Below are 70,568 nucleotides of genomic sequence, written 5' to 3' on the forward strand. Positions count from 1 at the left end.
GAGATCCACAAATAGGCAGGAGAGAAATCCGGAGAGAGAGAGAGAGAGAGGAGAGGAAAATGCGTGACGTGGTTTTATAATAAAATATACGAGGCAACACATGATCCGAATTTTAGGATCGTATACTTTCTAAACGGGGCTGCTTGTTAACCCGCTAGGCAATCTGACACCGGTCAAACGTGAGGAGGCAGGTGTATTTGTGCGGGGTTAGAGGAGGAAGTAACTACTCCTAGGGAGTAGGAAAAAATTTCCATATATATATAGGTAGCTACACCAAGAGATAAAAACAGACTACGAAATACTGAACCGCGTTCAGTATCAGTCAGTATTACGTGTCAGTATCATGAAATACTGAATAATACTGACACACGACTACTGAATAGTACTGAATTTTGTTCAATATAACAGTTTGGTGTAGCTACGCCTAGAGGGTAGAATAGCACGTGTGTGTGTATATATATATATATATATATATATATATATATATATATATATATATATATATATATAAAAGGCTATTTAGTAGCCGGCTACAAAATAAGTTATTCTGTAGCCACCTCCATTTACGATAATTTTATATACTAATTTACGATAATGTCAATACATATTTACGATAGTTGGGTTACTATAATACATGGGGATATTTACCATAACGTTATAGTAAACCACTTAGTAAGGAGTTACTATAATCTTGTAAATTAACATAGTAATTATCGTAACTCAAAGTGGCTACAGAATAAGTTATTTTTTAGCCAGCTATAGGATAGTAGTTCTATATATATATGGCAGACTCTAATTATCATTATATAATAATATTTATTGGATCCAATTTAACTCTTATACTAAATGAGAAAAGTTTGAAATGCAAAGCTTTAGAGCTTATCAAGCTCTACGACCTTATAGGTTAGGGTGTCTCTACATCCGAGGTTGTTTAAAAAAAATTAAAAAAAATCAAAACCTATTATGAATTTAATTTTTTTTAGATCCTATAATTGATTTTAAATGTAAAGGTCTTCAAATACAAAGTTATATATCTCTTTGAGCTCTATAACTTTGATATAAGGAGTTTGTCTTTATTCTACTTTATTTGGAAAGTAAGATTTTTTTTTGTGCTATATCTATTTTTAGAGACGGGTCATATTTTGAACTACCTCTAGCCACCTCTATAATAAATCTCTTATATTTTTAAAGACGATTGGAAAGCTCAACAACCTCTAAAAATTGGATTTTTAATGATGGTTGTGTTCCCAACCACCTCTAATTAAAATAGATGACATTTTTGGGGCGGCGAGAAACTCCAATCACCTCTAAAAAAACGATTTCTAGATGAGGACATCTCATGAACCATTTTTGGAGCCTGTTCTTTGATAGAATCATCTCTAAAAAAAAGAGGGGCCTCTAAAAATCGTTTCCGTATTAGTGGCATGGGAACATTGTTACATTGATATGTAATATTAGATTGATTCAATCCTAATCTCCTTTAGCATCGTTTCCTCCACAAGCCATAATAACAAACGTCCTAAATTATATGCTTATGATTTCATCCGGATAAAATAAAGATCCCAATTAATAATATATTGTGATTGTTGTTTATGAAATGCCTAAACAATAATCTTCTGATAACACACAGCTCTGGCTGATGATAAAGGGGAGAATATTTAAAGTAATAATAACAAGGACGAATTCTATGGTGCCAACTTAACATCTTTTTTCTGCCCGCTTTTCACATGTGCACACAGTATGTAGGAACCACCACGAGATACGTGCCTTTAATTCTCTTATATATTATATTACTCTTTTCAAGCATAGGTTCTTGATTCGCATTGCTAAGTGGGATTCCATCCGATTGATCCTATGATAGACACTTTATTGAGCTTGAAACTAATTCGATTCCCACAGGAATATTTGCCTCCGAGAAGGAGAGAATCGAAGGAGCCAGATAACTACCAAGGTGAAGCTCAAAACACGCATTGCCCTTTTGTGTTAATTAGGTTTAAATTTCTTTGTTGTCAAGCACTTTACCGAGGTGAAGCTCAAAGAGAGAGATTCTTAAAAAATGGATTTGTAAATGGGAGTGTTGAATAATCAGATAGTGACTAATGGAGTGTTTGGGGAATCAACCACTCATTCTAGATGAGATGATGCATCATGAATCCGTTCCTCAAATTTAGTGAAATGACTCATTCCTCCTACTAGTACTAATTATTAGCTTGTAAAGAATGAGGTAGTGATGGGTCATTTTATTCTATTCCGCAAACCAAACAAAAAAACCTAAAGAGTGAGATGATAATGGACTACTTTATTACATAGACCAAACACTCTAGACTAAGCTTACATATGCACTGATCTAGAGCTCACTCATCAGAGACCAAATGGCATAACTTTAGTAAATAGTAGCTCAGTTTGTTATTAGGTTCCTTGTGGTATGATCTATCTATCGGAGTTCAGGTCCTCAACACTTGTATGGATGCTCGTGTTTTTTCTATATTTATTTTATGATTTAGTGAGGTTTTTCTTTTACTAGTAGGCGACGTGTCCTTTAGTGAGGAGTCTGTGGTGGCTTTGTCAATCTTGAGATCTGTCAGCTCAGTCTCTTGGTGTTGCTCATAAAGGTAAGGTGTGCATGCATACATTGATAAGGATGGGTGTAGTGTGTTGACATGAGTGTCTGAAAATTCAGTTTATTCACTAATAGAATAAAGTGGCAGTATCCAAAGAATTAGGCAAGAAGAATTAAACATATTGTTAGTGATACTTCAACTTTCACTCAAGGTGCATGTTTCTAAGTTATGAAGAACTCCTATAGAAAATATTTTTTTGCTTCAAAAAATCCAACGGGCACATTCCAGTTGACTTTTTAAGTCAATTACTTTTGTTGTGCTTGTTTATATTTTTTATGATTCATTTGTGAAATTGAATTATATATAGATATATGCAAAAAAAAAAAATTGCTACTAAGATATGTTTTCGTACAAAATAGTAAACCGGCCAAATTTAACAGTAATGCAGTCTGCATAGGACAAGCACACGAACAGCAGTGTGACTATCAATGACATTTGATTTTAAAACTTCACCAGGCATGTTCTAGATGACTTTAGTAAGTCAGCTCAGTTTTAGGGTTGGTGCTTATATTATCCGTGGATTATGTACCGTTAATACTTCATTCGTAGATTACAATATTGTAGTTATCCACATTTTTTTCTTCTCCCACAAAGATATGTACTCTATAATTTTGCTCATAATTTTTCACAAAATAGCGAGATCCAACAACAAAATATGTATAACACCACCCTTTTAATGCCTCAATCCACACACAACTATAGTTATATACATACACAGAACAGCTATGATGTCAGTCATCACTAAATCATCATTCCCTATGATTATATGCCGTTTTACATTTTGGTCAGGCAAACTTCTTTTAACTTTGACCATCAGTATTAAAAACAATTAGATTTTTTTAAACACAGTACAGAGCCCTATATATGAGTATCTCAAAAAAAGATCTTAAGATTAACAAAGTCACCATATGCGCCTCGCTGATGAAGAGCACGTCCCATACCCCTTCGATAGTTAAGTTCCACCACAAGTAACCTAATTAAATGAGGTACGGTTAATTCGTGGTCATAGAGTGACCATTGCATATATATATATATATATATATATATATATATATATATATATATATATATATATATATATATATATATATATATATATATATATATATTATATTTGAAACTGGAGTGAGTTATATTATTCTTTAAATCTCTATTATCCATTTCGAGTGTGACCTAACAATATTTATAGGAGGGTGGGTCCGTTGCAATGGACAAGCACCTCAATCAGCGAAAAGGTTCATGGCCCCCTGCCCTTCGGCCTTTCAGCCTTTGCACAAAGCGACCACTTGGATGGCGTCACCACCTTCTTCTTCCCATCATACAAATCCAATTGCTGGCAGTCCCAGCCACAAATAATGCAACGTTACTCGCAACTTTTATTTGTGGACAAATGGTCATTGCCTCCCGGCCGCTACAATGAACAAGGACAGAACGCCACGTCCAATTACCTAACCTTGATGTCACTTTATATGCCAGTCGATCACCCTATATATATAAATGTACCTGTAATTAATAACAAATATATAGTGCAAAGTAAGAATTACTTCATATATTCCACTAACGTTGATATATATTTTAGTGTCACAGTGCCTATCAACAAGCAAGCAAGCCAGGCAGCCAGCAAGTGGCTGTCTCTTGTGAATTTCACACCACTCCCAGCTGAAAAAGATTTCTGCATAGATTATTAGGTCGTGCATGCAGCATGCATTAATCTATACTCGACAAGTTAAACGTGGTGGTAACCGACAGCGAAAGCGAGAGAATACGAAAAGCCAGCCGGATCGGAGGTTTGGCATGAATATTTCCAGAGTTAATTTCTCCTGAGATGAGCCTGGCTGGCTCAAGTCAAGTCGTATGCACAAATATAAAAATAGAAAATTCATCCAAATATTATCTTTGGAAGACAGGATAAGAAGCGATCTATAGGAGAAGGATCTACAAATTTAAAACAGATGGGAGTACTCTTCTTGGAGATGCCAATTGTGCCTAGCCTCAAAAGCTCGATCACTAGCGATATGCCTATATATATACTTGCATGCAAGCTACCAAACTCTACTGGATCGACAAGATTCTCAAAACTAAAAGAGAAAATGATTAAAATATAAATTACATACACTAGCTTAATATAATACGGTGGACCAAACCAAAGTCTTCTTTCTCAGTCCCAGATAGAGAGAACACAACTCAGAGAGAGAGAGAGAGAGAGAGAGATTATTTCTCTCCCTTAGGTAAGCAAGCAAAAGCTACTGTGTGTCTGTGTGCCTCACTATAAAAGGCCCGCACCAACCCAGGCCTTCTTCTCCAGAGCACCAAGAGAGCAAGCTAGCCAACAAGCCACAGCTAGGTAGCTGACTCTTCGATCCACCATTCACAAGCAAGCAGGCAAGCACTAGCAAGGAAGAAGAGAGCAAGACAAGAAGAGCAATATGTACCACCATTTCCATGGCGAGGTGGCCAGCCTCCGCTTCCTGTCCCCTCCGAGCGCCTCCTTCGCCGCGCACCAGCACCACCACATCATGAACATGGCCTTGCCGCCTCCGGCCTACTTCCCGGCGCCGTCCTTGGAGCCGGAGTCGGCTTTCCAGGACGATGCTACTCTACTAGCCATCATCGACGGCGGCGGCGACGCGGCTTGCTTTGAGCTTGACACCATCGTCCGGGAAGCCGCAGCGCACCTCGCCGGCAACAATGGGTCGCCCAGCTTGTCGGGCTCCGGCTCCGACGGCGCGGGCAGCAGCGGCTACCAGCTGGACGCGGTGATGACGACGGCGGCGGCCGACGAGGAGCACCGGCGCCGGCGGTTGTTATCGAACCGGGAGTCGGCGCGGCGGTCGCGCATGCGCAAGCAGCGGCAGCTCAGCGAGCTGTGGGCGCAGGTCTCGCACCTCCGCGGCGCCAACCGCCGCCTCCTCGACGAGCTCAACCGCGCGCTCAGGAGCTGCGCCGACGCCCGCCGCGAGAGCGCGCGCCTCAGGGACGAGAAGGCCGAGCTGGCCAAGAAGCTCGACCAGCTGCTGCTGCAGGCGGCCGCGGAGAAGGGCGCCGCTGCCGGCTCATCGGAGGCGGAGGCGGAGGCGGAGGCGGAGCCATGCAACAACAACACCAGCAGCATCAATATTGCTGAATGATCGAATGCATTATCCGACTACAGGGGTATGCCCCCGGTATCCACAAGAAGGCATGAGCCGTACCATCAGAGGTGGCCCAGTCCACAAGATAGGTGTGCACAGTGCTATTTAGAGTGCACCATAAGATATTGTATAGTACCAAATATGCTATTTTCTTTATAACCCTATCCCTCCAGAGTATATAAAGAGAGGTAGAAGTCCCCCAGCGGACAGGCTACATCAAGATACATATATATATGGTCACGCAATATCATATGATAGCTAATACAAACCAACAGACCACAAGATTAGCATATTATGTCATACTGACGACCTGAACTTGTCTAACTCGTGTGTCTCTACTGCCTTCTTATTCTTGATCTCACGCTCCTCTGTCGATCAATCTACCTTCGTGGGATACCCCTCGGAGGACTGCCGACGATATTCTGTCGACAGTTGACGTGCCAGGTAGGAGGTGTGCGCTTGATCCATGGCGAGCCAGATGGACCTCAAATCAACAGCGCGTTCTCATCATCAATTTCGTGGAGATCCATGCCGGTCCACGACGATGATTCATCGCTGGCTACACCAGCCCCCGCGACAGCAGATCTGATCTCGGAACCACCTCCGAGGTCGTCTTCACCGACAACTCACCGCCCACCAGGTGCTCACCGTCAACGCCAACCAGATAACACCATGCGTCACCGACCAGACGTTCCGTCTAAAGCTAAGTCACGCTTTAATATTCTTCTAAATATTCTCTGATCTTTTTATATCGCCATAATATTTCTCCGAACTGTTTTCTCCATATTTGCTCTCCAAACAATTTTTTGAACCCCCGAACAGTCCTGTTGATGCTCGGACGCCTCCATAGATGCCCTGTCTTCGGCTCCTCCCTATACGTGCTACGGGCTCCGCGCTCTGCGTTATGGGTGGCCGACAACGGCTCCTTGGTCACGCCTATTCCTCCTACACGTGCACGAGCTCCGCGCTCCGTGTTATGGTTAACGGGCTAGCTAGGGCTGGAGACTCAGTTACACACTAACTGTTCGGGCAGTTTATATTAAATATAAATATATCTTTATGCCAACTGATCGCCAAACTACATACACTATTTTTTCTCCGGAGTTCATATATCTTTACATCATGTACTACCCGTTCTACATGTTTGTAATGCAGGATCATCGTCCAGGTGATCGGATCACCTGGTGCTCGGGCTTCTCCACCGATCAACTGGTTAGACCGCTCGGTTCATGGACTCCGTCGCCGACCAGTTGATCGGACTGTTCACCGGTCGCTTCTAGTCAATGCTCACTTCGCCGCCGACCAGTTGACTAGAATGTTCGTCGCTCGTGCTTCATCGCCAGCTACGTCGGTTACTCCTCGGCCCTCGGATTCTTTGTGCTCGAGGACTAAGTGGACACACTTCACCGCACGGACGTCGCCAGCTACGCCGGTGCTCGGACCTCGCCAGATTCACCGGGAACTCCTCGGTGCTCGGACATCGCCAGCTATGCCGGGTACTCCTCGGTGCTCGGACATCGCCAGCGACATCGGAGACTCCTCGGTGCTCGGTCATCGGCAGCGACGCCGAAGACTCCTCGCTCCTCGGTGCTCGGTCATCGCCAGTGACGCCGGGGACTCCTCGCTCCTCGGTGCTCGATCAACGCCAGCAACGTCGGGGACTCCTCGCTCCTCGGTGCTCGGTCATCGCCAGCGACGCCGGGGGCTCCTCGCTCCTCGGTGCTAGGTCATCGCTGGAGACTCCTCGCTCCTCGGTGCTCGGTCATCGCCAGCGACGCCGGGGACTCCTCGTTCCTTGGTGCTCGGTCATCGCCAGCGACGCCGGGGACTCCTCGCTCCTTGGTGCTCGGACATTGCCAGCTATGTCGGGGACTCCTCGCTCCTCGTGCTCGGACATCGCCAGCTACGCCAGGGGCTCCTCGATGCTCGGACATCGCCAGCGACGCCGAGGACTCCTCGCTCCTCGGTGCTCGGACATCGCCAGCGACGTCGGGGACTCCTCGCTCCTTGGTGCTTAGACATCGCCAGAACTCCTCGCTGCTCGGACATCGCCAGCTGCGTCGGGTACTCCTCGGTGCTCGGATATCGCCAGCGACGCCGGGGACTCCTCGCTCCTTGGTGCTCGGCCATCGCCAGCGACCGGGGGCTCCTCGCTCCTCGGTGCTTGGTCATCGCCAGTGACGCCGGGGGCTCCTCGCTCCTCGGTGTACGATCATCGTCGGGGACTCCTCGCTCCTCGGTGCTTGGTCATCGCCAGCGATGCCGGGGACTCCTCGTTCCTCGGTGCTCGGTCATCGCCAGCGACGCTGGGAACTCCTCGCTCCTTAGTGCTCGGACATCGCCAGCTACGCCGGGGACTCCTCGCTCCTCGGTGCTCGGACATCGCCAGCTACGCTAGGGACTCCTCGGTGCTCGGACATCGTCAGCGACGCCGAGGACTCCTCGCTACTCAGTGCTCGGACATCGCCAGCGACGTCGGGGACTCCTCGCTCCTCGGTGCTCGGTCATCACCAGCGACGCCGGGGACTCCTCACTCCTCAGTGCTCGGACATCGCCAGCGACACCGAGAACTCCTCGCTGCTCGGACCTCGCCAGCTTCTCCGAGGACTCCTCGCTCCTCGGTGCTCGGTCATCGTCAGCGACGTCGGGGACTCCTCGGTGCTCGGACATCGCCAGCGACGTCGGAGACTCCTCGCTCCTCAGTGCTCGGACGTCGCCAGCGACATCGGGACTCCTCGCTCCTCGGTGCTCGGACATCGCCAGCTACGCCGAGGACTCCTCGGTGCTCGGATCTTGCTATGTCTCATCGGTGTGCTATCAAGCTGCTCCATGCTGTTCGGATCTGGGTGCTGTTCTTGGGCAGGACGTCTGGGGTCTTGATACGCGCATGTCAGACGACGTCGGCAAGCTTTCAGACTTCTTTGACCCTGCTACAAGATTCATTCTTCATTTTTCCAGTAGGCTCGGGGACTAAGTGGACACACTTCACCTTACGATGAATGTGCGTGTTCTCATCTCGAGCTACGCCCGGGGACTGGCTGCCTACTCGGTTGGTCTTCTACTTTCTGACCCTGGCACCACGTGACTACGTCACCTACTGTCAGGCTCGAGGACTAGCTGTGGGGGTATGGCCCCCGGTATCCACAAGACATGACATGAGCCGCACCATCAGAGGTGGCCCAGCCCACAAGATCAAGGTGTGCACGACGCTGCTCGGCGTGCTAAGATATTGTATAGTACCGAATAGGCTATTTTCCTTGTAACCCTATCCCTCCATAGTATATAAGAAGAGGTAGGAGTCCTCTAGCGGACATGCTACATCAAGATATATATATATATATGCGGTCACGCAATATCATATGATAGCTAATACAAACCAACAGACCATAAGAGTAGCGTATTACGTCGTATTGACGGCCTGAACCTGTCTAACTCGTGTGTCTCTGTTGCCTTCTTGTTCTTGATCTCACGCTCCTCTGCCGATCAATCTACCTTCGTGGGATACCCCTCGGAGGACTGTCGACGATATTCTGTCGACACCGACCTAATTTTTACTCGAGAGGATAATTATATATTTATTAATAATAAGAACATGTGTGACAAGGATAATTAATTTAAGGAGAGAGATGTACACCTTCACCCGATTCAATATTTGTACCCGTACCAGTTTTGTTTTTGTTTTTAAGAGTTACTAGTGTTTTTGGTATTTGTTACCTTAAGGATGATAAGTTAACGTGGATATCATGGTAGTGCTATTTTTCGAGTTGCGACTTGCAAACCTGTTAATGAAGTAATGAGCCCCTATTTGGTAGAGCAGTCAGAAAAAATGCTTCTGGGAAGCCATACAAACGAAGAAAAAGCACTGTCAAAATAAATTGGTCTTATCTAGTTTTTGCGTTCTAGTACAAATGAGAGTTGTAAGAAGCATAACCAGAAAAGGCTGAAAGAAACGTGTTGTTTGTTTTCTTGTTCCAGCTTATTAGCAATAAGCTGTACCAAAAGGGCAAGGCTTCCTGATTTTACTGTGTTCGCGGTAGGCCAGTACAAGTCCGGCGTTTCAAAGAAAACCGTAAAACTAAGGCATGCAAGTACAAGAAGACTTGTCATAATTCAGTGCAACTGATTAGTGATGACACGGCTCCAACTTATATGTATGTACTCTTGGAGGCATGGCTTATGAGCTCATATACTGATGTACACAGTTTTCAACTGCGAAAAATGAGCATGAACTCCAGGCACAGGCATTTCACAGTCAAATGTAGATAATGTGGGTTATGGTCAGGAACTCTTGACAGAGCAACAACCCACATAAAATCCAGTTGACCAGAAACAAGAAAAAAATATAGATATCAACTGCAAAATTGTGTGGCTGAAGATAGGAACGGCCCCTGTGCACGAGCACTGAGGCCGCATCGCGAGTGCAAGTGCGGCATCAGCTCAGGCTGTCCAAGGGTACGTGTGAACACGGGGGGTCAAAGGTAGCCACCAGCGTGAGATGCTCACATCACAGGGCCCAAGCAACAGTGAACAAAAGGGCTGGGGGCTGGGGCACTGGCTCACACCAGGCGCCGGTGGAAGAAGCACCAATGCACCATCCACCATGCCATGTCTCACAGTGATGGGCATGGAGCTTTCCTTATAGCAGGAAGAAACAACTGGAAAGTACAAGAGGGCTGAGCACTTCAACAAACTGTCCCTCCCAGTCCCAGGAGGCGTCTTACCTGCAACAGCACAGTTGCATGAAGATAAGAGTAGCTGATGCAGTTCAGGTGTGGGTGTGTTCATCCATCTGCTGCTCATCATGATTCCAAGGGGGCACTTAGAGATTGCAAGCTGTAGCTTGCCATCGATGTTGCAGATGCATTGCAATAATTGGCATCAGAGTGCTAGGATGTTGGTACTGCAAACAGAATATTAGGAGACAAGATGCTAGTGCCCTACAAATTACATCATTTCAGAAGAAAAGGAATCAGAAAATATGCAAAGATCATGGATATGACACCCGTATCAGGTGAAAAGTTGAAACATCCCTGTGGAGGAATAATATCAATATCAGTGTACTTCCATAGATATAGGCAATGGATAAACAGGTCTACAAAACGAAATTTGCCTTTGGTTCAAAACTGTATAAGGTTAACTTGGTCCCGTTAAAAATATACAAGCTCCAGATCACTGATTTTAAGGATAACAGATAGAAGTTAGTGATGCAAACTACTGGGTTCTTATCCATCGGGTGGTCATGATGGATAGTTGCCACATGCCAGGAGTTAGATATTTCTTCAGCTAAATGAGGTGCTTAATCATTTGACATGGCTTCACCAGCCAGAGATGGAGAAATGTCCTTCTCAGTCGAGCTCTTCTCTTGGCAAAATTTTGTTGGATCTGCAAACAACCTTGTAAATGGCCACCTGAAAACAAACAAAAAAAAACATATGGTTGCTGCAGTGAAACTTCAGATCAGTACTCCAAGAAGCAAATTAAGAGAACACTACCTGCTTAGCCGGATGGTCTTGGACCCTATAACAATTTCTTCAAATGCGTATCCTGTTCACAGCATGGTAAAAAACAGTAAAGAGAATCAGAATTACACATATGATTGCATTGGCAGTATAGAGCTTCCACTTGCAGCAACTGATCCAGTCAGTATAAAAAGAAAAAAAAAAGGGAGAAAAAACAAGTTGGCTATCAAACTTCTTGTCTTTTTTGTACAAAGCACGGAAAGCAATCATAAATTCATTTCTTATGGAACTACAATATGACATAATGGTAAAGCATCGGGTTATTGATCAGCTAATAATGTGTGATCCATAGACTCATGCTATGATTATTCAGAATTTTGCAGTACCATTAGGCTTGGCCACTAAGGAAATACTGGATTTCAGTCTGCATATCATTAGTATGTCAAGTTGTCAACTTACTTTTCAGATTAGGAGAGTGGCATTTTTACATGTACTTGTTGGTAAGTGCACCATAAACGCCTTCAAATGTGCCTCAAGATTGATGCAAACATTTGAAATTGAAACCAATAAAACATACTGTATTCAACTCATTGTAAATTGAAATGCCATTCCTCAACTGTCTCCTTATCACTTGGCTCCCCTTGGCTTCTCTATACAATATGAACTAGCCTTGGAAACAATGGATTCGTAGACTCCAGAAGATTTTACTCATACCTAGTGAATTTTAGTGCTAACACATTTCATTTCAATTCATTAAGTTGACTTCTTGATTCGAGAGTAGCACATCCTGAAATATGATGAACTACATATCAACAGAAAATGCTGGATAACATAACTGACAGATTATATTGTCTGAAACAAAATAAGTGAAACAAATGTTCATCTTAATTTACCAGGCCATTCAGTTCTAACAAATTACCTTTTTCAAAAGTCCTGTTGGAAAAATATTTGGCCTTCAACCGTGCTGCAAGCTTACCCTGATATTTTTTGGTTTTCTCTACATGCTCCAGGGTATTTAGCTCTCTATACAGAGTAATAAAAAGAACATTTAAACTTTCATGGTTTTCACAGTGACCAAGGAACAGCTTAATTTGACAAGTAGAATACACAATTCACAACTAAAGACATTAGATAAAATGAGGTTGTAAAAAAATGTAACAAATTATTGAAAAGATGCATTATCAATAACAATCACTAAGTAGGGGTCTACTATTTTTTCGATGAACGCAACGATCCATTGTCAATTTGTTAGGAAGACAAATGGAGCAGAAGAAGACTTTAAGTGAAAAATATGAATTGAGATGCCTTCCATGGGCTAAAAGCTTGTTTTGTAGTCCCAGGGGGAACTAACATGATTTTTGACAGAAACACAGGTTGCAGTAAAGGCATTCTTGTTTTGCACTATTGACAACTTGTGTAGCCATATGAACTCGCAGAGATGTATTCAATGCAATGTGCTGTTAAAGTTAACTGTCAAACCAGAAAGACCAAGCAATCCTCAAATTACTATTGAAAAACAGAAATTATATTGACAGTTACAAAACTGCTAGTACTCATTAGTCAAAGCTTGCCACGGCCAGTTCATCCATGGCAGAAAAGATTGCTATTCCGGCAGGAATGTTGGATAGGAAATACGAATATGGCTGCATCTCATAGAAATGTCTTTTTTTTAACGAACCACACAAAACATCTGACAAAAACATCCTGGTCTTGGACACATTGCCACATTGGTCCTGGACACATGCAATGTAGTTTCCCAAACTCTGAGCTACATAGAAAAGCAAACAAGAAACTGCATGACCTAAATCATCTCAAAGTATTCATGTACGTTAGGGACTACTCTTGTCATTTGGCACTTGGCAGTATCAATTAAGCACCCACAATTGGGCACACGAGTGCATACAAAGAAGCGCACGTATGTGTCAGCAGCACTGTTGCCGTGGAGCGTGGATAATTCTACTCGCTGAAAAAGCTGCAGGAAACCATCCTAGCAAGACTAGACAACATTCGGAAATGCGCTTAATTCGTGAACCCGGAACCAGTTAGGCAGTTCCCGACGTAGCTGCACAAGTCCTGGGCGACAATTGCACAAACACAGAGCACGAGAGAGGGGGAGCAAGTGAGAGGGCCTTACGAGTAGTAGTCCGCAGACGGAAGCCGAGCCGTGGCCTCCGCCTCCTTCGCGGGCGGAGATCGGGAACCCTAGGTGATGAGGTCAGGTGAGCTGAGCGTGAGCGCGAGCTGAGTGGAGACCAGGGCCCGAGAGCGACAGACAGAGAGGGAGGGAAGTCGTACCTCGACGGGTCCACGCTCCGGCGCCACGGTGGAGACCGTGCCCTGCGTCGCTCGCTGCGGCGGCGGCGGCGGCGCTCCGGCAGCGGGAGGCCACGGGGCGGACGGCATTTGGAAGAGGGAATGCTGCTGACCGATGACCAATGAAAGCGGACCTCGTCAATTTTTTTCTTCCGTGCGTTGCTACGGGATTTTGTATTAAAATATACTTATCCGTACGATAAAATAACAATATTAAAGTGATATTTAATAAAAAAAATAAAGTTCGTAAAATTAATATAGTAATAAAGAGTGTGGCATCGTAGGCTCACAAACTCTACTGTATAGATCTTTTCGTGATGCAGCTAAGATAATGTTTTATATCGGCAGCAAGAAATCTCCGATATCCATTTTTTGTGCGCCAATAAATCCACAAATAAGTTCCGTCACATCTTTGTACCATTCTGTACACAGATTCGAGTATATATAAAAATATTAATGCATGTCACGGGTAACACTCCGTGTCTTGAAAAATCTCTCACAAAACCTTAAAACAACGTACGTTATACTCACCGTATAAATATGTGTGGCTTTAGGTCTATTCCACGTAGACATATCTGTAGAATAAGATATCCACTTGAGTGCCTGTGGCAAGATTTACCATCAGCAATATATAGAAATTAGTTAAATCATATGTATTATTATTGCAAGCGACGGTGACTCTGAGTTAGTTATCCATCTATGTCATCTGGTAATGTTTTTTTCACGGATAAATTTCCATTTGAAGGTATCCTCGTTGCAGAAATATGTATATTCACTGCGACCATGTAAGTTAAATCCAAGAGTTTGCCTGACATCAGCACTATAAGAATGAGATACGAATATGCCCTTCGCATCATCTAAATATGCAATCCATGTTACCAAACTAAACTGCTATTTTATCTTATTCTCAAGTCTATTGCCATCAAATAATAGCAATAAAACTTATGAATATAGTACCCGGAATGTTTACTTCTTGCGAGTAATTTAACCTTGCTGTTATGGGGCATCGGAGAGGGAGAAAATCTCCCACCTGATTCCATCTATAGTCCAAACCTGCTCGATAGATAGTTCAAGAGTTTTACATCATTTTCGAAGACAGACAAAGTTACATTGTCCTTATGAATCTCATGGCCCATGACACAAGAGCTTCAGAAAGAGCGAGTTCAGGCCATGGATATCAGAGTTGCAAACCCGCGGGCTACATGCTGCAGTAAAGCTTGTGAACACGATGTCAGACGAAGACGTTAAGAATCAAATCAGTACATTGAAACAATTTATATAGTACTATTAGGAGATGATGTGTACATGTAACCACATGTTGCAAACAATTTATGCAAAAGAAAAACTTAAAATATAGAGGTATTTCTATGTTCTTTGTTGTTTTCCAACTGTCCAGGTAGATTAAACTAAGTGGTATGGAAAAACATGTGATTCATGAATAGAAGCTAATTTTGCTCACCCCTTACCTTAGTGCTTGATGTTTTATCCCACTTTACGTCCTTGATAAGTTCTGTGAAAAAGAAGCACAGTCAAATAGGCAATAGTACAACATTTGTAAACTAAGACATAGATTATGTTAAATAGCTCGTGCGCGTTGCAACGGGAATAAAATAATGTCTGACCACACCATTGTGGACCGATATCATGTATCAAGGGTGATACATTTATATGCTGCTATTAAAGAATCAGCTTAACCATTCATGATTAATTAGATCATGACTCCAGTATGTCCTTGCAAGCGTGATACGAGCATTTCCTTACTAACCCGATGTCCATTCTTCGGCTGCCCTTGCAAGGGCTACCAGATCAGCAGTCATCACTGAAGGAATGACAAGGCATCAAATTGCAAGCTATGATCATTGCGACGGGAACAACCATCCGACCCTGGCCAGGCCACGCTCATGGCGATCGCTTTGCCTATGCCGCTGTTGTCCCACCTGCGACGACGCTAACATCTGCACGTCGTCGGCCAAGAACAGCCTGTGACGCCCAAAGCAATCTATGGCTAGCATGGACACAGGTCGAGAGCCGAGGTTGGACACAGGTCAAGAGCCACGCCCACGACGCACGGTTCCAGCTGATTTGTTGTGATAGAAAAACACTATTATGACTGAAAAAACTAGCTGAAAAGTACGAATTATAAGAGAAGCGAACAGAGCCATTAAGCTGACACCCAACAATGAGTGATTCATTTTTTGCATGTGGGTCACAGCATCAAGGCAAGTGTATTGAATAATTTGGCGTTCAATTTGCCTACCATGCAGTCTAACAATCATTTGTCATTCCTAAATCAAATGAAAAGGAAAGCAAAGGTTGCAAGCTCATCATCTTTTGCCGTTGACGACACCAAACAATGCAGAGACAAAGAGGTCTTACTGCAAATGCTCACTGAATTGAAGTGCCATACACAATACTCACTGAATTGAAATGCTATACACAATGATAATCGTTCCATTAACTTCTAGTAGTTTTTGACTGTACAATAATATACACCAAACAAAACAGGGGCTTTATATACACCAAACACCAGAATTGTAAGCTCAGATAGAATATCCTAATTCACTCTAAAGTTGTAAACAGTCTACATCATCTAGTGCTTAACAATAACACTAAACCTCTGACAAAGGTGTAAACTAAAGTAACACATAGCGAGCATTTCTTTATGAAAAAAAGCTCAGCTAACATTACATTACTCAACAACCAAAACCACGCTTAATGTTGAAAATCAGTGATAAATTGATCTGCAAGAAACATAAATATACATGCTTGGATCATAATGACACTAAAATTCAGAAGAAAGGAAATAAATTATAAGGCACCTACGACAATCACAACATAAGGATTCAGTGTTGACAGTTGTGCTTAGCGAACCAGAACTAACCATATCATGCACGGTGATCTCAAATGATTCCTGCTTGACTTCTTCTCAATTTTTTAACATGTAATTCGGTCTGAAACCCAAAATCAGAAGAAAAAAAAAACCGAAGGCGCGTATGAGGCTGACAATCACGCGTCACTGCATATAAATAGCATTAAGGTTTCAGTTTCAACAATGCTGCCTAGCAAACAAACACTAAACATATGGTGCACGCACGTCGACCTTGACAGGACTGCTGCCTGAATTTTCACCAATTTCCTCGAGGTTTGCTGCCCTGAAACCCACATTTTTTACTGAATAACCACAGTGCAAGCAAAATAGAATATTGATGTTTATTGATTTGAGGCAAGTTAATCAAAACGTTTGCACAGAAGTCTTTATCTAACAAGTTGTCACCCTGAGACAATTATTTCCTTTGAGGTTTTTTAGGAGTAGAGAAGAGAATCAGCACAGCCTCCCTAGTGGGAAGGGTATGGTTCAACAGTTGGATTTGGATCACCAGATCACAAGTTTGATTTTGTAGCCCATTTCATATAAAAAAAAATCCTAATTTCTTGCGTTGCAATCTGACACGTGCTGTTGAAAATGGTCTGGAATTTGGAGAAAGAGAAAGAGTTAATAAATAAACTGAGCGGTAAACTACAGAACAAGACATCCTAAGCTCGAGCTCTGCTTTTACTTGCAACAAGATATAAAAATGGTGAACTTGACATGCAAGCAATAGTTGTCCGATTGAATCGCAACCCCAAGGTGCAACCAATCTTATCATTATTCAGACTTGAGAGGCCAGCTCAGATTATGAAGCAAGCACAAATCGCATAAAAAAACTTCTATTAACATCCGGTAGGATATGCCTCATGAGCATACTGTTGAATACGCTGTGTGCAGCTCCAGGGAGGTGATCGTGGACGTGGACAAGGACATGGCCACGGCGGTGAGAGACGCTGTAGGTGCTCTCGCAGCAGATGGTGCCCGCCGTCCACTACAGCACCATCACGTAATAGTCAAACCAGCCTACTCCTCGCATCCTAAATCCTAATGCCACATGCCGATGCCGGCCACGAGGATGACACCAAGAAGAACGGCGCAAGCAGCGCGCTGAGGAGCAGCATGGCAAGACAGATGAGCGACAGCAGCACATCAACTTTCTGATGAGTAAGGGAATTACCTAGAGATATATGACGGGCGCTGACAAAGGGCCGGGACTCGCCATCCCCAGTTCCCCACCGAGGGCGGCGGCCAACCAGAGCCGCCATCGCCAGAGTGTTAAGATCTATGATCACGTAGTCGTAGATCTAGCTGGGTACATCTTATAAATAAATAACATATCCTAATACATGAACTAGAAAGAGATTAGAGGAAGGAGTAGTGTTAGGCTACTGACCATCGTAGGCCTTCGATCCAGAGGCGTCGGCCATGGTCGTTGTGTCGGTGTCTACGCGAGGGCAACGACGGTCGATGAGCATGTTTCATCGTCACGGCCAACGCCTCTGGATCAAAGGCCTACGATGGTCGGTAACCTAGCACTACTCCTCCCTCTAATCTCTGTCTAGTTCACGTACTGGGACATGTTATCCATTTACAAGATGTACCCAGCTAGATCTATGACTATGTGATCACTAGGTAGTGTGCCCGTGCGTTGCTACGGGACAGAAAAAATTTTATACTAAAAATACACGGATCGCACGATAAGATAACACACGGCCACACCTCGCCACTGCACCGCCATTCTAGCCACCTCAAGCCCATAGTGAGCCCCCAAGCTTGCCTCACTCGCCGGTATGTGCTCGTCATGGCCACCGTCGTGGTCTCTCCACCTACGAGGCCCAAGGCCCCACCTTTTTCTTTGTCATGGTACATAATACGCACACACGCGCACTCGCACGAGCACGGCCTTGTCGAGCCCACAACGCTCTGGAATGCCGGTGCCAGTGAACCGCCCCGAAGGCTTGCCATGGCTGGAGCACCACCACAGCAAGCTCCGTTTCGGCCATCACAAGCCTGTAGAGACCCTAAAACCCCACGGCGAGCTCCGCCTCGTCAAAGGACATGCGCTGCACGTAGCCGCGCCCGAAGAAGACCCCTAGGTTTCCTAGTCGCGTTCGCAACACCAGGACGGCCATGCATGGTGGTGACGGAGGTCGCCTACTGCAGAACTGATTGGAACCAAATACATATGCTGCTAATGTAGTAATGTCACCTGCAAATAGAGACTCAAACTGACAAGCTACTACTCGTATTTAAGAATAGAGTAATATAATAGGCAGTGCTAATCCCTATACTGATAGCTAGTAAAAAATAGCGTAAACCTCTTCTCAAACCTTACTTATCAACGAGCTTAGCCAGTGTTTTTTCCATGCACAATAGTTGCAGTGTGATAATATCAAACACTGCAATATAATATTATTTAGCTATATTGAAAATGGAAATTCTTGAACTGACATGGTACCGAGAGATCATTATGTAATAAGTATATTATATTTGGAGCTAGAGCACCTGAAGGAAAAGTGACGCTTTGAACAGGGTAAATATTTTTGTGTTTACCGTGTCTAGTATTGACATGGTACCGAGAGATCAATAGAAATGTACGAAGCAAAGGTAAAATTTTGCATAGCTATTATTTACATGATTAATAACAAAATGACGAGACATCTCTTTGGAACGTTGACTATCACTATTATTCATCTAATTTTTACATGTCATTAGATGTATCGTGATAATATGGAGATATGGAGTAAGGCAGGGAGTGCCTTTCTTGCTGGAGTAGAAGTATTTCCTTCTAGCTTGGGTAGCTGAATGCCGGCATCGACTAACATGCTCCCTTGTGGACCACAAAATTGGGATGTATAGTCCAAAATTTTATATCTGCACTATGTAAGGTAGGCAGAGACTTGTAAGAAATAGGATATCATACCTAGATATTAATTGTACAAAGTTAGTAAGGAAAATAAAGAGCCTATGTAGCAAACTGTCAATGTGATAGCAAAGAGAAGCAAAGGGGGGGAAAGTTATCATGATTTCAATAAGAAACATGAACATAATGTGTTTCGTAACACATCCATTAGGGCTAGTGGTTTGCAATCATGAGGCATGAAACAGAGCAAGGAAAACACAAGGGGGGAGATGAAAGGAAACGTTAAAATAGGTGAGCAATAATACCAGCAGGTTGAGCAGGTAGGAGGAATGGGGGCGTCATACATCATTTTTCGGAAAAATGCTCCATGTATAACAAACAACAGAGAACTGGGCATGTCTAACAGTGACTTGGAAACCTTCATTTGTAAAAAAAAAATGGTTTGGAAGGGAGGCGATGGTGGAAGCATATGATAAGAAACGTTGATAGGCAAGAAAAGGATAAAAGGCCAAAAATAGCTGCAGGCCATCCTTCAAATCTACAGGCCAGTATGGTATCTGAGTCATCTGCAGATTAACTAAAGAGGCATGCTGTTGCTTGCCTGTAGAAAGAACAGTGTATTGCGTTGACCATGTAGAATTACGATAGGCATGAAATTGGGCAGCAGGTAGTGTGTGGTACGAAAACAAATGGAGCCAGGCACAACTGCACATAAACAGAAACGAAGAGAGTAAAATTCTAATTGCTATAGGCATGAAAGCAAGGGTAGCAGGTAGTGTGCGGCATGAAAACAAATGGAAGCATACACAACTGCACCTAAAAAGAAACGAAGAGAGTAAAAATCTAAACATGTGTATTTGTTATCATGACTTGTCCTTCTTAGTTTTGGACCCAAACTGTAAGTCTCTACAAACAAATATACAACGTAGCTATATCACATATGTAGAAGCCAAAAGAGAAAGAAAACTGCTATATTCATCCAGTGAACATCATCTAACGATGCATGTTTTTTCCAAGAAATGGAAACTGTAGTTAACCAACAAACTGATAAAGGGCATGAACAACAAACTGCACCAGTTAGCACTGAAAGCATAATATAGCCGAGGCAGGGGAGTCAATGGAGAGGCCTCGACTCTGATGTCCCTGCGGCGGACCTGAACCCTGAGACGCCTGCTGATGTAGGCACCAGGTCGCCGGGTTTTTGGTCAGAGATGAAAATGGAGGGCCACGACAACTCCATGGAGATTGAACCCCAGATCCAGACCGAGAAGGGGACACAAACCTCGACGGCGTCGATGTAGTCGAAGACAGCGGCGACATAGACATTGGGGTGCACCAGACCTGGGCAGAGATGAAGACGCGTGGCAGCAGGCGCGGCGGCGTGGCGTCCTCCCAGCTCGGCGCGGCAACCAGCACGGCAGCAGGCGTGGCTCACTCGCCGGCCTGGCGACAGGGGTGGACGGAGCCAGGGCACCTGCATCGGCGGTGGCGGGGCGAGGCGCCGCATCCACGCGCGCTGGCACCGAGGGAGAGGAAGCGTCGCTGGCCGGGGAGAGGAAGAGGGAGGCGACCAAGCGGGGGGCGCAGGCAGCATGGCGGCGGTCGGGGAGAGGAAGCCGTCGCCGTGACTGACGTCGAGTAGAGCGCTGCTGCTGGTGCTCGGAGGAGGGTGCCGCCGCCTGTGAGGATCGAGAGGTGCCGCCGCCGGATCTGGTCCGCGCCGCTGCAGGATGGGGGCGCCGCCGCTGTCGTGGGAGTGAGGGCACAGGAACCGTGGCTGCCGCCTCGCGCCCTATGGCTCCGCATCGCCGCCGAGGCAGCCCATCGTGGCGGATCCGGAGACCAGGGTTTCCTCACGTCTCGCTCCCCTTCCCTGGCGCCCTGGTGGCCGGCTCCTTGGCATCCTGGCGGCGGGGCCAGCACTGGCCTGGTGACCAACTTGGCCGGCGTGGTGGGCTGCCCTGCACTCCTGGTGGAGGGGGAGGGGAATCGAACTCGCGTCCGCGCGCGTGGGGAGATCGCGAGGAGGCGGCGGCATGGGCGAGCGCGGCGCGGATGCGACGGGGAGGGAGAGGAGGCGGCGGCCGGCCGCGGCGGCGAGGGAGAAGTGCGGATCGCACTGGCCGGCAGAGCGTCGGGGTGGACGTTAACGTTCCCGGTGATTACCTCCCTTCTATTCGGCGGTGATTGACCTTCCTTTGCCGTATCCTCGCGCGACGCGGAACGCACGGACGGGAGGGAAGAGCGACCCAAAAAAATAGTCGCACCAAACAATTTTGTTCTTTTTAGTTGTGCAGGAGAAGAGATAATAGATCTTAACACGGAGGACTCCATCATGGGGCACGAGGAGTGCCGATCGCGGATCTGTGAGCAGAGAGACCCCGACCGAATCTTGGATCCTGCTCGCCGGGTGCTGGAGGCACTTGCGGCTGTTGGAGGTAAGCAGCATGGAGTGAGGTGGAGACTGATGGCCGCGCATGCTTGATGAGTGGAGGCATCGTGGTAGCGCCGCAAGATGCACATCGACGGCAGGCTGCGCCGGATCGCGGGCTTGTGGCTCAGGGCGGTGCTTTTGCTGTGCGTCGCGCCCTAGCGGGGCACCCACGGCTAGGCGAAGCCGTCGTGCGCGCCCTGGACGACGTGCCGTGTGACGGAGGAGCAAGGGCAAGGAGGGAGGCGATCGCGATAGAAACGGCGAGCAGGCGATTGATTTCTGTTGCCTTTTTTAGCCGGGATCACATGAGCGAGGGGAGACCGATTTCTTTCCTTCTTTCGCCGGCATGGTCGCGCGCGTGATTTCTGGCCACGGAGTCGCGGGATCGCAAGTATGGCATTAGGACGACACCAAAACTTTGTCCCACGAAAAATTGTCCATGTTTCGTTTTGCTCTTTTTAGTTGTATGTAATACGTAAAAGGAGAAGGAGATTGTAGGAGATATATAAAGGCACTCTTTGAGTGCCTCACAACTGATATTATTTAAAAAAAAACAAAGGTCATTATAAAAGAAAGACAATACGATATAAGACAATCTCTCAAAATAAGAGTAAATTCTTCAACTTCCTTTGATCGTTGACTGCTTGCAGGAACTCGAAAATCGCACCAAAAAGAAAGAAAGAAAAAAATAAGATCTGCAAACACTCTTGCCCGATAAGGCTTGAAACCCGCAAAAGCCACTCGCCGCTGACAACCATAAAAAACGCAGACTTAGAATCCTTCACCATTAGAACACTTTCTTGTCAATCTTTATCGAGTGAACGATGAAAACAAATGAAAACGGTGGACATTCTCCAGAAATTCGATTTGGACAGTTCATTTTAGATCGGACGGTATGTATAGTTCGAAATATTTTAGGTGGAACCATGGCAAAATCAAACCCCTAGCACCAAAGGTACATTGAAAATGCCTAATGTTGGATCGTGGTGAGGAGAACATTGCCCAAGAATAATTCATGCTTCCGATCACTTTTTATCGTCAACACGAGCATGGTCGTTTGGTATTTTTGTTTATTACTAGCAAATTTACCTGTGCATTACAACGGAACATAAATCATCGCTAGACGAGAGTTGTTGTACGACCGTGGGTTATGAGTTCGGGTCACAACGAGATACGAAGGGTACAACTTAGTATATATTGGAATCGGATCATATATCCATCATCTTAGACGCAAGTATCGTTAAATCACATGAGTATAGGTCATAAATCCGGATCATGTAAAAAAACATGATGAAATAGATTGTCTAGTGTCCGGGTAATTAGGAGGAAATAGACGAAAAATAGAATGAAATTCTGGCTTTAAATTAATATTAGGTATAGATATAAATTAATAACATAAGTAATCAATGAAACTAACGTGTTTGCCAAGCATGTGACATATATTTGTCTTGTGGGTGCAATAAGCTACCCAATCTGGGTCATATATCAAATTCAATTGGATAAGTCCTATGAAGATTGTGCACAATAGATAAAGTGTTTGAAAGTTGCATACACGAACACGATAACAATGCCAATGCCAATGCATGAAGTGGCAACGGTCGGCAGAAGAGTATGCCCCCATCGGATGATACGGTGCAACATCTTTGGGACCCGACAGATCGTCCTGTGGTGCACAGAAAGTTACTAAAGTTTCCAACAGATACTTGGGGTGGATGGGTTGCGTGTTCCTAGTTGCTTTGTTGATGTAGTGGAAGTGCTCAAAGAAGATAGAGCAAGTGATCCTACACTCTGCGTACCTTCTCAAGTGCATAAAGATCACATCAAAAGCCAAGAGACACTCCATTTTTCATCCTTTCAAGGATTAGGCCTTAGAGCTTGAGTGATTGGGTGGTTGTGTCATTGTAATCTTTATGAGCTGAAGCCCTTGAGATCTTTGTGACTTTTCAAGAGGCATTGACCCTCCAAACATGGCGTGGAGCGGTAACTTGGTGTGCGAGGACGAGGAGACTCCTTCCTTTATGGATTCGTACTAAACCGGCCAGTTCAATCGACTTTTAACAATCCGATTACGCCATTTTTTAAATGAATATTATGTTCAATCTTTTACGGTTGGATTGCTGATCTGATCCAATCCTAATAACTATGCTTACATAGCCTGAGAAATGCTCAAGTGCCATTATCGAACGAATGTTTGTCAACCGGGAGCTATAGCCAAAATTTGTATCATATTGCTCATATTTTTTTTCTTAATCTATGGCCCCGTTCGCTTCGCTGAAATTTAGTTTATGCTGATGTTTATGTTGATTTGTTGTGAGAGAAAAACATTGTTCATTTACTGAAAAGTACTGCTGAAGTATATTGAACTTCTTATTTAAAGGTGAATAATTGTTTGTAAAGTATTTTTTTCATTTATGACATAGTAGTTACCACCACTGTCCCAAATATATAGGTTGTTTTAGGTTTTCAAGGTACGTGCCTTTGGCTATGCACTTAGATATACGATATATGTCTAGATATATCTAGAAAACTAAATAACAATAACAATAACAATAAAGCCTATCAGTCCCAAACAAGGTAGGATAGGCTAGAGTTGAAACCGACGAAGAGACCCTAGTCACGATTCAGGTACATCAACAGCGGATTTCCAAGTACTTCTATTCAAACCTATCCAGAAAACCAAAATGACCTGTAAATTGAAACGGAAGTACATTAGGCAACCATGTTATCTTTGAACCACTATCATTTCAAATCAAAATATCTATAAGCCTGGGATTTGGGGTGGGAGATGTACTCCGAGTCTCCGACTCATGTAGACTGTAGTTAAATTTGGGACCTCGGATTTCACATAAAAGTACGATGTGATTTTGCAGGTGTCCTTGGTCGTTTCCGACTCGACTCCTCCACGTGACCAGCCGCCATTCAGCCCTGCCGCGGCGGCGCTCCTCTCGCCGCCGCCGCCCTTGCCCCTTCGGCCCCTCCCTTCGATGGTTCGCACGTGCTTCTCGTTGGCTCCGCACCGTCAGGGTCATCCCTCATCGGCTCATCCGCTCCACCGACTGCTCGGGGAATGAATAGGGGGTGATTTCTTTGTTTGGAATTTGGGAAGCAATCGACTAAGATCTCGAAATCCTCTCCACCTTTCTGTTTTTTTAAAGAGAGATCTACGTACTAATTAGTCCACGGGAACAATTCGGTTACTTAGTAATTATATAATCTACGCAGTGTACTTCAACTGAATCTGTAATTTTGTGTTTTCAAGCTAGTTCCTGTATGTTAATGATTTTGCATCTGAGATTCAGTGGATGCAAATGTCACCATTTTTATAGATGGAGAAGAACTCGGCATTGGTTAAGTTTTTTGTCCTGCTTTGCTTTAATTGAACATGCTGTCCATAATAGAAAATTTTCTATAATTTAATTCATTAATTAAACGGCAGGTCATGCCCTTTTATACGTTAAGAAAAAGTTACAGAAAAAAACAGTTCTGAAACAACTGTGGTTCACCTTGATGTTCTGACTTGGACAGGTTTATACACTCAAAGTCAAATATTATGATGTTCTGATGAATTGCAGGCTTATGACTCATGAGCTTCTTCATTTCTAAATGACGCTGACTGACAAGGGATGTGCTTTGTTGCCTCCTTTTACGACTTCCTGTGCATCTTGCAGAGTTTGTGTTCAGGTGGTCCCTGTTCATGTTCAGTAGGAGTAACTTCAGATCAAGATTCTGAACATTTCCTTTTACTTTCTGTCCAAAAAATGCTCTTTTTGTATCCCGTTCGGCTGAGCTGGATTAAAGCCGGCTGGTCTGTTTTCGACTGATTTGTTGTGAGAGAAAAACAATGTTCTGGCTGGAAGATGAACAAGGGTTTTGTGAGGAGGAAGCAGCCGGCTCCAGCCAGCCGAACGGGCAGAATGGCAGCATGGTCAGACAGTAGAACTGTATAGGACATAAGATTATATATACTCCTACTCTGCAATTGTATAGAACAGTAATTGTATATGAGCATTGCAGTTCTGATGGATCTTTGTTTTCCTTTTCCATCTCTGAAAAATTGCTTGTTTTGTTTTTCTTTTCAGTTGGCACTTGTAGTGTCGAGTGAGTGTGACTACCAATTCCCATTTTTATCCTGTTCCTGAACCTGAAGAGAGGCTGCCAAGCTCTTGCTGGCATGCTTCTTGTTGAATGTTTCTGTTCCAGGGATGAGGATGGCACCTTGCTGTTCAGAGTTCAGACTCCAGAGGCGTATCTTTGCCTGCATTATTCTTCCCACCGAGAACTACTACCTGAACAGTGCCAAAGTCGCCTTTCGACACTTGCTGCTCTGGATTGAAAAGAATCATACATGGGAATAGCAGGTGATAGCTGGACTCCCTTGTGCATCTTCTTCTGTTGTCTGCATGCTTTATTGGGCCGTGCAGACTCGCATCATAATCAAGTTCGTTCATGGAGAATTATTGGTGTGCGAGGCTTAATTGCAGCATGTTGCTGCCACCATACATTAGGAGACGCAACCATACCTTGTTTAATTCTTGTATAAAGTCTAGCAGCTCATTGCCACCATTATGCAAGGAGATTGGTGCAAAAAAGAGGTGCATTAGCTGTACTCGTGTTGTTCTTTTCATATATTCTTCTAGAACATGAGGCATGCATATTTTTATATGCTTTTTGTTGATTTGGTGTGGCAGAAAAAAAATACATACACAGGGATAGGGGGGATGTTTTGTTGTAGAGACATGCTAATTAAACCAGCTTACATCATTGTAGGTTTGGTTATGGCCATTAATTAGCTTGGCCTGCGTGATAGGCAAATCATTGTGTCCACCCTGTCCACAGCATGTGCAGCAATTGCTATGTTGATGCTGCATGAGTGGGTGTGGTTAGACAAATATTCCTGCATTCTGGAGTTTAGGCCACATAACACGTTCCTCTGCCGCGTTGTCATATAGGATAGGATAGGATACTAGTACTCACCACATGCATGATAGATGGGCATGCAGGGGCAGCCATGCCATGCATTGCCAACAAATGATCAGTTGAGTTGAGGCTACAATGCCACACCAAGGTCACCTGCTCTCAGCAACGATCTGCTCGAGGAATGTGAGTTGGCAGGCTGTTGGCTCGGCAAGCTTGCAGCAGCTAGCATAGCAACGTTTGCCTGTGATCGATACATGTTCCTGCTCCTTTATGTTTAGCTCAACTTAGGTAGTGATGATTGCTGGATATTATTCTTTACTGAGATGTTATATATGGTTGGAGATTTTGCTAGGCAGATAACATGTGAGCATGTGCACTCTTTTTCTTAACAATAGATATTGTATTGCGACAACAGAATATGCAATGCACACACATTCCTCTGACGTTCAAGATACGAGAACGAGTACTAGGGAAGCAGTTTTTTCTTCTTCCTCTTCTTCTTGTGTTTGTTGTCATATGCCCCGTACTCCCCTGTGTCCCAAAATAAATAAATCAACTTGTGGCTAAGAAGTTGATTTATTTCGGGACAGAGGGATTACACGATAACTTGAGGTGAGGGAACCCTCAAATATATCCATGAGGGAACCCTCAAATATATCCATCTGGTCAGTATATAGGTTATGACTTAGAGCAGCGTTCATTAATATCTACATACACAGAAGGAGATTGCAAGCAACATTAAAAGCACAGGGCACTGAAGAACAACAATGACAAGAGGTTACAGTAGATTTTTTTTTACATGGCAACGGCTAACGAACGAACCTACTACTGGGTGGTCAACGAGGAGGAGATGGCCATATGGAGAAGGCAAAAACATGGGCCAAAAAATAGCCTTCCCATTGGTTGATCTATCTCCTCAGAATGAATGCATGCTTGCTTGATGCTTCTTCTTCATCTTCTAACAGCAAGCAAGGTTTCGAGCTCGACGAGCAATGGCGAAAAGGAGGATTCATGCTACTGGTACAGTGAATGAAACGAAGCTAATAGTAATAGTACATTTCTATCAGTCGTCGATGTTTGTTTTACCAGAGGAAGAAGCTTCTCCTTGAAGAGCCGCCGCCTCTCTTGCTGTGGCCTCGCCTTGACGAGTTGCCGTCTCCTCCTCCTTTGTCCACCTTGCCATTGCCAGCAGCAGCTTTCTTGCGGGAGCTGGCGCCGAACTTTGTGCGTGCGCCGCCACCTTCCTCCTGCTCTTCCTTGCCATGATGTGCTCCATCATCATCGTTGTAGTCTTCATCTTGTTTGCCGTGTTGGTGTTCCGGCAGGGACGACGGCGACGGCGACTTCACTTTAGCTGGGCCGGTGGAGGCATCGGACGCGAGGGAGTCGTCGTCGTCGGCATCGGCGTAATCTCGGTAGCCCTGCTTCTTGCCGCGGCTGATCATGTAGCCGTAGCCGTCGTCGACGCTGCTCCCTTGGCTGCCGCTGCTCTTGCCGCTGCCACCAGCGTCGTCGTCGTGGCCATGCATATGCATGGGCGAGGCAAGGTACATTGTCCAGCCGGACTCGCAGCTGTTGCAGCCCTCGCCGGCGCCGTCGTCCTCCCCGGTGATGTGGGAGGAGGACTCCATGGCGGCGGGATGGAGTGCGGAGATGGCCGCCGGTCGATGCAAGAGGCCGAGAGAGAGAGCCAAAGCAGGATGGGGAAAAGCTAGAGCAGAGAGCCAGTGGGAATGTGGTGGGAATGAGCAGCTAGCGTGAAGCCTGAAGAAACAGAGAGAGAAGCTCGGAAGAGAATGGATGAGCTTGGGACTTGGGAGGGAGATGAGAGAGGATGGATGAATATGAAGACGAATATACTAGTGTCTGTGTGTGTCTGGTAGAGTTGTAGGAGAGGCTATATTTTACTTTTATTTTTATGCTTGCTCTGGGCGCCCCATCAATGCAAGGCTGAAGAAGCCATTGCTGCTTCCCTGGCCTGCTGCGGTGCTTCCTGGAGTTGGACAATCACGACCACGAGCTGAAGGAGGGAACATTGAAGCCTCTGGCACCCGGCCACCATCTTCGTCTTCGTCTTGGTCCTGGCCTGGCCTTCTTCACAGGAGGAGAGGAGAGGAGACGGACGAGCGGGGAGGACCCCGAACTGGACTGGACACGGGCTAGGGTACGTCCGCGAGAAACGCCAAGACTCTTGCTCGCGTCGTCCTGTGTGTGCCTACAGGGTCGCTGGCGTTGGGGAGGGAGAGGGAGAGGGAGAAGGGGAGAGGTGTCAGGGGGAGGGGAGAGTGGCGGCAGGCAGGGCAGTACCCTTGATACTGTCTCCAGCAATGAGAACCTAAACATAACACTTATTCTCTGGTTTGGGTCATACACAGAAAAAATGGTCCACACTCAAAATTTAGCTTCTCTGTCAGCCAACGCAAATCACTCCCCCGTCATTTATAGTACACCGGTATAAATATCTTCTCATCTCCTCTCTCTCTCTCTCTCGTCGTCACTTCTCTTCCCCTCCCTCCCGATCTCCCGAAACGGACAGGGCGGCAGCGCGAGCGCACCTCGGGGGTTCCCGGACCTCGGCGCGGCGATGGCCGCCCTTGCGGGTGGCACGCCGGTGGCCGCCTCCCCCTCCGCCTCCTTCCTCCCTCTCTCTCTCTCTCTGCTCTCGACCTCCTCTCTCTCTGCCTCTCTCGGTCTCTCCCTTGCCCTCTCTCTCTCTCTCTCTTCCTCGCTCCTCGCCCCGAACGCCGCCGATCCACGCGCTACGCGCGCAGTGACCTACCTCGGCACGTCGGCTGGCCCCTGGCGAGACGACAACGCCGGCCAAGGTTTTCGCGTCTCCATCGCTCGGCTGTCCCCGGATCGACCAGGGCCCAGCGTGGGTGATGCCGTGCCTGCCGCCTCATCGCGGTACCCGCCTACAGCGCCTCGAGGCGGACCTTGCTACGCCGGCGGCTCCCTGCTGCGAACCCGCCTCATTGCGCCGACGGCTCCCTGCCGTGAACCCGCCTCGCTGTGCCACACGCTCCTCGCCGCCTCCTACGGGCCTAGCATGTCGACGACGCAAGGATTTGGGTCGAGGAGAGAGACGACGGAAAGAGGACGCATATTTGGGTTCCATCTCCCCTTCTACTCAAAATAGGTGCTCCCTTTGGCTATTCTGTTGGATGGCATTTTTTACTGTGCGGAACGTAAAATGGATTTGGGTAGCAGTATGTATGGCTCGTTGGAGACAGTCTAAGGGGGTGTTTGGTTTCTACAGGGCGCCTAAAATTCCTATCACATCGAATGTTTGAACACATTCATGGAATATTAAATATAGACTAATTATGAAACTAATTACATAACTTGCGACTAATTTACGAGACGAATTTTTTAAGCCTAATTAGTCCATGATTTGATAGTGTGGTGCTACGGTAAACATGTGCTAATGACAGATTAATTAGCTTAAAAAATCGTCTCGTAAATTAACCTCCGTCTATGTAATTGATTTTGTAATTAATCTATCTTTAATGTTTTTTATTAGCATCTAAATATTTAATGTGATATAAATTTTATGAGCGACTAACCCAAGACAGGCTATCCCCCGAACTGTCTCTCGTAACTTTGCCAACCATTTTGTTCTCTGCCTTGTCACCAAGCCCAGAGCAGCGGCCGGAGTCTAGCCGTCTACAGGGCTCCTGCTCTGCTCTCCTCTGTTCAGCGTGACAGAGCTTCCGGGGTGCTGTGCTGTGCTGTGCTGTGCTGCCCTGCCCATGTGGGCGTCCAGTGTCCTGCCTCTGTTCCCGGGTCGGCTCCGCCTCCTCCTCTTCTCTGGCCGGGACAGCCGGACAGGGCAATGGCGAAATCTATCTCCTCCTTTGCTTGTGCCTGTGAGACAAGACAGTGAGAACGAGGCAGGCGGTATAGGAACTCCAACTGCAATCATGCATTGATGCATATGATGAAAAGAGGAGGAGAGGAGCGAGGATTCAGTTGGGCTGACGCCTGTCGAACGTTGCTGGTGTGTAGACTGTGCAGTGCAGCAACCAAGTCCCCCAGTTTGCATTAAGAGGTTAATTTTTAGGTCTAGATAAAAATTAGCCTAGCTAAGCTTTTTTTTTTATATAAGTAGCCTAGCTAAGCCTAACAACGAAGTGAGCCTAGCTCGATTGGTTGGGTAAGAAGTGTGGTTATACACACAGCCACCTAGGTTCAAGTCCACTCTTCGACTAATTTTGGGTGCATATTTCTCTTCTTAATGAAAAACCACCTAGTTTCTCTTAGATTAGATCTCGTTTTTTTAGCTAAGCTTAGTGGTGTTTGATCCCTATTAGATGTAATATCTGGATTTAGACTAGAGTGCCCTATAGATGGGCACGATACTACCACGGCACTATGCCTTATCCATGTTGTTGTGTGGTGCTAACGTGCCGATATCTTGATCTAGGCACGGGCACGGCGCTATAATCTCTTTATCTGTGTCATACCGACACTATGGGAACAACGACGGCCTAGCGTGTTCGTAGCACTATAGGCCATTTGGGGGTCGCACCTCTCATCGAGTCATCGTCGTTACGCCACCTGCTCTGCTGCCGCCCCGCTGTGGAGCTGCGTTGCCCAGTTAGTCATCACCGTCCCGTGAGGCTACGTCGGTCGTGCCGATTCCGCTCATGGAGTCACGCCTCCTCTGACGCACGTGGGGCCATGCCGCCTCCACCGCACGCTCTGTGGGCTCACGCCACCTACATCGGGAGAAGCAGCATCGCCTATGTCAGTAGGAGCCGTGTCGCCTACATTAGGAGGTGAGAAAGACCGAGAGGAGTGAGGAGTTAGAGTTTCTAGAGAAGGGATTCTTAGAGATAACACTCTATACGGATCCATCGGCTATGGTTTACTTGAGGACATCTAATGACGAGGAAAATTCGGGTCGGTACAGTGCCAACCTATTTAGCCGTGCTATGCTCGTGCCCATGCCAACACTGCAGGCTAGACTAGCGGCCTAGGCATAGCACTACGCCCATGTCAGCAGGCATTGGCACTATAGATTCATACCCTGTTCGTTTGATCGTTTTTGTGGCTTATAAGTCGGCTGATACTGTTTTGTTGTGAGAGAAAAATATTCTATCATGACTGATAAGAATGGTTGATACGATCATATGAACAAGGTGTCAGTGTCGTGCCAGGCTAAGACTGTGCATTTTCCAGGCCGTGCCTAGGGCCACCCAACAGGCCTGTTCCCTAGCCGAAGCTACTTTGTCCCCGTTCGCTGGTCTGAAACTTAGCTAAAATTGGCTGAAAAATATCGTTCCGGTTGAATTATTACGAAAAAAAACAATGTTCCAGCTAAAAAAAAGCTAAACAAATTAAATATGGGCTAAACCGAACATAACCTTTTTCGTGACTCTGGACATGCTTGTTTCCCGCCACAGGATGTCACGTCGAAACCTGGGTGGCGCTACAGAAAAAAGTTACATGCCAGCGAACAGGACCAAAATTATTTCACCAGCCAAGCACGTAATTCTGAGTGTGGTGGCCAAAATCAGCGCTCACCTAGGTGGTGGCGTTGGCGTGCTCTCGCCGGCAACCAAGCACGATGCGAAAATATATAAGGGGGCGTTTAGTTTCAAAAACAATTTAGGTTTGGGTACTGTTTGGCTATTATAGCACTTTTGTTTGTATTTGGTAATTAGTATTTAATTATAGACTAATTAGATTTGAAAGTTTCGACTCGCGATTTCTCACCTAACTGTATAATTATTTTTATTTTTTATTTACATTTAGTACTCTATGTATGTACCGTAAGATTCAATGTAACACTTTAGGTCAAAAAAAAAAAAATTCCGGAATCTAAACATTGCCTGACTCGGGCGCTCCTCCTTTGTGAGAGGCTGAGAGCTTTGGTGCGGCTCAGTCCACACTCTACCGCCGAAGCTAGCGGATGCTACACCAAACAGGCCTGGCCATACCTATCTCATCTCGTGACCTGACTGACCTTGGTGGAGGGAAGGAAAGATGAGCGTAGCTCCTGCTACGTTCGATAGTAATAAAAAATAAATCAAAATATTGATTATTGTAAGAAAAAAATACTATTCTACTTAAAAACATTGTTTAACCAAATAGTGTGCGTGTGAGTGCGCGCCCCAGCCTCAGCCTAGCCGTCCAGCCCAGCCGAACGCGCCCTCCATTTTCTTGTTTAGTTTTTTCAAACTTCTGAAAAATGCACTATACAAAAAAAAAGATTTTCCGTCACATCAAATTTGTAGTACATGTATGGAGTATTAAATATAGATAAAATCAAAAACTAATTGCACAGTTTGCTTTAACTTTGCGAGACAAATCTTTTGAGCCTAATTAATCAATGTTTGAACAATAATTCATAAATACAAACAAAATACTACAATAGAGAATCTTCACTGTACAAAATTTGTCTGCGCAAACTTTTTTCAACTAAGGCCATGTTTAGTTGGCAGGAATATTCCTGTAGACTACTGTAGCGCACTGTATCATTTCATTTGTATTTGGTAATAATTGTTCAATCGTTGACTAATTAGACTCAAAACGTTCATCTCGTAAAGTACAACAAAACTGTGCAATTAGTTTTTGATTTTATTAATATTTAGTACTCTATGTATGTATCATAAATTTTATATAATGGAGAATTTTTTTTTTATATAGTACCAAAATTTGGAATGGAGGGCGAACTAAACATGGCCTAAACACCGCCTCGAAATGCAGTACAAGCCATACTAGGCCGTAGCCATAGGCATAGCCATAGCCATAGCGATAGCCCGATGGCTGATAGCGCATGGCCACGCTGGTGAAAGGTTCCCAACTCCCATGCGCATGTGCTGAACGTCATCTCCGAACTGCTCACCTGTCATTCAGACACGCAGTTTTATCGCTCAAGAATCCACCCTTGCCGCTCCCGGCCGGGAGCGTGTCATTCAGACACGCAGTTTTATCGCTCAAGAATCCACCCTTGCCGCTCCCGGCCGGAAGAACGATAACACGGTCCATCCATTGACGATCTGCCTGTTCTTCGGATGGCTGGTTCATATCGTTGCTGGTTTGTGAAGAAGTACTGTTGATTGGTTTATGTGAGAGAAAAATACTGTTTTGACTGAAAATTTACGATCGTTTACGACCAGCCATAGCCATACAAATGCTGTTTGTTGGATTTTAATATATATATCTTTAATTCTTTATCATCAGTAGGTTGATTTGGCATTGCGTCGTATGCATGTATGCTTCGATGCATCCACGAGAACTCGACACGGCGGCGAAGCAAGGCGAGGCGAGGGTCGACACTGAAGAAACAAAACAGCGCATCTATGATCCATGCATGGGTCCATCTCTTATCTTGGAAGTGATGTGTGCGTGGCAGGCACAGTGATGGACGGGCGCCGTGCGCTGTGCACCGTGCACAACGGAGGGACCGTGGCCGTGGCCACGGCCGCGGCCGCAACACAGTGCAAGTGCTCGTCCGCCTCGTCTCCATGTCCCCGTCACTGACTCCTGTTAGGATGGTCTCCACCGGTTGGCTCAACGACCAACTGTGTTCTTGATCCGCGTCCTGATCATGGACACTCAGCTAGTTCTCCTGGTCGATGGGCTCCCGTCGCGCAGCGCCATAAAAGGATGGTGAGGGCTGGGGCACAAAGAACAAGGTTCAACGCAGCCGCCAGTGCCCCCACCGAGGTTCCTAGCCCTAGTCCGATCTAGAAGGGCGCGCTGTAAGCGACGGAAAACGCCATCGCCTTGGTCGACGACCAACTCTGAGTCGCCGTGGACATACAGCCGTGTGGCGCCAAGCTCGACGGCGATGCGCAGTCCATTGATGAGGGCCTCATACTCCGCGGCATTGTTCGAGACTAAAAAATGGAGATAGATCGTGTAGCAGAGCCTGCTCCCATTCGGGGAAATCATAACCACTCTAGCCCCCAAGCCGGACGCCATGATCGACCCATCAAAGTATATCGTTCAGTATTCGTGGGTGACGTCTAGGGTCGGGAGCTGGACTTTCATCCATTCGGCGATGAAGTTGGCAAGAGCCTGAAACTTAATAGCGGCGTGGGGGACATACCTGATGTCGTAGCCCATGAGCTCGAGAGCCCACTTGGAGATTCGGCCAGCGGCGTCGCGGTTACGGACGACCTCCCCAAGTGGGTACGAGGTGACGACCATGACCTCGTGGTCGGTGAAGTAGTGCAGGAGCTTCCGGATCACCATCAGCACGGCGTACATATGCTTTTGAACCTGGGGGTAGCGAACTTTGGCGTCAGTGAGTACCTCACCGACGAAGTACACCGGTCGTTCGACCTTTAGGGGGTGTCCTAGCGCCTCCTTGTCGATGACGAGGGCGGCGCTCACAACGTGGTTGCTTGCCGCGACGTAGAGGAGGAGGGATTCTCCCCGTTCGGGAGCGACAAGGATTGGTGTCGACGTCAGCGATGCTTTGAGGCTTTCCAAAGCCTGTTGTGCCTCCTTTGTCCAGACGAATGTGTCTGTCTTCTTGAGAAGTTTGTAGAGAGGCATCCCTCGTTCACCTTGTTGGGAGATAAACCGGCTTAGGGCGGCCAAACAGCCGGTGAGTCAATGTACGCCCTTGACGTTGCGTATTGGGTCCATGTTGGAGATGGCCATGATTTTTTTGGGGTTGGCTTCGATGCCACGCTCAGACATGATATATCCGAGCAGCTTCCCCTTTGGAACCCCGAAAATATATTTTTTAGGATTTAATTTGACTTGAACCTTCGGAGGTTCATGAATGTTGCGGCCAAGTTTATGATCAGGTCGCTAGCTTGAGCCATTTTTACCACTACGTCATCTACATAGACACCGATTGTTGGTTTCAGCCACTCGACTTGGTCAGGTTGGTCGGGCGGGTCGATTTGGTCGGTGAAGCATCGCTGCATGCACTGTCGATAGGTGGCGCCAGCGTTCTTCAGACCTAAAGGCATGGTTACGTAACAGTACGAACCATATGGGGCGATGAATGAAGTTGCGACCTGGTAGGACTCTTTCATCATGATCTGGTGATAGCCTGAGTAGGCATCCAGGAAGGAGATGATTTCGCACCCTGAGGTGGAGTCGATTATCTGATCTATGCGTGGTAAAGGGAAGTGATCCTTTGGGCACGCCTTGTTGAGGCCAGTATAGTCAACACACATTCTCCACTTCCCATTTTTTTCACAAGAACAGGATTAGATAGCCAGTCGGAGTGGCATACCTCTTTAACAAATCCGACTACCAGAAGTTTGGTGATCTCCTCGCCTATGGCCCTATGCCTTTCGTCGTCAAAGTGATGCATGTGTTGCTTGGCGGGTTTTGAGCCCAGGATGACGCGTAGTGCGTGCTCGGCAACCTCCCTCGGTATGTCCGGCATGTCAGAAGGCTTCCACGCGAAGACATCGCGATTTGCGCGTAGGAAGTCGGTAAGCTCGCTTTCCTATTTGGCTGGGAGCTTGGTCCCGATCCGCACCATCTTGGTCGGGTCGGTGGGGTCAATCTCCACCGCCTTGGTTTCCTTAGTTGGATGGAAGGCACTCGAGGAGGTCGGCCCATTGCAGTCGGGGACTGCTGGAGTCGCCGAATTCTCGAGCTCTGGGAGCTCGACGAAGTTGATGACAGTAGTAGTGAGCTCGTAATGCTCACAGTCGTACGTGTAGGCATGCGAGAAGGTAGTACCTATGGTGATGATGTTGTTTGGCCCTGGTATCTTCAGCTTGAGGTAGGTGTAGTTGGGGATCGCCATGAACTTAGTGTAGCATGACCGCCCCAAGATGGCGTGGTAGGACCCCAGAAAGTCCACTACCTCGAAGGCTAGGACCTCCGAGCGGAAGTTGGCGCGGTCTCCAAATGTGATGGACAGGTCGATCCACCCAAGTGGATACGCCTGTGCCCCTAGGATCACGCCGTGGAAGGGAGAGCTCACTGAGCGGAGCTCTGATTGGGGGATGCGCATGGCATCGAGGGTGTTAATGTAGAGAATGTTGAGGCCGCTGCCTCCATCCATCTGCACCTTGGTGAGGCGCTTCTTGCAGATGATGGGGTCAACGACGAGTGGGTAGCGACACGGTCGGGCGATGTGGGAAGAATGGTCTCTCTGATCAAAAGTGATCGGAGAGTCCGACTAGCTAAGGAAAGAGGGGATGGCTGACTCAGTGGCGCATGCCTCTCTGTAGCATACCTTGTGTTGGTGCTTGGAGTGGATAGCGTCAGATCCCCCAAAGATCATGAGGCATTTCTCGGGGTCGAGGAAGCAGTCTTCATACTTGCCCATCGCGCCTTCTTTCGTGGCCTCCTCCTCCTTGCCTTTCCATTCCTTTGGCTTGGCGGCTTACCACAGGAAGCGCTTGAGGAGCTTGCGGTCCTCGTAGAGGTGTGTCGGTGTTTTGGACCAGGGGGTCCTCAACCAACCAGTGAATTTGTTCTGTGTGTTCCCAATCCTGAATGGTGATGCAAAGAGACACAAGGTTTATACTGGTTCAGGCAATCGATGCCCTACGTCTAGTCTGAGAGATCGATCTTGTATTCCTTGCACCGAAGTGCTCGTAGTAGGGGGTTACAAGCTAGGTGGGAGAGGGAGCTAGTCCTAGGTCTCAGCAGGGTGTCGTGTGGGCCGCTTGAGACGTTGCTCTCAGGCGGCTAGGATGTGTGCGTGTGTTACAATGTGTTACCGGGTCTCCTTTTTCTAAAACAACCCAAGTCCTCTCCTTTTATAGCCAGAAGGGAGGACAAGGACGGTACATGAGCTAACTATACGACATCGTGTGAACAGAGACGGCGTGTCTGGGCCCTGTAGCCTGTTCCTATGGCGACGTGGTTGTCGGAGCGGTCCGTCCTTGGAGCATTGGGGCGGCATGGTCGTCCCATCCGATCCTGTGCGTCGTGGGAGCCCTGAGACTGCCTCGGAGTGGGTACGGCGGTGAACGTGCAAACCACTGTGGACGGATTGTGTGTGAGGCCGAGACTTGGTCGGTGCCGAGGCTGCACCGTAGTGGAGGGGTCTCGGTAGGCGCGAACCCCAAGATAGCCGAGACCTTGGTGTACAGTGCCGAGGCCTCGAGTGGGCGGCTGATCGTGGGCACAGCGTTAGGACACAGTGGTTGGTAATCCCTGCCGTACCCTGTCCCAGCTGGTATGGCACTGATCGTGGACACAGCATTAGGACACAGTGGCCGGTAATCCCCGCCGTGCCCTGTCCCGGCCGGTGTGGCGTTGATGCGACCTCGGGTCCCGTCGGTCATTCCGTGGCGTTGAGCCATCGTCCAGCTGAAATCGCGAGAGTGGTTGAAGCATTAATGAGACATGACACGCTGTCGGAAGGGTCGGTCGAGGCGGGGGGCGATGGGCTGCGGGCGAGCCGGCCTCGAGCGAGACGGAGAATGAGGCCTTGCGTGAGACGGAGATTGGACTCCTTGCCGAGGCATGCCACAAGAGGCCTCACGCGATACGGAGAATGTGCCCCCTGCCGAGGCCTTCCATGGAGAGCCTCGCGCGAGACGGAGTTCATGTCAGGACGCCAAGACCTCCTACTCAAGGCTCGAGGCGAGGAGGAGGAGAGCCCAGTGGGCTCGGTCGTGGCAAGTGAGGGGCCCACGGCTTACCTTCTAACTTTATTTTTTGATGGAACTTTAGCGACCCTTTTGATTGTTCGCTCGGGGTACCCCGTTCTAAGGTACCCGACAGTAGCCCCCGAGCCTCCGGGGGAGTGCGTGCACTCTCCCGGAGGGTTTGCCTAGGCTTGGTTTGTACCTGCTCCCATAGGAATTGGGTTTTGTATCTTGGGGTTCCGGTGGGTGCGCACGAGCGCACCCGCCGGGTGTAGCCCCCGAGGCCCTGGAGGAGTGGAGTTACTCCTCTAGGGGCTTTTTTTATTTTCGTGTTGAACGAGTAGTTCTTATTGCATTTGCCGAGCCCCTAAGCGCAAGTTTGGGTTTAAGGGGTCTCGGCGAGGCTGTAGGAAAAAGCCCTCTAGCCTCCGCATGGAGCGAGAGGTTCGTCAAGGGCCCCCCTGACTTTGGGTATGACCCTCATGCTTCCTTTCGCTCGGAAGGAGGGGTGGAATGTGCTAGGCTACCCTCGATAGGCACGAGCGTGGACACTTCCAGTGAGCTGTTATCGGGTAGTCCGAGTGGAGGCCCGAGCCCCGTTCGCTAGGGGACGGCTAGCGGTCTAGAGACGCACTCCAAGAGTACCAGAGGGTTTCTCTAGTGGGTGCTGAGGCCGTTCGCTGGGCCTCGGTGGCTCGGTGCCTCCCTACGGTGGGATCCCATTCGGATACTTCCCTGCCGGTCTCGGACACGACTTAGGACGCCCCGAGTGACTGTTCGCTCGGGCCTAGGCCATTCGTAGGCTCACCCCGAAGTCGTCCCTGACTCTGTTGCCCTGGGGCGGCTGTCGAAACCTCTAGGAGGCCTAGCCTTCGAACCCCTAGACCGTAATGGGCTCGGTGCCCTTTATCGTGTTTCGTAATGAAACCCCTAGCGTGGGCTTGGACCGTTTGTCTTGGTCTTCGGGTGTAAGAGGAGCCCTCGAGCCTCCACCTAGAGCAAGAGGGCGGTCGGGGGTCCCCTGACTTTTTCATCTAACCCTCACATGTCCTTTTTGTTCAGACGGAGGGTTTGTTTGCCGAGCCTATTCTGGTCTCAGCAAGGTTGCAGAAAGAGCCCCTAGCCTCTGTGCAGAGCGAGAGGGCTGTCGGGAGTTCCCCTGACTTTTTATACGCCCCTCGCGCGTGAGGGTTTGTTTGCCGAGGCCCCTTTTGGGCGTGAGCCCGAGAGTTGGGGTCTCGGCGTGTTTGCAGGAAGAGCCCCCTAGCCTCTGCATAGGGTGAGAGGGCCGTTAGGAGCTCCCCTGTCTTTTTGTACGACCCTCACGCTTCCTTTTCGCTCGGAAGGAGGGTTTGTTTTGCCGAGCCCCTTTGAGTGCGAGCTGGGGTCGCTGGGTCTCGGCAAAGTTGCAGGAAGAGCCCCCTAGCCTCTGCATAAAACGAGAAGGCCATCGGGGGTTCCCCTGACTTTTTGTGCGACCCTCACGCTTCCTTTTCGCTTGGAAGGAGGGGTGGAATGTGCCTCGCTACCCTTGGCGGGCACGAGCGGTGGCACTTCCAATGAGCTGTTATCGGGTAGTCCGAGTGGAGGCCCGAACCCCGTTCGCTAGGGGACGGCTAGCGGTCCAGAGACACACTCCAAGAGTACCAGAGAATGTCTCTAGTGGGTGCTGAGGCCGTTTGCTGGGCCTCAATGGCTCGGTGCCTCCCTACGGTGGGATCCCATTCGGAGACTTTCCTCCGGTCTCGGACACAACTTTGGGCGTCCCAAGCGTTTCGCTTGCTTGGGCCTCGGCCCCGTACGGGCTCGCTCGTGGTCGTCCCTGACTCTGTTATCCTAGGGCAGTTGTCGAAACCCTTTGGGGCCCAGCCTTCGAACCCCTGGATCATAATAGGTTCAGAGCCCAGTTCCTTCATACGAAAGGAATAGGCCGCAGGGAATATCTTCCCTATTGGCTCGGCACGGGTGGCGCGCCTTTTGAGGTAGTTTCATGGGGAGTCGAAATGACGCCTGCTGCCATAGTGGCCGAGTGTGGCGTGGTGGATGGGATGTAACTATCCTCGCATTTAATGTGGGAGACGTGGGCGCATGGGCAGGCAAAATCAACTCGTGGTTAACCGCGTCGGATCGGGGGGAAAACCTCCCTGATTTCATTGCCCATTCATTTCGCCTCCTCCCTGCATAAATACCCGAAGAGTCTCACCCCTCCTTGTCTTACCTCGCCTGCATTAGCATCGCCCCCATCGAGTCGTCGCTAGAGCAGCGGGTGCCGGGAAGAAGAGGAGAGAAGAGCGAGCCTAGGGAGAAAGCGAGAAAAAAAGTGAGAGCGTGGGAGAGAGAGAAAAAACTCACCGCCGCACCCCATTCCTCCATCGCACCCATGGCCGACGACATCGTCGTTGTCGAGGCAGACCCCTGGGACCTATCGGACGTCATCGAGGAGACGCTTCAGTTGCTTGTCGACGGTGGACTCCTTCGCCCGGTGACAGACCCCGCTAGGCCAGAGTGGATTGCTCCGTACGGTGAGCCGGAGCCGAGGCCTCGTGACGGCTACGTCGTGAGCTTCGTCTCCTTCCACGAGCGCGGCCTCGGTGTCCCGGCGGACCGGTTCATGCGGGCGCTCCTGCACTACTACGGCGTGGAGCTCCATAACTTCAATCCCAACTCCATCGCTCAGGCGGCTATCTTTGTTGCCGTCTGCGAGGGGTATTTGGGGATTGCTCCACATTGGGAGTTGTGGCTCCACCTATTCCGGGCGGGGCACGCTACCAAGCCGACGGGTATGTCGGGTAAGAGGAAGGCGACGAGGGCCGGCGGCTGCACTCTCCAGGTGCGCCAGGACCGCCAGCACCTCTACATCTCGGCCCAGCTCGCATCCTCCAACCAACGGTGGTACACGAGCTAGTTCTACCTTCGTAACGATGATGGAGGACTTCCACCTTACACTGGGCGGATTGTGGGGAGCTGCCCAGAGAGATGGAAGTGGGGCGTCCCGAAGGACGACTAGCCCAAGCTGGAGCCGCTCCTGGAGGGGCTGGCGAGGCTGTGGGGCCATGGCCTCACCGTGGCTGTGGTCGTGGCCGCCTTCCACCGCTGGAGGGTGCTGCCACTAATGGCTCGGTGGCGGCGGCTATTTGAGATGAGGCCGGGTGAACCCATGGAGGGAATCCGGATGTCCTCCTCCGCCCTCTCCGATGAGGAAATTCTTTGTCGGGTGGGGGAGATGGTAGAGGCGAAGTTGAAGGGCGGCAACTTGACCCCCTTCGCGATGCGACCGTCGTGGGGGTTCCTATCGCTAGTAAGTTGTGTGCCGCTGTAGCCTCTGAGCCTCCTCAGTCTCCCCTTACCCCTTGTTCCCTTATGCATGTTTGTCGTACCTTCAGGGGATGAGGGACGTGCGCTCCTCTCCGCCGCCCATTCCCAAGGACATGGGGCGGTGGGCGATCAACCGCGCTCATGCCGATGCGTAGAAGAGGCGAAAGGACACCAAGGCGGCGAAGCGCACGAAGCACATCCTCACGTACGAGGAGTTGGATAAGCGCCGCCATCAACAACGAAAGGATGGTCTCCCGTTGGAGGAATCCCCGTCAACGTCATTGTCGACGGAGGCCTCGGACGGGAACGACAAGGGCGAGGGAGGGCGAGGTCCCCTGGACCACCTTCCTGATGTCATGGAGGTGGCGCCAGGGGCGTCGGCAAGCAGCCCGGCACCCCTAGGAGGGGGAGGAGAAGCGGACCCGGGGCCGGTGGTTGCCCGCTCCGGGGCCGAGGCCGACACGCCCGAGGCGCGGGCGTTAGGCAAACGCGCCGTCAGCTCGGTGGGTTCGGCGGTCGTGGTGGAGCAGGTGGCGGTGGAGGCGACGCCCCCGCCCCCGCAGAGGACCGAAGGGGCGCCGGGGTCCTCTGAGGACCGACCGGCACTGATGGATACGGAGGCTTCGCCTCTGCCGCCACCTCCGCCGTTGCGGATGCGGTTTGCCGTGGCGAAGCGGTTGCCGCCCCGTTCCAAGTAAGTGTATTTTTGGTAGGGTCATAGTGCCTTCCGTTCGCTTTTTTGGTCTCGCGCTGACCCTGTAGGTTAATTTTCCTTAGTCGGAAGTGGCCTGCGGACAACCTTCCCTTGGCGCCCCTTAAGGCGCTTAAGGCGAGCCCCGGCTCCTCCGCCCACTGGGTGGCAGAGGCACAAGCCGCCATCCACCGCGGCGCGGCGTTGGCGAGGGTCGACCTGAAAGAACTGGCCACCCAAGGAGGGGCTGCCGAGGCAGCCCCTACACCGATGAGAGAGGGGGCGCTCCCGTCCCGCGGGGGCGAGGCTCGCGAGTCGGATGGGGCCGGCGTGCCCTTGGTTGCCGAGGCCCCCAGGATCTCCGAGGCTGAGGCTAGAGCCCCCAAGGCCGTCGAGGCCATAATTGCGGAGGCCAGAGCCCCTAAGATCACTAAGGCCATCGTAATGGCGGCGGGGCCGGCCGTCCAGGAGGCGGAGATGAAGGCGGCGAAGGCCTCGGTGGCGCCCTTGGCTCAGGGGCCGTCGTTGTTGCGAGAGAGCGCCTAGGAGGCGGAGGTCTATCCGATCTCTTCCGATGATACCTCCCGGGCGCGGGAGGTGGTCGACGCTAAGGATGCCAGTGCTGTGGAACAGCCGGCGCCGATCTTGGATGAGGGAAGTTCGGCCCTCGTGCGGGCGCGACCCGAGCCTTGTGGGTGGGACCACCCACGGGTACTGTGGTGGAGCCGGGACAACCCTAAGGGGGAGCCTCTGTTCGACCTCGAGGATGCAGCCGAGGGCAGGCGCTGGGGCACCTTCGAGCAATACCGCCAGCTGGCGGAGCGGTCGCGGCGGATGGCCTTGTCCGTGGTGGCCGATGAACTGCCCGGAGTCGCCCAGGTTCGCGTTTTTCTTTCTCGCGTAACGTCGTTCTTTTCTCGGTTTTGTCGCAATCGACAACCTCTGTTCTGCTTCCTTAGGAGCTCGAGACCCGGTCCCTCGGGAAGTCGGTCTTTCTCTGGCGAGAGAGGGGCATCTAGGACCAGCTTTAGCGGCAGAAGGGCCTTCTCGCCGACGCTAACGAGCTTCTATCGGCGCGAAGCGCGAAGGTGGAGGACCTCTGCCTTCGCTGTGCCGACGTGAAGGTCGAGGCGGCCACGGCCCAGATGCAGCTTGCTCCTTTGGCGACGCGGGTCAAGGAGCTAGAGGAGGAGCTTACCCGCGCGGTCAGCGATCGGGATGCCTTCAGGTCCCGGGCCGAAGAAGCGATGGCCTCGGGCAAGGCCCTCACCGGGCAGCTGGGGGCAGAGGAGAGTGTACACCAGCTGACAAAAGGCACTCTAAATGAGGCCCTTGCTACGGTTGAGGCCTCGCAAATCGAGGCTATGGTTTTGAAGGGGACAGTCGAGGGTGAGTTCCAGTCCCCTTGTTTTGTTTCCATTTCCTTATGTTCGCTCCCTGACTTCCTTGTATGACATAGAGCTGGGAAGTGAAGCTTCCAGGGCGGCCGAGGCCTCTCGAGTTGAGGCCCAGCGGTTGAAGGAGAAGGCCGAGGCCTGTCGGGCCGAGACCCGACGCTGGGAGTAGAAGGCCAAGGGTGAGTTCCGTGGGCTTCCATCCCTAACTTAGGTTGTTCTTTCTCTCGCTCAACCTCATTCCATTTTCCACGGTGCAGAGTCAGAGGTGGAGATCATTCGGGCCACCGAGGCTTCCAGCGCGGTGTAGACGGTGCTCGAGACCGAGATCAGGGAGCATGAGGCACTGAAACATGCTGCCCTTTCCGCCTGCGAGGCCTTGGAGGTCGAGGGGGTTCAGTCAGGTAGCTCCCTTGGGAGCCGCTTGATTGCGCTGAGCAGCCAGATGCGCGAGCGGCTCCGAGGGGCTCTGCACATGAGTGTCAAGCGGGCGTTGGCCGTCATCTCCTCTCACTACCTTGGCGTCGACCTCCCGTCTATCAGTGATGGCTATGTTCTGCCTAATGATGACGAGGAGGCCGACGCGGCGGTCATGAAGCTGATGGAGGCGGCGGAAGGCCCTGGCACGGCGCTGGCGACTCTCTTCGAAGAGGAGGTGGTTCCTCCCCTACCATCAGCCGATGCTGAAGGCCCTGAGCCTTGATCTGGGCCCCGGGGGCTATGTAAAAATAGAATATGGGTTATTTTTTGTATCGTAATGCTTGTGGCCGCTGAGGCCTTTATTTTTGAAGTATTTATGTTTCTTAGTTGTTTTTCTTATGTTTCTGAGCCTCTGCCCTCTGTTGCTCCTGATCGGATTTCGTTTGCAAAACACCCCCTTGGGGCCTAAGCCGTCCCTTGAGCGAGAGGTAGTGAGGGAGTGCCATAGCCCAGAGGCGTAGGCCGTCTCGCGACTCTACCGACCTCTTGCTTAGGAAACATACCTTGGTCCGAGGAGTTTTTATAACTAATTCGTCAGAGCCTGCTAGGGACTTGGTGTAGGAATTTTTGCGAAAAACAACTGAAGAATGGTGCATGGGACCTAGGGGACACCTAGGGGGGGTCCCCTATCTAGCCCCCAAGGGAGGCTTGGTTCTGCCGAGGTAGAACCGAGTCTCCCTTGCTGTGTTACTGTATTGCCGAGGCCTACGATGGGCTCGGGGGGTTTCTCGAAAAATTAGACCAACCAAAGAACGCTTTTTAATTGTATTTCGAGAAACGACATATACAATGCTTGGAAATTTAGGGATAAAAGCGACGTAGCTATTCTATGTTCCAAGCGTTGGTGAAGACTTCGCCCTTCTCATTGGCCAGCTTGTAGGTCCCGGGCTTCAGCACTTGGGTGATGATGTACGGTCCTTCCCATGGTGGGGTCAGCTTATGGTGACCCTTGTTGCTCTGTGCTAGCCTCAACACTAGGTCGCCTACCTTCTAGTCTTGGCCTCGGACGCGTTGGGCCTGATAGCGCCGCAGGCTCTGCTGGTATTTGGCCGAGTGTAGTAGCGCGACGTCTTGGGCTTCCTCCAGTTGATCAAGGGCGTCCTCTCGGGTGGTGTGGTTACTTTGTTCGTTATAGGCTTGCAGCCTCGGGGAACCATATTCCAAGTCAGTGGGGAGGATGGCCTCGGCCCCATAGACTAGGAAGAAAGGTGTGAACCCCGTGGCTCGGCTTGGAGTGTTCCTCAGGCTCTAGATGACCGATGGGAGTTCGGCGAGCCATTTCTTGCCAAATTTTTTTCAACCGGTTGTGAATCCTTGGCTTGAGGCCTTGTAGGATCATGCCGTTGGCATGCTCTACTTGGCCGTTGGTCCTTGGGTGTCCTACGGCCAATCAGGCCACACGGATGTGGTGGTCGTCGCAAAACGTTAGGAACTTTTTACCGGTGAACTGTGTCCCGTTGTCGGTGATGATGGTGTTGGGGACCCCAAACCTATGGATAATGTCAGTGAAGAACAGCACTGCCTGCTCGGATTTGATTCAATTGATCGGACAAGCCTCGATCCATTTGGAGAACTTATCGATTGATACCAGTAGATGGGTGTAGCCCCCGGGGGCCTTTTGTAGAGGCCCGACCATGTCGAGCCCCCACACGGCGAATGGTCATGTGATGGGGATGGTTTGCAGGGCCAGGGCCGGGAGATGTGTCTGCCGAGCGTAGTACTGACATCCTTCGTAGGAGCGTACTAGCTTGGTAGCGTCGGCGACCACCGTCGGCCAGTAGAACCCTTGGCGGAAAGCGTTCCCTACAAGCGTCAGAGGCGCCGCATGGTGCCCGTAGGCGCCTGCGTGTAAGTCCCAAAGCAGGGCTTGGCCCGCCTTGGCACTGATACACCGTTAGAGGACACCTGAGGGACTTCGCCTATACAATTCGTCATTGTAGAGGGCATAGGTCTTGGCTCGGCGCGCAAGCCATCGCGCTTCGGTTCTGTCGTCAGGAAGCTCCCCCCAATCAAGCCAATCGAGGAACGGGACTCGCCAATCCACGTCCTAATTAGTCTGTAGAGGCTCAGCGTTGACTTCCATGACCTCGGGCTCGGTCGAGGGGGTCTCGACAGCAGAGGGGGCGTCGAGTTTTGCCGTGGGTTCCATAGGTGGGCCCTCCTCTGTTGCTGAGGTGTAGCCAATGGAAGGTTTGTGGAGGTCTCTGGCGAAGACGTTCGGGGGGACCGGGGCCCGTGCCGAGGCCATCTTTGCCAGTTCATCGACGGCCTCGTTGTACTTCCGCATGACGTGATTTAGTTCAAGACCATCGAACTTGTCTTCTAAGTGTCGTACCAACTGGCAGTAAGCCTCCATTTTGGGGTCGAGGCAATTTGACTCCATCACTTGATCTATGATGAGCCACGAGTCGCCTCGGACGTCGAGGCGCTGTGCCCCAAGTTCGATGGCAACTTGTAGGTCGTTGATGAGGGCCTCATATTCGGCCACGTTGTTGGAGGCGGCGAAGTGGAGCCACACCATGTAGCACATGTGTACTCCAAGGGGCAAAATGAAGAGCAGGCCCGCGCCTGCCCCGGTCTTCATCAGGGATCCGTCGAAGTACAGGGTCCAGCACTCCGTCTGAATTTGGGCAGGTGGCAGTTGGGTATCTGTCCATTCAGCCATGAAATCAGCCAAGACCTAAGACTTGATCGCCTTTCGAGGCGCAAAGGTCAAGGTTTCCCCCATAAGCTCGATAGCCCACTTGGCTATCCTGCCTAAGGCCTCCTGGTTTTGAACTATCTCGCCCAGGGGGAAAGATGATACCACAGTCACTGGGTGCGACTCGAAGTAGTGATGCAGTTTGCACCGGGCCAGGACCACGGCGTAGACCAGCTTCTGGATGTGGGGGTAGCATGCTTTGGTCTCGGGGAGCACCTCACTGATGAAATAAATAGGTCGTTAGGTGGGCAGAGTATGCCCCTCTTCCTGCCTCTCTACCACTACGGCAGCGCTGACCACTTGGGTCGTTGCGGCGACGTAGAGTAAGAGGGCCTCATCCATGGCCGAGGGTATCAGGACGGGAGGATTCGTGAGCAGTGCTTTGAGTCTGTCGAGGGCTTCTTCGGCCTCGGGAGTCCAAGAAAAATGCTCGGATTTTCTCAAGAGTCGGTACAGAGGCAAACCTTTTTCACCGAGGCACGAGATGAAGCGGCTCAGGGCCACAAGGCATCCCATGACCCTCTATACTCCCTTGAGGTCTCTGATTGGTCCCATGCCGGTTATGGCCGAGACCTTCTCTGGGTTGGCTTTAATGCCGCGTTCCAAGACTATGAATACCAAGAGCATGCCTCGGGGGACCCCGAACACACACTTCTCAGGATTAAGCTTGATGCCCTTCTCTCTAAGGCATTTGAAGGTTATCCTCAAGTCATCGACGAGACCCTCGGCCTTTCTGGTCTTGACCACGATGTCGTCTACGTAGGCCTCGATGGTCCGCCCAATGTTGTCACCAAAGACCTAGGTCATGCACCGCTGGTACGTGGCACCTGCGTTTTTGAGGCCAAAGGGCATCGTCACGTAGCAGTACATGCCGAATGGTGTGATGAAAGAAGTCGCGAGCTGGTCAGACTCTTTCATCTTGATTTGATGGTAACCAGAGTACGCATCAAGGAAGGACATGGTCTCGCACCCTACAGTGGAATCAACGATTTGATCTATTCAGGGCAATGGAAAGGGGACTTTCGGACAGGCTTTGTTCAAACCAGTGTAGTCTACACACATCCTCTATTTCCCATTTTTCTTCTTGACTAACACGGGGTTAGCCAACCACTCTGGGTGGGACACTTCCTTGATGAACCCGGCCGCCAAGAGTTTCTGTATCTCCTCACCGATGGCCCTACGCTTTTCCTCGTCGAAGCGGCGCAAGCGTTGCCTCGCAGGTCTAGATCTGGCCTAGATGTCCAGGGCGTGCTCGGCGACCTCCCTTGTTATGCTCGGCATGTCCGAGGGACTCCATGCGAATATGTCGGCGTTCGCACAGAGAAAGTCGACGAGCATGGCTTCCTATTTGATGTCGAGGGTGGCGCTGATCCTCAGCGCTCGGTCGTCGGGGTAGGCGGGGTCGACCGGGATGAGTTTGATGACCTTGGCGGGCTCGAACGCCCCCGCACGACGCTTGGAGTCAGGTGCCTCGCCACTGAGTTGGTCAAGGTGGGCGATGAGGGTCTTGGCCTCCGCAAGAGCCTCGGCGTACTCGATGCACTCGACGTCGCAGTCGTATGCTTGTTCATACGTGGACTCAATCGTGATGATACCACTGGGGCCTGGCATCTTGAGCTTGAGGTAGGTATAGTTGGGGACTGCCATGAACTTGGCGTAGCATGGCCACCCCAGAATGGCGTGGTAGGCTCCCCCGAACCCGGCTACTTCGAAGGTAAGGACTTCTTTGCGGTAGTTGGAGGGGGTGCTAAAGTAGACGGGAAGGTCGATGCGCCCGAGGGGTCGCGTGCGCTTCCCTGGCACGATGCCGTGGAAAGGTGCGATGTCGCCTCGCAGCCGCGACCGATCGATCTCCAAGAGCTCTAGGGTGTTGGCGTAGAGGATGTTGAGGCCGCTGCCTCCGTCCATCAACACCTTGGAGAGTCGGGTGTTGCCGATGATCGGGTCAACAACCAGTGGGTACTGCCTAGGATTCAGAATATGGTCAGGGTGGTCATCTCGATCAAAGGTGATCTCCTCTCGAGACCAGTCGAGGTACTGGGGGGTGGCCACCTTGACCGAGAAGACTTCTCGGCGTTCCCTCTTGCGCTGCCGCACCGTAAGGCATGCCGAGGGCCCACCGAAGATTATGAAGGCGTTGCGTACCTCGGGGAACCCGTCGTCCTTGTCTTCGTCCTGGCCGTCGACGCCCTTCTGCTTGGCATCGTCATCGGGGAGCCTGAGCCTGGCATAGTAATGCCGCAGCATGGTGCAATCCTTGAGAGCGTGCTTGACCGGGCCCTGGTGGTAAGGGCAGGGTTTCTTGAGCATGTCGTCGAAGGGCCTAGGGCCTTTGAAGCCTCGGGGGTTCTTGTGTTCTGTGGCCACGACCAGATCAGCCTCCAGGACCTCCTGCTTCCCCAGGCGCCCCTTTTTCTTTCTCTTGGGGAGGTGGGAGGCTGAGGCCTCGAAGGTCTCGTCCCTCCGCTTACCCTTGGTGTCGGTGTCGGGAAAGATGGCTCCAATAGCCTCTTCACCCGAGGCGAAGCTGGTGGCGATGTCGAGGAGCACGGCAGCAGAGCGCGGCATGTTTTGACCTAACTCTCGAACCAAGTCTCGACAAGTGGTGCCGGAGAGGAAAGCCTAAACGATCTCTGAGTCACCGACGCTGGGCAACTCGGTGCACTGTTTGGAGAAGCGCCGAATGAAGTCTCGGAGAGACTCATCCAGCTTCTGGCGACAGCTCTTAAGATCTTAGGAGTTCCCAGGGCGCACGTATATGCCCTGGAAGTCCCGACGAAGACCCTAACCAAGTCGCGCCAGTCGTGGATTTGCGAGGGAGGAAGGTGCTCGAGCCAGGCTCGCGCTGAGTCTGACAAGAGCAAGGGGAGGTTGCGGATGATGAGCAGGTCATCGTCCGCACCACCTAGCTAGCAGGCCAGGTGGTAATCGGCAAGCTAGAGTTCAGGGTTGGTCTCGCCGCTGTACTTCGCGAGATTGGCTGGTTGCCGGAATCGGGCGGGGAAAAGAGCAGCGCAGATGGCCCTGCTGAAGACCCGGGGGCCTGGCGGTTTAGGGGAAGGACTATGGTCCTCCCCGCTGTCGTAGCGACTGCCTCGGTGTGGGTGGTAGCCCCAAGCGGGCCCCTCATTGTTGTGGCATCGTCGCCTGCTGACCACCTCATGGTCTCCCTGTACCTCGCGTCGATTGCCGAGGCGGTCCAGAAGCACGGGGACCCTGTGGACTATTGGCGCTCGATCAGGCTCGGGACGAGCCAGGGCTTCCCTGTCCTGCCGAAGCGGTGCCGTGGGCAGGTTCGAGGCGCCCCCATGTCGTCGGGAGGCGGAACTCTCGGCCTGCTGAACTACGGTGGTCTCTAGGAGATCCCGGAGCTCGCCGTGGACCTACTGCCCCTCCGTGGTAGAGGGCTCGGGCATTGCGCGGACGAGCATTGCCACAGCCGCGATGTTCTGGCTAGCGCGATTGAAGACTAGGGGTTGCTCACTCCCTTCGTCGTCATGGATGCAGTGATGCACATTGCGGGCCCTCCGTCGGGCTCCCCCCGCCTTCACCATGACCTCGCTGTTCCTGTTCGAGAGAGTCTCAAAGCTGCTGCAGAAGGAGTTGGTCTTGTTCGACCTTGGCCTAGAGCTCACGGAGCTATTCTAGGTCTGGGCGTTGAGGTCGCGCAAGAGCGACGTTCTCATTTCGTGTGGCCGGTAGGATGACGCGTGGAGGTGTGGCGGCGCCCGCACCTAGGCGAAGCGAGGAACGGCTACCTGCCCCCTCGTCCTCTTTGCCCACCCTCGGCATCCCGAGCCCGACATGAAAACACTCGCGAGTGGGGTCGTAGGTGCCTTCGTCGTCGGAGTCGGAGTAGCTGAAGCAGTAGTCGCTTGCGGCCAAGAACTAGCGCAAAGCCCCAGGGTCATGGAGTCCGGAGAAACCACTCTGGGCCATGCCTCATCCTCATCCGAGGAGTCGGCGTGGGTGCTCAGGTCGAGAGCGAAGCGCTGGCGGCGTTTCGAGGGATGCTCGTGAGCGGCAGTGTAAGCGTAGGTGTAAGAGGCGGCGGCATTTCTCAACCCAAAGGGGTATGGGGATGGTGCCGTCACCAGATTCTGCTCCACCGGGGTCAATTCTTCAGGGAGTGGTGGAGCGGAGCTTGACGACTGGGCATCGCCGCGTGCCACCGGCGATTTTCCTTTGTCCAAGCTCAGGCTAGACAGGTCCCTAGCCAGGGACCCTGTGCCAACAGCTGGTCATAGGATATCAGTGGGGGTGGCGTGCCACCTCGGATTCACGTAGCGTCGGGGTGGGTTTGCTCGTGTCGTGCCTGGTGAGAGCGGTTGCCCGGGCGCCGCCTGCGCCTGGGCTACCGGTGCGTAACTTCATCGTCGGACGGTGGGGCTCGAGGAGTGAGGAGTACCATGTCGTACTCATGCCCTAGAGACATGAACTTTAGGCTCCCGAACCAAACCACGGTGCCGAGACGTAATGGTCATGCGGGGTCTGCCACCCAGAACCTGTTGGGATGACGAAACTGACACGCAGAGGCCCCTACCTGGCGCGCCAACTGTCGGTTGTTTCAGACCGAGGAGTCCTCAACCAAACTAGTGAATTTGTTCTGTGTGTTCCCAATCCTAGATGGTGATGCAAAGAGACACAAGGTTTATACTGGTTCAGGCAATCGATGCCCTACGTCCAGTCTGAGAGATCGATCTTGTATTCCTTGCACCGAAGTGCTTGTAGTAGGGGGTTACAAGCTAGGTGAGAGAGGGAACTAGTCCTAGGTCTCGGTAGGGTGTTGTGTGGGCCGCTTGAGACGTTGCTCTCAGGCGGCTGGGATGTGTGCGTGTGTTACAATGTGTTACCGGGTCTCCTTTTTCTAAAACGGCCCAAGTCCTCTCCTTTTATAGCCAAAAGGGAGGACAAGGACGGTACATGAGCTAACTATATGACATCGTGTGAACAGAGGCGGTGTGTCTAGGCTCTGTAGCCTGTTCCTGTGGTAGCATGGTTGTCGGAGCGGTCCATCCTTGGAGCATTGGGGCAGCATGGTCGTCCCATCCGATCCTATGTGTCGTGGGAGCCCTGAGACTACCTCGGAGTGGGTACGGTGGTGAACGTGCAAACCACTGTGGATAGATTGTGTGTGAGGCCGAGACTTGGTCGGTGCCGATGCTGCACCGTAGTGGAGGTGTCTCGGCAGGCGTGAACCTCAAGATAGCCGAGACCTTGGTGTACAGTGCCAAGGCCTCGAGTGGGTGGCTGATCGTGGGCACAGCGTTAGGACACAATGGCCGGTAATCCCCGCCGTACCCTGTCCCAGCTGGTATGGCGCTAATCGTGGACACAGCGTTAGGACACAGTGGCTGGTAATCCCCGCCGTGCCTTGTCCCGGCCAGTGTGGCGCTGATGCGACCTCGGGTCCTGTCGGTCATTCCGTGGCATTGAGCCATCGTCCAACTAAAATTGTGGGAGTGGTTGAAGCATTAATGAGACATGACGCGCTGTCGGGAGGGTCGGTCGAGGCGGGGGGCGACGGGCTGCGGGTGAGCCGGCCTCGAGCGAGACAAAGAATGAGGCCTCGCGCGAGATGGAGATCAGACTCCTTGCCGAGGCATGCCGCGAGAGGCCTCGCGTGATACGGAGAATGTGCCCCCTACCGAGGCCTTCCGTGGAGAGCCTCGCGTGAGGCGGAGTTCATGTCAGGATGCCAAGACCTCCTGCTCGAGGCTCGAGGCGAGGAGGAGGGCCCAGTGGGCTCGATCGTGGCGAGTGAGGGGCCCATGGCTTACCTTCTAACTTTATTTTTTGATGGGACTTTAGCGACCCTTTTGATTGTTCGCTCGGGGTACCCCGTTCTAAGGTACCCAATAAGGTGTTTGACGGGATAGGCGTGGTTGGTGATGGACTCTCCATGAGCTTATCGAAGTAGTTGGGCTGGTCCTGCTAGGGCTGCTTGCCCGCTCGGTCGGACACTACGACCAAAGCTGGGTTGGCCGGGTGGCATCGATTCTTTTTATTCTTCTTGCCCTTTTGTGTGGAGGGGCACTCGCCTTGGTCCTCGCACTTGGCCTTGCCCCTATCTCGACCGCTGCTAAAGACTGCCCTGACCGCCTCCTTGTTAGAGGCGTGGTTTGTGGTGATGTCGAGCAGGTCACGGGTGGTATGGGGCCTTACATAGCCGGGCTTGTGGATCAAGGACTCATAGGTTGTCCCAGAGAGGAACACGCTGATGACGTCTACGTTGATGATATCAGGAAGGGAGTTGCACTGCTTTGAGAACCTACGGATGTAATCCCACGGGGACTCGTTGGGCTCCTGCTGGTAGCTCTTAAGGTCCCAAAAATTCCTAGGACAGACATACATCCCCTAGAAATTTCTGACGAAGACCCTCTTGAGATCCGTCCAGTTGCAGATGTTGTTGGGCGGAAGGAATTCGAGCCATGCTCGAATATGCTCCCCCACACAGATAAGGAGGTACTGGATGATGAAGTAGTCATCATCCACTCCTCTGGATCGATAGGCGAGCCGGAAGTCTTCGAGCCATATACCAAGGTTCATCTCCTCGGTGTACCTGACGATGTTGGTAGGCGATCGGAAGCGTTATGGGAACAACACTTTCTGGATGCGATGACCAAAGGCCCATGGCCCTAGGCCATCCGGGCTAGGACTTCGATCATTTGGTCGGCCACCATGCCTGGGGTGCGTGTCCTCGCACTCCTCGATGGTCAGGTCGAGGCCTACGTCGCCTGCTCTTGTCGTCATTCGATGGGCGTTACATCATGTCGAACATGGCATCGATTGTTGATGACACTGCGAGTGTCATGGTTCGGCCTAAGCCATTCGCGCACAGGTGGTCAGTGTGGAGCGGATGTTGGGTTGGGCTACAGTGCAGCCGTGGCTTCCTACTCCATGCGCCGACAACTGCTACGGTGAGAGGACGGAGCGATTCAACTGGTGCAGCCCCAATCCCCCAGTTGGACAAGAGGCCGTGAGCCGGTGTCGTGATGCGGAGCTCTCTGCCTGCTGAATGGCGATGGTCTCCACCAGCGCTCAGAGGTTTCGGTGGATTACCTGTTCCTAGGGGTCGGTAGGCTCGGGGAGGCAGCGCAGAAGCATCGCCATAGCAGCGATGTTCTGGCCAGCCCGAGCAAGCTGAGGGGGGTTGTCTCCTCCGTCTAGTATGTAACACTAGACCTGACGGGCACGACCCCATGTGCCGCTTGCCGGGTTAGGTGCATGTGGCGCAGAGTGATGTGATGGGCGCTCCGACGTAGGCTGGCTCTGTCGCCTTTGCTGTAACTCCTCGTCGTGCTGCTGCACACGCGCTAGGGGCTACGCATGGGGGTCCAGAGGGTGTGAGTCTACAGAGACTCTACTACCTCTGGTGGCTATCTCAGAGTGTCCGTCATAGCGCACTCCTAGAACAGAGGGTGGCCAGGTGCCATGACATCATCGATGCTGGAGCCATCGCTTTTGATCTCATCACCGATGAGGTCATGGAAGTTGGTAGGAGCATAGCCCGCCATCCCCATGAACTCGAATGTGAGAGGGGGCGGTGTCAGCATCCTTCAGAGTCCTCCCGCATACACGTCCACAGGGGACACGGAGCCGTAGGGGAGCTGATTGCACAACGATCGCGGTGGGGACAACGGGGTCCCTCTATAGAGTCGGTGGAAGGTGTTAAATAGTGAGTAAAGAACAATATGTACATCACTCGTCATGGGGTTTGAGCCCAACATGCGCTCGAGGGGAAGCGTGGGTGTCTCGACATTGAGGTCGTCGAGTGGCCTATTGCAGTCGGTGGCGGGCACTCGTCCTCTAGAGGGCGCCGGGACAAGCGCCTCTTCGTGGAGGCAAAGTACGCCGAGCTAGTCGGTGACAAAGTCTAGACTCCCAAAGAGGAAGGTCTAGAGTGGCACGAAGATGGGAGGAGCCCACATCCTAGCAAGTGGGAGCATGGGGAACTCTAGCGAGCTGAAGTGAATCATATCGCTTGAGCCGGCCATCTGATGACCAAAGGCGTGAATGCACGGCGTCCTCCCCACGGACGGTGAAACTATCGGTGCAAAAACTGACCAACAAGTAAATATTTATTGTTTTACCATGCGTTATGATCGGATGTGGCCTAACACTCAATGACACAGGATTTATACTGGTTTAGGCAACAGGCCCTACGTCCAGTTGAGGTCGGTCGGTGACTTTATTCCTAAGCCCATGTGCTCAAAGTTTGCTGTGGGGTTACAAACGAGTAAAAAGTGAGAAAGGGGGGTGTTAGAAGCCCGGTCGGACTCTGAACCGAGTGAAAGAGAGTGACGGATGCTCAAACATGCGCTAAGTATTGGAACATATGCTCTATATGTCCGAGCTTATTAGCCGTTGAGAGCGTGTAGACTGTGTAGTTGTCGAGTCCTAGAGCTATTGAGCTGTCGAGTCGACCAGTCTTCAGGGGGGGCTTTTAGGAGAGAGCTCATCCCCTTTTATAGTTAACGGAGATGGCCTTACAAATCAGAGAAAAAGAGAGAGTGTGTATACGTGTGCTGCTAGTCTTGTTGCCCACACCATCGGGTACGGGATGGCCGTCGGTGCCCATAATGCTGTTTATGTTCAGACACATCTGGCAGGCTCTACTATGTTCGCCTAGTACGACAAACGATGGCTCCCACAATATTGTTTATACTCTGACACGTCTGGTAGGTTCTATCGTGTTCGCTTGACATGCCCCGATGGCACCGTCCAGCAGGTGCACAGGGCATGGTAGGTTACAGTCCTCGGTATTGTGGTTGACTTGAGTGCCTTACCTTATCTGCTCCGCCTGCTCCCTAGGCCCACACCGAGCGGGCATCCCTGGTCAGTCGTTCTCAGTCGGTCCCGACTGTCTCGGTCGGAAAAGAGCAACGAGCAGAGGTCCGGTGTATCCTCGATCGGAGAAGGGGGTTCGAGTCGAACTACGGTCCCACCTTGGCTAGGCCTTCCGGTCGGGGACCAGATCGTTGTCTCGGCCTGTCATTATGTATCTGGGTCGGCCCAGACGTGTGCTGCCGCTGCACCGTTTGCTGGGCTGGGTTTTGCAGGGAAACTGGTTCATTGGGGACCCCGGGTTTATGAACCCGACAACATGGTTCCATATGCTTCAGCTGTTGGAGCTTGATGAGTGTACAAATACAAGTAAGAACTTACCTTGACGTAGTTTATGTATCCGGGATATTTTGACAGAGGTCTAGTCCCGATATAGATCACTAGAATGCAGTTGAGAATATTTTGCAAAGTATCATAGGCCTTATGCTGAGTAAGAAAGAACAAGTACTCTTAAATAGTTGAGGGTACGGTATAAATGTTAAGTCTTGGTAAGATGTGTAGTGAAATCTACAGTAGTTGTTAACACTCGCAGTTGGAGTATTATTGTGAAAAAGCTCCAAAGAAACAGTTATGGTGTCATTAATGATGCATATCATAGTATAGTTTGTCATGAGGTTTAAGGAACAGGCAAAAGGAGGTTAAGGGAATTAGTACCCGAATTTAACAATGGTAGTCAACAGTAATAACCATTTAAATTAGTTAACTCCTAAGATAACATGTCAAGTGTGCTGCCAAACATATTGACATTGAGTTATATGTCGTAAAGGAGAAAATTCAGAATCATTTTGAAAGCATTGAGCATATGAGTACCAAGCAAGTATTTGTGGATCCGCTTACCAAAGGCTAACTATCCAGTGCATTTAGAGAACACACAGTCGACATAGTTTACGAGAAAGCCTATGATTTCTGGATACTAAGGGCCTAGTTGAGAATCTGTTTCAAAATAGAGAGGTGCATTGTAGCTGTTTAATCTAGTGACAACTGACCGTGACGATGAGGTACGCTCTATGCACTGATCTGTGATGAAATAGGAAAAAGATAAAGTAAGTTGAGTTTAAATCATAAGGTGAGATCAATGTGGAAAATGTTAGGATGATCTCCACCAGTTGACCCAATGGTCAATTGGGCCTTTGATCCATGCCCTGATCGAGGTGCTCAGCCGGTTCTCCTGGCTGATGGCCCCCCGTCGCGTAGCGCCACAAAAGGACGGTGGGGGCTAGGGCACAAGGAACGAGGTTCACCGTAGCCGCCAGCGCCCCACCAAAATTTCTAGCCCTAATCTGATCTAGAAGGACGTGCTATAAGCGACAAGAAACGTCATCGCCTTCACCGCCTCCACGTTACTTACTACCTCGTTGGTGAAGTATATCACAAGTCTTTTATCTAAGTTAAGTTTACCCCTCATCTAAGAGGTCCTAATTTCTATCAACTCCGTGTTGCTATGTATAGATATGGATGGATGGATGCACATGCATGCACTATAATGCAGCGGCACTGCGGCAGCATCCAGCGAGCATGCAGTGACGACGCAGAGCATCAGCTAGCGCGGTCCAGTCCAATCCGTCCGTCCGCCAGCACGTGCGCGCCTCTGGGTCTGGGTCTCGCCTGCGTCCCTGCCGTGGCCGGCCGGAGAGCGCGGGACGGAGGCCAATCACGCCGCGCGGGGTGCCATCTGCCATGACTGCACTGCCACGGCTGGCGCGCATGCGGACAGCCGCACAGGCAGCTTTGGTGCTTGCCCAGTCCAGGCCTACGTGGACTGCGTACATGCACGCGGAAGGCCCACATGCCACATCCACATGCATCACCTGCCCTATTTTGCTCGGCCGCAGTGCCAACGTGGACTACGTACGTACCTTGCCAACGCAATCTCACCGAGTCACCGTTGATACTATACTATCAATCAAAAAATCAACAGCTTGTTCGCTTGATGTAAACAATTTTTAGCTAAAATATTATTTTTTTCTCTCACACCAAATCAGTCAGCAATAATAATCCACGATCATATATAATTATTTCAGCCCCTGCCAAACAGGCTGCAACTTGCACATCCTAGCTTTAAAAGAGATTTTTGTTCCCAGACCCAACTTAACGCCTCGCACGTTTCTGGCAAAAAGGAATCCCCTTCTTTTTTTTTAACTAACACCCAAAGCACTAACGTATTATTGGGTTCCACCCACGGATACCTAATGGAGGTTCCAAATAGTAGATCATTTTGATTTTTGAATCAAAACTTATGTCTTGTATTAATAAATTGTTTTAGTAAACTACTAAAGTTTGTTCTAAATCGAGTCATGGAATTGTATGTTGTTTGTTGCCTCTTATTTATATATGTGAATATGTAATATATGTCATGCATGGGTAGCCAGAAATTCCTTATTGCTCTTATTGTATTGCCATACAATGATGATGGGTTTCAGGGATCCACCAGATTTGGTGATGGCGTGCATTATCACTCAATTGGTGTTCAGAATTGGTGCGCAGAGACCCTGTCCGAATCCAAATCCGCCCCGTTGCCCTTCTATAGATAATTAAGCATGTAGAGTATAAAAATTTCACCGTTTGAACTCAGGTCTTGTTTAGTTGGCGATTTTTTTTGGAAAACGGTAACGTAGCACTTTCGTTGTTATTTGACAATTAGTGTCCAATCATAGTCTAATTAGGCTTAAAAGATTCGTCTCATGAATTTCGTCTAAACTGTGTAATTAGTTTTATTTTTTATTTATATTTAATGCTTCATACATGTATCCAAAAATTTAATGAAAAAGAAAATCTTAAAAAATTTTGTAAAATTTTAGAAACTAAACAGGCACTCAGTCAGTCAAGACACCTGAGTTCAAGGTCAAGGCGACACGAAGTGCTTTCTTTTCGTCGCCGCGCGTTCCGTGAGGTCAGGTAGCTGGGATCCAGTAGACTCACTGACTGACTGAAGCTGCTGCCAGTGTCAGTGTTACCATACCCAACCAGCGAGTGGATTACCAACCTGCTCTAATGCAAGTCATCACTGCGTTACTGTGTCCGAAAAAAAGAACTAGCAGGGCAAGAAGACGGCAGAAGTAGCTGACAAGGCCTGTCACCAATGCAACACGGTTGTTTATTGGTTTGGTTACTCGAAATCAATCGCAGGAACAACTCTCTCTCTCTCCTTTTCTTTTCGCCTCTGTTAAGAGTCCAGATTGATGCACTGATTGAGCATTATATATATAGTTACTATATACATGCACCAGAGCCTGTCATTTTGGCATGGATGTGTGACAACTGACATTGTTAGTTCTTCTCATAATAAACAAAAAAAGATGTGCACAACACTATGATAAGATATCGCCTGCATAAAACGAGAATATTACTTCATGTCCAGTGTCAATGTCACAAAAGATTGCAATCGGAAGGATCCAGCAATGTGGGCAGCACCAGCACCCTACCTGAAGTCAACCACCGCGTTCCACCTTCTGAATTGTCCAAATCCGGCCCATAACAACATGACAGGGAGAGATGCTTTTTGTCTTGGACGAAAATGCTGTCCTCTAGTCTCTGCATGTACCCTCTGCAGACAAACAGTAGAATTACATAGTCCTGCTGATGATATCTCACAGAAAATCTCACATTTCTGGACACAATCCAAGATACCCGTTCTTAATACTCAGGCGAACCCAACCATTTTTCTCTGCTATATTTGCCAAATTCTCTAGTTTTTTTTTTCAATCAAAATTTTGTTCTCTTGCATCAAACCAAACCCCACTCAGTGTGTGTCAGTGATCCCTTGTTTATCTTTGAGTGAAGAACCTGCATACATGCATGCATGATTAAATGTGGAGGCCGTTGAGGTTTACACATAAATACTCAAATGGATCGGAGGAATGAATTAACGCAAAGATTCTCTATCACCACCGGCCTTCATTTCTTAGCAGTTACTAATTTCTGTTTTGCAGACAAGCACAAACTGGGGAGTCCTTTCCAGCATCATCGGAAACCCAAACCTGCAAGGATGGCAGTTGAGGTGAGCTCGATTGCTACAGTACTTTATTTAACACCGTATATGCATGTAGATTAATTAAGCTGGTGACATAAGAATCTTGAACAAGTAGTCACACATAACCTGCCTGCTAAAGTTATCTTTTGATGGGTAGCCCATCAAACAAGGAAGCTTCACCAGGCAGGCAATCAGATATAGAAATATCTGAGTGAAGCCAGTGTGGCAGCATGCATACTAGCACCTCATTTGGTTAATATAATGCTTGATGATAGGTTCTAGCTAGCACACTGTGATTTCTGTGTTTTTCCTATGTCCTTAGCTTGTTGCCGACAGCAAATGATGCAAGTTTAGGACAGCACACACGAACAGCCTTGCAAAAAGGAGGAGCAGAGGAGAAAAGACTTGCATTGTTGACTCGATTAGCTTGGTCCTGTCCTTTGTGGGTTTAGTTGGCTCGATTAGATATATAGCCTTTTCATAAACTAACAAATATGTGGTTTAGACTTTAGACTCACTAAACTTCAAGCCACGCACGTTTCTACCTAATATAAGATGAACACTAACTTAATTATCCCATATAAATTCAAGTACTGAACTTGAACATCCCACGTATGAACTTGCACAAACTCGAATTGGATTGTATTTATGGTCTTGTTTCGCAAATGATAAAAGCATGATGATATGCTTACTTGGTTTTCGTCTTGTCATGTTAAATGCTTTGGATCTCGCTCTGCTCTCCTATATATATGGACTTATAGGTCCTGCCTTTTTTTTTTACCAGACATCCCACAGGGCAGTTCTAACCAGTCTAGTTTTCATACGAACAAGAAGAACAACCCTGGGTCCTACTATAGGACACGTAAGTTATGTTAGAATTAGACAGTTAGGCCCCGTTTAGATGCAAAGTATTTTTGGTGTTTTAGAAAGATACCATGGTTTTATAAAATACTTTGGTTTTAGAGTGTCATGAAATGTTTGAGTACAACAAACTTTATGGTTTTGAATATCATGGTATTAGTCTTTGGGATCCCTTAGGCCTCGTTCGGTTGTAATGGAACCGATCCAGACGGATTGACCTAGGGGTACGTGCAGAGCAATACCGACCATCGCGAGTCCTCCGATCCGCAGGCACGAGAGATCTTGCGTCGATGCCGTCGTGAGGAGTAGCGCCGCAGCAGTCGCGAGCGTTCCGCGGGGATCTGTTCCTCCACTCCAGAGCTACGGTTTGATTCCAGGCGTTGTGCAACAATATTTCGGGCCGTATAGCAGAACAGTTCCGGGTATACGAGTTTTGTAGGCTAATGAACACACATATTTTAGGAAGGAATCCACCAGGCCGGGATTAATCCGTAACCGAACGAGGCCTTGGTCTTTTTGGAGTTTTAAAAACTCCACTCTAGACCTCTTTTTTCTAAATCACGGTTTTACACATCAACGATTCTAAAACTATAGTTTTTTGATACTATGGTTTTTTTGTGCCTGTTCACATGCATATGTAAATCAAGGAGTCATGTGCTGCTCCAAGAGTCAAGTCATCAAGTGCAGTAATAGATCCAGGTTAACGTGAATACTAGAAAGTATACGATTCTGTGAACGAGTCACTCTAGCATCGAACCAACAACACGGTTGATTATTGGTTTGTTTACTTTAGGTTTGTTTTTTTAGAATGACAAATGTATAGTAAGTGATTAAGAAGCAAACCCTGCTACTAGAGGAAGGGAGGATTTTCGGAGACAGGCAGAGCGGCCGTCTATGGCAAATGGTCACGGTTAATCGACAAATGGTCACTATTAGAGCCTATTTGGATGAAGTAGAACTAGTGATTAGCTAGAAGTAGTGATTAGTTGACTAGTGATTAGCTCAACCCTGTTTGGATCCGCTGGCCAACAACTTCATACCTATCTCTAGATGTACTAGAATACCCCTAACTTTCTCTCCCATCGGTCATCCACTCCGCTCTCCTGTCCTGCCGTGAGCCGTGACCGCCGAGCTCTCCTTGGCCAGCCTCCACCCCCTGCCCTTCTTCCTCTCTGTGTTGCTGGCCGTCTCGCTCTAGTAACGTTGCCCCCACTGCGCAAGGTAGCGTCCCCAGATGTCTGTGTTCCTCCTCGCGGCCTTGTCGGGTGTCGACGAAATATGGTCGGCAGTCTACCTAGGGGTATGCCCAAGGTAATAGATTATCGACAGACAGATGCGCAAGCTACAAACAAGATGGTGACACAAGACAGATACAAGGTTTTATCCAGGCTCGGCCACCGTGAAGGCGTAATACCTACGTCCTGCGTCTGATTGTATTGCTGTATATCAATGAGAGATGTTTTGAGAGGGGTCCCCTGCCCGCCTTATATAGTCTGGGGAGCAGGGTTACAGATCTAGAAACTAATCCTAACCAGTTACAATTGTCATAGGTGGCCGGATAAGGATTCCTATTCTAACCGACTAGAATCTTGCTTAATCTCCAAGTCTGCCTTGATTCCTTGCGCGGGACTCCGAGCAGATTGGCCGGGCCGCGCGTCATCTTCTAGTGGGCCAAACCCCGTGGTCCGGGCCGGCCCAAGCCTAGCCGTAAGGGTATAGGGGTTAATACCCCCACAGCTAGTCCCTGAGCACCATTTATTATGCCGCGACACGCTGTTCGATCTCCTTCAGCTAATGCGATCCGTCTTCATGCCATGTCCAACTGGTTGAAACATTGACCAAGCGAACGTGCCAGTATTCTGGTCAGAACAGAGAGCAGTAGACCACGATTATAGCCAAAGATTCCGGTTGTCCGAAGAATGCACGGTGCTCAAAAGAAAAAAGAAAAAGATTTCTTTCCTGATCAAGTGTGCCCACTTATATTTCTGAAAAGAAATGTAAGTGACCCTTGCATAGTAGTAGTTATGACCGACAGTCAGAGCGTAGGGGTCGATAAAATAAGCACATTCACCGTAAGGTGAAGTGTGCCCACTTAGTCCCCGAGCGTGGTAGTAGGTGACGCAGGCACGTGGTGCCAGGGTCTAAAAAGAATTCCCAATTAAGTTGAGAATCCAATCGTCGTACAAGCAATACGAGATGCACCGGCAGGTGCATCGTACCGATATAGTCCCCGAGCTTGCTGAAAAGCGAGGTATCAGCCTTGTAGCAAGGTCTAAGTGAGAAAAAAAATAAATGCCTCTCAACTGTATGTGAGTACAAATCACATGTAGCCGAGGAGAGCGGTCTCCGAACAATGGTCGAAGAGTTGTCGGGGCAGTCCCCTTAGCACGAGAGTGGTCGGAGTAGTCCTCGAGCATGATGGTGGTCTGGCCAGTTTCCAAGCACGATGGTGGTCTAGATAGTCCCCGAGCACGATGATGGTCTGGACAGTCCCCGAGCACAAAAAGTGTGGCAAAAAACCATATGCCACTTGTACTATTATTTTATGTATTTATTTATTTATTTGTTCTGTCAAGTCCAGTCTGACACGCCTGGTCAAAAAAGTAGACGGGTATAGCATGTCATACTGCCTTTTTGTCTTGTCAAGCAAACAGTTGCGTGACACCTGTCAGTAGGTGCGTCAGCGTGGGCCCTCTTGCACTGGCAACGAAGAGGCGCATATATTGGCGTAGATCTCGAGGGTGTGAAAACAACCATCTACGGCGTGTGCGCACGTCCCCCAAGAATCCTGGACAGACAAAGCGGCATAACTCTTGTGATAAATATGGTATATGATAGGCCAGTTACTATTTACTGAACCCCATTGCCATTCGCAACCGTAGCTTTCATCTTCCTTTCGCCAACCCTAATACATCTGAAATCACCACTAATCAATCCGCCGTCATTTCCCCGTTCACCTGCAAGGCCGGAGTCATGGTGAAAGGTGATGCGCAGAAGAAAGCAGGGGTCATGGCGAAGGAGTGGTGGAAATTGAAAAGCAACGAGCAGACCATTGAAGACCTCGTCACCATGGGGGTACTCCACAACAAGGAGCTCGCAGGATGGCGTGCGCCGAAGGGCGAGGGGTACCCCGATCCACAACCAGGTGAGATCGTGGTGTTCGAGGATTTCTTTAAACGGGGATTTAGGGTTCCAGTACATCCGTTTCTTCAGGGGCTATGTCTTTACTACGATATTAGGATTTGCAATCTGCATCCCAACTCGATCCTCCTTGTCACCACTTTTATATATCTCTGTGAAGCATATGGCGGCTTCCAGCCCCATTTCGATTTTTTCCGCCATCTTTTCTGTCTGCGGAAGAAAGGAAGCGGTGGTTCAAAGATAGCCGGGGGTGTGTACCTCAACCTCCATGATGGTATGAAAGCCCAGTACCTGCACTGCCCATGGAACATGTCGCTCGACGATTGGTACAAGAAATGGTTCTACATCCGCAAAGAGCCGAACACGATCATGCTGTGTGACGTGGGCTACAGTCTGGAGAAGAGGACAAGCTGGTCGGAGAAACCCGAGCACCTGGAACAGATTCCAGAAATATTTGGAATGATCCCGTGGAAAAAACTGGATGGTCCAAGCGTGGTCAGGAGTTTCATCAGCCGATAGATCTAGCCCTGCCAGAGGAGAGTACATCCAGGCTATGAGTATCAAGGGAGTGCAGACCCAACGAGGATGAGGCAGGGGGCGCTTGATAAAATCAAAGTCAAAGCCAGAATTGGTGAGCTATTTAACTTACTCGATCCAAATTATGCCAGATTGAGTGACATCGAGCATGCTTTTAAGCTTGCCCGACCTCCCCCAAAGGTAACTCGTCTTGCCCTATACCCGTAGTCTTATATTGTGGTAGGATAAGTGGAAACTTACTGTGTTCACTCATTTTTGTTACCTAGGTTAATGGTCGGGATAGAGCGACAGTGTTTGTGTCACCACCCCCTAGAGTGGAGTGGCCACAAGGAGCTGGTCCCACCACCTAGACTAGCATTGAGATCAAGGACGAGGACGTCGACTGGGTGGTGCTCAGAGCTGGAGAGGAGGTAGTGGCCTTTGCCGCTGGTAAGCGGCCGGCTGCCCCTAAACAGTCGAAGAAGAGATCAGCAACCACCCTGCTCACTGGGGGGCACTAAATATCAATGAGCCCGAGGGGGGCCCGGAGGAGAACCCGGCCAGCAAGCGTCGATAGGCGATTTTTGCCTGGTCAGACGATGACATAGAGGAGGGAGAGGATGCAGACACCTTTCGACTTGTCCCTCAAAAGAGGAGGAAGCAACTAGAGTCAATGGAGCAAGGTGTCTCCTCCGCGCCTTTGGGACCCACATCGCCGATGGCGGTGAAGGATGCAGCCGGGTCGACCTCGGGAGTACCTAGGCAAGGAACGCGACCGGCGACGGAAGCGACAACTTGATCGAGCTCACCACCGACCACTGTAGCGCGAAGGACAAGCGGCGGAGGGGTCGAGCACCAAGGCCCAGCGATAGTGCTGGATGTAGAAAGAGACCAGGAGTCACCCGCACAGCACGTGGAGCAAGTACGGCCAAAAAGACGCATCTTCTCCAGATCATTCCACGCTTTCAACATGTAAGTATTTGTAACCTTATTATAAGTTAGCAATTTGCATTTAATATGGTTGCTTTCTGAACTTATCTCGGATGTACTAGCTCGGCGTCCACCGAAAGTCCAGACCAGCTAGCCGAAAGTGGCGTGGCGCCGCCAATAAGTGTAGAGCAGACTGCCCAGCAGCCGACCACTGAGGAACCCATAGTAGAAGATCCGTCAGGGCCTCAGCAAGCAAATAGTCAGACAACAGTCACCGAGCAGGTGGTCGAGGGAACAGCCGAGCCGGGCACGAGTGCCCCGAGTGCTAAACCTGCTGAGGGCAACACCTCAGTGTCGAGGGTAATAGAGCAGACCAAGGAGCAGTGGCTAGAGGTGAGAGCACAGACCATGTTTATTGATGCTGCAGCCCGTGGGAAGGCTATGGTGATCACAGATGCTGCTGATGCCGGACCAGCACTAGGACCCAAAAGAAGAGCCTGAAGAGGATGAAGTGGAGGATGTCCTAGGCCATCCGCAAGACAAGCGACAACATGTGTATGTGTCGTGTTGGCGGAACGACCAATGGGTTGTCCATGAGAAAATCCCGAAGGTCGAAGAAACCAAGAAAGTTGAACGGGCGGCGAAACGGCTTGTGACGGAGGTGCAGATAAGCTTCGCTTCACCCCCTGATCTTGCTGTCTAGTCATAGCTGTCTTACTTAGCTATCTGCACACATGACTTAATGAAGACCGCAAGGTACCACAAGAGATGCTTCAACCAGATTGAGGGGATCGCTGCAAGCAACAAGGAGCTAACAGTGGAGGTGGAATGCTTGCGCCAGCGACTTGAAGCCGCCAATCATGAAAAGACATTGCAAGAGTCCCAGAACCAGAACCTGGTCATCCAGCTCAGTAATAAAGAGCGGGAAAGAACAAGTAAGTAGCCATTTTATCATACCTACTACTGACAAGTGCTGCTGTGTTGTTGGTAGTAACAGCTATAGTGTAGGCTTAGAAGCTGAAGTGATCCGTCTCCGAGAGGAGAACAGTCGTGTGGTCGGGGAGTGTGATCGCCTAAATGAGGACAACAGAAAACTGATGCAAGACCAGTCGTAGCTTTGAGACCACACGACCAAGATGACAGAGGAACTGAAGGGTAAGTTGTCCAACCACCTTTGCTCATTTTGGTTGCCTACCATAGTTTGGCATAGTATAGCGTCTTAACAGCATGTGCAGTTTGTAGTTATAAAAATCAATACAAAGAAGCATCTGGAGGCCATGATGAAAGACCATGACAGCTGGAAGGTGCAATGCCAAGAGATCACCAAGGACCGTGACACCTGGAAAAGCCGGTCCTAGGAGGTGGCAAAGGGCAGTGTGCCAATCCTTAACCTCATCGATCCGCCACTAGCAGAAGATGTGCCAAGGACGCCACAACTGGGATTGATCGAGAGATGCCAAAAGGTATGGGGATGGTTCTAGGAGTTCATGAAGGAGGCGAGAGAGTATGCAGGCGCACATGTGCTAAGCATGGTATGTGCTCATAGCCCCTTAATCGATCTCAAGCGCCTAGAGGCTGGATACCCGAAGGAGGTAGATCTAGACAAGGCTGAGGAGCTATGGATGACCCAGCTGGACTTGTCGATGAAAATAATTGGTGATATTAACATGTGTGGAGGTGCGACACCACCCATACAAGGAACGCCATCAACAAGTCAGCTGGGAGCGCCATCATTTTCAAGCCAACCGGCGAAGCCTGCGGTCTCGACCAGCCAGGCATCGGTGGAGCCATCTGAAAGGGTCGAGATGGCGACTAGAGGGGGGTGAATAGTCTTTTCTAAAACTTAATCGTGTCGGCTAACCGATACAAATGCGGAATTTAAACTAACGGTCTAGCCAAGACTACACCCCACTATATATGTTCACTAGCACCTTGCAAAGATAACAATTAAGCAATAAAGGTGTCGGGCTAGCTAGAGCTCTCCTAAACAATTCTAGGAGCAAGGTTACACAAACCTATGCCACTAGTACTTTAAGTGACAAGGGAGCTCCTACACATGCTAGTAAGCAAAAGCACAAAGCTAACTAAGCTCACTAGCAATGCTCAATAACAAGGCAACCAATGCCTAATTAGAGAGCGCAAATACTTAGTTACACAAACTAAGCAATGTGACTAACAAGGTTACTAAAACCAAATTAGCCACGCAAGGGAGCTACTTCTATGCTACACAAGCAAGAAGGTAATTAGCAAGCTACACAAGCTATCTAATTACAAGAGCAACTACACAAGCTTAATATGTATAAAAGTAATTGCAAGCTTGTGTAATGGGGATGCAAACCAACGGGAAGAACAAGGTTGACACGATGATTTTTCTCCCGAGGTTCACGTGTTTGCCAACACGCTAGTCCCCGTTGTGTCGACCGCTCACTTGGTGGTTCGGCGGCTAATTAGCATCACCCGCTAAGCCCGCACGTCGGGCGCCGCAAGAACCCACCCCTTGAGTGAGGGTAGCTCAATGACACGCTTTACTAGAGTTGCTCTTCGCGGCTCCCGCGGGGCGAGCACAATGCCCCTCACAAGCACTTCTCCGGAGCGCCGCACAAGCTTCTTGCGCGCTTCGACGGAGACCACCACCAAGCCATCTAGGAGGTGGCAACCTCCAAGAGTAACAAGCACCACCGGCTTGCAACTCGATCACCTAGTGCCACTCGATGCAACCTCACGATGCAATCGCACTAGAATCGCTCACTCACACAATCGAATGATCACTATCAAGTATATGTGTGATGGAGGGCTCCCAAGCACTCACAAGCATGGACACTAAGTCCCTTGAGGTGCTCCACCCCAGCCATGGCCGAGGGCCACTTCTATTTATAGCCCCAAGGGCTAAACTAGCCGTTACCCCTTCACTGGGCAACGGTCGGGACGACCGGACGCTCCGGTCGTGTTGACCGGACGCTGGACCTCAGCGTCCGGTCGCCCACAAACGACCACGTGTCCCGGTTCCAACGGTCACTTGACCTGACCGGACGCTCCAGCTTCAACTGACCGGACGCTGAACCCCCAGCGTCCGGTCGTTTCCAGTAAGCTCCCGAGCATGACCGGACGCGTCCGGTCGAACGCGATCGGATGCAGCCAGCGTCCGGTCACACTCCAGCGACTGCTACACTCCACGTCAGTGCGACCGGACATAGCCTGCCAGCGTCCGGTGCATTCAGATCCAGCGTTCGGTCAGTTGACCGACGCCAGCATTTTCTCCATTCTCTTCACCCTTGCTCAAGTGTGCTAACCACACGAACTTGCATCCGGCGCAATAGAAAATAGGCATTCCATTTTCCCGAAAGCGCCGAATCCCGCCGAGCTTGCGAGGCGGGATTCGGCGCTTTCGGGAAAATGGAATGCCTATTTTCTATTGCGCCGGATGCAAGTTCGTGTGGTTAGCACACTTGAGCAAGGGTGAAGAGAATGGAGAAAATGCTGGCGTCGGTCAACTGACCGGACGCTGGATCTGAATGCACCGGACGCTGGCAAGCTCGGCGGGAGGGAGAGAGGGACCCAAAACCCATCTCACCCCTGCAAACACCACCTCCTTTGTAAATGTGCCAACACCACCAAGTGTACACCACCATGTGTATGTGTGTTAGCATTTTCACAATCATTTCCCAAAGGATGTTAGCCACTCAACTTGCCACGCCACTTGATCCTAGCGACAATGCAAAGTTAGATCACTCGAGTGGCACTAGATGACCGATATGCAAACAAGTTTGCCCCTCTTGATAGTACGGCCATCTATTCTAAACCCGGTCATAAACTTCTCTACACACCTATGACCGGTGAAATGAAATGCCCTAGGTTATACCTTTGCCTTGCGCATTCCATTCCATCTTCTCCAATGTTGATGCAACACATGCACCAACACGATCAACAATGATATGATCCACTTCATATCATCACATGATCATATTGGTTCATCGATCTTGACTCTACTTGCTCTTCACCGTTGCCATCATCCATCGGCGCCAAGTCTTGCTCAAGCTTCACCGCCACGCGGTCCATCACTCCAAAGCCTTCGACTTGCCCTTCACGCTTGCAACCGGTCCATCAAGCCAAGTCTTGTCTTGATCTTCTCCACCTTGATCACATGACTCAATGTCATGTCTCATGTGCATTTAAGCTCCTTCATCATCACATGTGTGAGCTTTGCAACATCTCCAAGCCATTTTCACCTTCATGGCATATGTTGCTCACACACATGTACCTGTGGACTAATCACCTGTGTATCTCACATAAACACAATTAGTCCACCTAAGTTGTCACTCAATTACCAAAACCAAACAAGGACCTTTCACCATCTTCTTCAGCTCGATCAGTGCCAGAGTCCCCAAGACCCTTGCATGATGTCAGGCCCAACAAGCAGTAGGCGCCGCATGCCCCGACCAGCCAATAGTATAGGTTATAGCTATAGAAGAAGATGTAGTTGGTGTAAACTTGGACCTTTTCAAGCGAGCTTGTAATAACGTAACTGTATATCAACATAAGCTTGTTTGTTTTGTAGAAAACGTGTTTAAGCTTGGATATTGTGTTGATGTAACTAAGTTAGAACGTGTTGGCGTTCTATTTAGTTGTACCAGTTTAGTCGACACGTCATCCTAAAAGGTTTGTATGGCTCTAGTTTGTCTTGTGGTCGGAGTGTAAGGTGCGTAACTTGTGCACACGTAGAAACACACAAGTCAAACCAGAGAGCACCTGCCGATCACTCGTAGCGTAGAGAGCGGATCCTGTGCACGTGTTGGGAGGAACCAGAGACAGGGCCTGCTCCAAGAACCCAAGAAGGAATGGTGGTCGGTTTTAACTGGTAGAGTTAGAATAACAAAAGACTTCGAAGTGACACATTAGAGTGGTCGGAGAAATCATAATAGCTTTATTGAAATAAATCGAAAGTACAAGTGGGGTACATATCTTAGTAGTTAAGCATAGAAACACCTAAGCTTGTCGATGTGCCATGAATACAGGCCACCGAGACGTATTTTACTACTATGCTCCTTTCATCGCAGAAGTCCCAAAAAGCGTTCCTAGTGAACTGAGTACCCAGATCAGTGATGATGTTATTGGGTATGCTGAAGCGATGGATGACCTGGTCGAGGAACGCGATAGCCTTTTTTGAAGATGCCTTGACCAGAGGCATGTACTCTATCCACTTGGAGAATTTGTCGATCAGCACAAAGACGCATGTAAATTTCCTAGGGGCCGGTTTGAAAGGCCCGATCATATCCAGTCCCCAGCATGCGATGGGCTAAGAGGCTAGTATAGTCTGAATCTCATGTGCTGATACGTGGATTCTCTTAGCAAAGAACTGACAACCTTCACAATGGCGGACTAGCCTCTCTGCATCGGCTACGGCTGACGGCCAATAGAACCCTGCTCGGAAAGCCTTGCCCTCTAGCGTTCTCGAGGCCAAGTGATTGCCACAGGAGCCAGAGTAGATTTTGTCTAGGAGATGTTCACCATCCTCCTAGGTAATACATTTCATCAAGATTTCCTCCTTCGTGTTCTTGCGCCATAATTTGCCATCGACGAGCAG

The 70,568-nt window shown here is 49.6% G+C and overlaps 5 protein-coding genes and 1 long non-coding RNA gene across 6 annotated transcripts; 1 reads left to right on the forward strand and 5 right to left on the reverse strand.

The window, feature by feature from the left end:
- Positions 1–4,162: 4,162 nt before the first annotated feature.
- LOC136501973 (bZIP transcription factor 2-like) lies at positions 4,163–6,042 on the forward strand. The gene has a single exon (XM_066497475.1). The coding sequence runs from the start codon at positions 5,048–5,050 to the stop codon at positions 5,747–5,749; it is 702 nt and encodes a 233-aa protein (XP_066353572.1). The 5' UTR covers positions 4,163–5,047; the 3' UTR covers positions 5,750–6,042.
- Positions 6,043–10,773: 4,731 nt separating this feature from the next.
- Positions 10,774–13,653, reverse strand: LOC136501750 (uncharacterized). Its single transcript, XM_066497284.1, has 5 exons — positions 13,507–13,653; positions 13,346–13,413; positions 12,131–12,234; positions 11,245–11,296; positions 10,774–11,160 (listed from the first exon to the last, which is right to left on the reverse strand). Exons 1-5 carry the CDS (start codon positions 13,612–13,614, stop codon positions 11,049–11,051), a joined length of 444 nt encoding a protein of 147 aa, XP_066353381.1. The 5' UTR covers positions 13,615–13,653; the 3' UTR covers positions 10,774–11,048.
- An 841-nt stretch (positions 13,654–14,494) lies between these two features.
- LOC136500636 (uncharacterized) lies at positions 14,495–17,656 on the reverse strand. Its single transcript, XR_010770067.1, has 3 exons — positions 17,571–17,656; positions 14,991–15,034; positions 14,495–14,740 (listed from the first exon to the last, which is right to left on the reverse strand). It is a non-coding gene; the product is annotated as an uncharacterized lncRNA (long non-coding RNA).
- A 1,277-nt stretch (positions 17,657–18,933) lies between these two features.
- Positions 18,934–21,903, reverse strand: LOC136501242 (uncharacterized). Its single transcript, XM_066496743.1, has 2 exons — positions 19,562–21,903; positions 18,934–19,267 (listed from the first exon to the last, which is right to left on the reverse strand). The coding sequence occupies exon 1, from the start codon at positions 21,777–21,779 to the stop codon at positions 20,688–20,690; it is 1,092 nt and encodes a 363-aa protein (XP_066352840.1). The 5' UTR covers positions 21,780–21,903; the 3' UTR covers positions 18,934–19,267; positions 19,562–20,687.
- Positions 21,904–27,544: 5,641 nt separating this feature from the next.
- On the reverse strand, positions 27,545–28,406 carry LOC136499093 (protein SOB FIVE-LIKE 4-like). The gene has a single exon (XM_066494786.1). The coding sequence runs from the start codon at positions 28,236–28,238 to the stop codon at positions 27,690–27,692; it is 549 nt and encodes a 182-aa protein (XP_066350883.1). The 5' UTR covers positions 28,239–28,406; the 3' UTR covers positions 27,545–27,689.
- Positions 28,407–36,034: 7,628 nt separating this feature from the next.
- Positions 36,035–36,868, reverse strand: LOC136500289 (uncharacterized). Its single transcript, XM_066495637.1, has 2 exons — positions 36,776–36,868; positions 36,035–36,691 (listed from the first exon to the last, which is right to left on the reverse strand). The coding sequence occupies exons 1-2, from the start codon at positions 36,866–36,868 to the stop codon at positions 36,035–36,037; spliced, it is 750 nt and encodes a 249-aa protein (XP_066351734.1).
- Positions 36,869–70,568: the final 33,700 nt, after the last annotated feature.

The sequence above is a fragment of the Miscanthus floridulus genome, chromosome 13 (genome assembly GCF_019320115.1).
Source record: "Miscanthus floridulus cultivar M001 chromosome 13, ASM1932011v1, whole genome shotgun sequence".
NCBI classification, from domain to species: Eukaryota; Viridiplantae; Streptophyta; class Magnoliopsida; order Poales; family Poaceae; genus Miscanthus; species Miscanthus floridulus.

Coding starts and splice junctions, on each gene's coding strand:
- LOC136501973 (XM_066497475.1), top strand. CDS start 5,048: ATGTACCACCATTTCCATGGCGAGGTGGCCAGCCTCCGCTTCCTGTCC.
- LOC136501750 (XM_066497284.1), bottom strand. CDS start 13,614: ATGCCGTCCGCCCCGTGGCCTCCCGCTGCCGGAGCGCCGCCGCCGCCG. Junction 12,235..13,345: donor CCGTCTGCGGACTACTACTC/GTAAGGCCCTCT, acceptor TACTCTGTATAG/AGAGCTAAATACCCTGGAGC. Junction 11,161..11,244: donor AAGACCATCCGGCTAAGCAG/GTAGTGTTCTCT, acceptor GTTTGTTTTCAG/GTGGCCATTTACAAGGTTGT.
- LOC136501242 (XM_066496743.1), bottom strand. CDS start 21,779: ATGTGCATCTTGCGGCGCTACCACGATGCCTCCACTCATCAAGCATGC.
- LOC136499093 (XM_066494786.1), bottom strand. CDS start 28,238: ATGGAGTCCTCCTCCCACATCACCGGGGAGGACGACGGCGCCGGCGAG.
- LOC136500289 (XM_066495637.1), bottom strand. CDS start 36,868: ATGGGCAAGTATGAAGACTGCTTCCTCGACCCCGAGAAATGCCTCATG. Junction 36,692..36,775: donor ACTCCAAGCACCAACACAAG/GTATGCTACAGA, acceptor ACTTTTGATCAG/AGAGACCATTCTTCCCACAT.